Source organism: Oryctolagus cuniculus, chromosome 6, assembly GCF_964237555.1.
Source record: "Oryctolagus cuniculus chromosome 6, mOryCun1.1, whole genome shotgun sequence".
NCBI lineage: Eukaryota > Metazoa > Chordata > Mammalia > Lagomorpha > Leporidae > Oryctolagus > Oryctolagus cuniculus.
In genome coordinates this window covers 8,382,705-8,454,793 of record NC_091437.1, presented here as the reverse complement: position 1 = coordinate 8,454,793, position 72,089 = coordinate 8,382,705, and the positions used below count along the sequence as shown (strand labels likewise).

At 43.9% G+C, this 72,089-nt stretch overlaps 1 long non-coding RNA gene across 1 annotated transcript in view; it reads left to right on the top strand.

The window, feature by feature from the left end:
* LOC127490655 (uncharacterized) overlaps positions 1-83 on the top strand; it is a 7,596-nt gene extending 7,513 nt beyond the window's left edge. The window contains exon 3 of the long non-coding RNA XR_007918913.2: positions 1-83. This exon is cut by the window's left edge and continues 6,318 nt beyond it. This is a non-coding gene — a long non-coding RNA (uncharacterized lncRNA).
* The last annotated feature ends 72,006 nt before the right edge of the window (positions 84-72,089 follow it).

The window sequence follows — 72,089 nt, the reverse complement described above, 5'->3', positions numbered from 1 at the left end:
GACCAGACTGAGGCTCTGGGGAAGGGGAGTCGAGATGCTTTGGCTTCAGATTGTCTGTCTGTCTGTCTGCCTCTCTCTCTCTCTCTCTCTCCCTCTCCCCCTCCCCCTCCCTCCTCAGGATCATTATTTTCATTTTCCTCCCGGAAAGCTGCTGCTTCGCTCAGGCTGATCCTGATGTGCCGCTCTGGGGTGCAGGCATTTTGCACTGACGCCTCTTCCTTAGGGAAATGTTGAATTCCCTAACGGGGGGGCTGCGCACAAGTGCCGTATTGACATCACGAGTGTTTGCTTTCTTCCCTCGAGTAGCTTCTCTGAGAGCTCTGGGTGGTTCTAGAGAGAAGGCTTCCGGTGAAATGAATCTCTTCATCACTAGGCTGCTTTAGTGGTCAGCAACAGGTCTTTGGGGTGAGCGTTATTATTAGGGAAATTCCAAATGCTGGAATTCTTTTTCGTCAAGTGCTCCTGTTTTTGTGTTTGACAAGGTAATTATTATATTGAGCCCTAGGAAATTGCCATAAATGTAGTACTTGACTGGCAGTTTCCTGTGGCTCGATCTAACCCGCCTCTCCGGGCATCCGGAGTGTTCACAGGTCTTGAACGAAGTTGTTCCGAGTACTTCTTCCATAACGTGTCTGGCTGAGAAAACAGATCTGGAAATTTTCTTTTCAGAGTTCCTGGGGACTTAACGATTAAGCATTTCTTTGTAAATGATTTGTCTGCTCTGTTGTAGTTTTCTGTTTTGAAGCACTTCCTAATACGCTGCTTTCTCTCAGTGAATCCATGTGCAATTGCTTGGGAGGTTGCGATAAAGACAGAATGTTTCTCTTAGATGATTTTTGGGCAACATAACATAAGCCAAGCATACTTTGGATTCAGTGAAAAATAGCCCGTATGAGTTAAGTTCACTGTTTGTATCAGAACCTTTTACTTTGAATTAATAAAATCACTAAATGCAAATCATATAATCTATTGGAAGAAAAATGTGATTTCATAATAGAAATAACATGAAATAATTCCAAACAAGATTTCCATTGTGATGTTAATACCCTTTTTTGTACTGAGAATAGGTACTTAATACAGATTTCAGCCCCCTGGAGGAAAAAAAAAGAGTAATTGATTTAATTGATGCTAGTTTTTATTGAGGGCCAGTGAATGGGACAGATTTGAAGTCAATGGATTTTACTTATAATGTTGGTCATTTTTAAGTGCTCAGGTTTTAAAACAATCATCTTCAGTGATAAGGAGGCCTGGCCAGGCACCTATCGACTGCTTCAGCAGAACGGGGTGGAGTGTGCCCTAGGGTACAGGAGTGAGGCAGTAACAAGGAGCACCTGGCCACAGGTGCCAGCCCTGGAGACCTCCCCTAGGGCTGCACTCTGAGCACATCCAGCGGAAGCAGTTGCCGTCCAGTGTCCTTCCCTGGGCCCCAAGTGCCCGCAGCCCTGCTGTCTCCGTGGGGACCCTTGTCTGCCTCCCCACCCCGCCGTGGAGTCGGACACAGCGGAACTGGGTGTGTACCCAGGCTGGGGCAGCTCCTGTTAGCAGCGACAAAGGGAACTGGGACAGATTGCTGAGGCTGGCTTTCCCTCTGGCCACGTTCCAATGGCCAAGAGCTTCTTCCCTTCCGTTTGCCTTACCCTCAACCCTCTGTCACCTCCTCTTCTTCCCATCCCAATTCCACTTTTTAATTTCCTCAGAATTACTTGGCAACCTAGTTTGGCCCATGAAGTATAGTTTACAGTAAAATATTATAGATGGCAGCTTCTGCATTATTTCTTGAGCTTTGATTATAAGTGCTGTGGAAATATTAAGCATATAAAACACCATTATTGCAGTACTAGTAATTAAACGAACAGAAAACATTTAATTAAAAGTAAGCATTTAGTTTTTAAGGATAATTTTAATTATCATCATCTTTTATATTTCATTTTCGTTTGCTCTCATTTAACTTAATTTTTGGGTTTATTATAACTTCTAACTTGATTATGGGTATTTAATTTATTAAATCATTTAATTCACTTTTCCCCCTTTTAACTTGATTTAGAGAAAATGCCCATGTGGAAAATCTAATCAATAATATTTCACTAAAGAAATAAAGAAATTAAGAAGAGTCATTTCTTAAGTAGATTTTTGTCATATTAGTTGAATAAGACAACTAGGCTTTCTATCTGTGTTCCATGTTAACAGTAACTCTTCTCCGTCTGTGTTACCGGATGTAGTACCAGCCTCTTTGCATTTTTCTGTCTGCTGGACTGGAGGTTGCAGAGGTGTTAGGTGCTGGACTGCTGTCTGTTAGGAATTGAAAGGGTCTTGGCTTCCCAAAGTCATGGAGACTTAACCCCTGAGGCCCCATGTTAGTGTTTGGTGGGTTGAGGGTGAGAGTTGACGTGATGAAGGGAGCTGGGAGGTGGACCTCTTGGGAGACTTGTCTCTGCTTCCTTGCCATCACTTCTGTGCACCTGCTCCGCCATTGCCAGCCTCCTCCACTCTCCAGAGGGGCCACCTGGTCCTGAACTGTGTCCCTGCAAACCATCCGCCAGAACAAACCATTTCCTTCCCAAGAAGCTCTTCCCTGGTATTCGAGAAAAAATAACAAAACAACTGAGATAGCCACCACTCATCAGAAATGGGCGGGCACATCTCTTGCCCTTTTACAAGTGACCTCCTTTTCTATTCTGAGCTACTCTTTCTCGGGAGTGGCAGGAGATGGTTCTGTGGTTGGCATTGCCCTCACCTTCGCTTCTGAGTTGAGTTTGTTTCAGAAGGCTTCCAGGGGTGCCACAGGGCTGCTGCCGCCGGGGCGAGTTCACCTGACTCTGCCACCTGACCTTGCTGGCATGGGTGTCACTCCCATCTTTCTGTCTGGTGCCTGGGTGCTGCTGCAAGTGAGTTCACCAACAAGATGCCCAGTTCTTGTTTGGAAGGCCCTTGCCAGGCTCCCACTTGTCTGCTGCTTTTTTGTCCCCTTGGATCTGTGGGACCCACTCAGTGGATGAACTCTCACAGTGACCTTGCTGGTCCTGGAAGGTCATTTCTCATCTGGAGAATCAGCGTCTTTGTACTGATGAGAGGGACTACAGGGTCTTGACTCAGATACTGTGCTTTTTCAGATGTTCTGGGAAGAGTGGTAGGTCGCCATCAGTTTTTCAGAGACAGATCAGCATCTTGTTGCTGATGGATCCTTCTCTAATTCTCTCTTCTCCGCACCCAAGGGGAGCCTTGCGTAGATTGAAGGACATGGATGGGAGAGGGCAGTTCCTGTTTGGGAAGGGGTAGGCCACTGGGTCTGCACCTGGTGCTTCTGGTGGGAAGGGCAGGGCCGTGCATCCCCAGGTGGTTTCTCTGCAGATTCTGGAGCTGAAAGAGTGCCTTGTGGATTTACTTTTTAATCAATAGTGACCTCAATATGTCATCCCGCATTTTTGAAAGGAATATGAAGTACAGCAGCCATTCCTTAAATTTGAATGTATACTTTCTCCTCTTTCTGCAACCTCCAATTTTGCTATCAGTCATGGCTGCTAATATCCCTACTGTCTTCAGCCTCGCTGCCAACTCTGTCAGTTACTGAAATATTGTTTATGCAGAAGCCGTGCAGGAGCGATTTATTTTCTAGAGAGATGAGAAGCAGATTGCAGAAGTAGGCTATTGCCAACTTGTTGGAATGTATTGTAGTTCAGAAAACTTTGACTACAATTCAATAATTTTTCATTTTTCTGTGTTGATTGATAATTGGTGCTTCTCAAATCATAAAAATCATTCTATGTTTCAAATAATTGACAGTGTTTATTTGTGTTTATAGGATACCTATTAAATATTCTTTTTTCCTTTTAAACTTCTATTTAATACATATAAATTTCCAAAGTACAACTTTAGAATTATAGCAGCTTTTCCCCCCATAACCTCCCTCCCACCCGCAACCATCCCATCTCCCACTCCCTCTCCTATCCCATTCTTCATCAAGATTCATTGTCAATTATCTTTATATACAGAAGATCAATTTTTTTGACAGGCAGAGTGGACAGTGAGAAACAGAACAAGATCAATTTAGTATTTACTAAATAAAGATTTCAACAGGCTGCACCCACATAGCCACACAAGATATAGAGTACTGTTTGAGTAGTAGTTCACCATTAATTCTCATAGTACAATGCATTAAGGACAGAGGTCCCACAGGGGAAGCAGGTGCACAGTGACTCCTGTTGTTGATTTAACAATTGACACTCTTATTCTTGAATATGTCAGACATAAGAGGGGAAATTGTGATGTTTTGGGGTAGTGGTTTTGTCATGTAACACATGTGTGCTATGCATGGTTTAAGGGTGGAAGCATGTTCTTCATGTGTTTTCTCATCCTATTTTAAATGGCTTATGATTTGTCCCTAAACAGATTTTACATGTATTACTATTTGCAAACCTTGTTGGAATGCAGCTAAGGCAGAATGATTTGTGCTTTACACACTGACTTCACTCTTGGAAAAAGCTAGCAGTAACAAACACTTCTATTTAGCACATGTTGAGCTGTGTAGGGAAGAAAATGCTACTACCCGTTGGACTTTCTGGGAATTTCATTTTTCCCCTTTTTTTCATCTCATAATAAACTCTGGTGCTTCTCCTTTAATTTTTTTAAATTGAGTTTTGTGTCTCCGTTCTCTTCATGCAGTTTTAAACTCTTCAAGTAGGACTCAGAGGTTGTAAATTTCCTCCCTTTTGTAGCATTGACCATCCTAGGCAGCGGCAGCTTTACTCTGTACTTGTTGACTGCTCTTCTAACGTGTTTGACTTTTAACTCGGGCAGCACAACTGGGAAGTCATTGACCTTCTAGGGCTTTCTCTTTCGTATTCTCTATTACTCCTTTCCCTCTGTTACGGATTTTATAAATGGATGAATATCACAGATCACTCTATTTCTTTGAGAGGAATGAAAACTGCAAGGCCTTGTGTATTTCAGAACAGCAGTGATTATTTTGTTTCCAGGTATGGTGACCACAGTTCAGGGTGCCCCCATTAACTGATGGAATAATTCCATTGAGAAGTTAAGTTCCTTAGTTCTTGACTTAAAATGCAATAAACTTCTTTGAGAATAACTCTCCGTTTTTCACTCTGATTATGTGAAATGGAAAAATGGAGGCTCTCCTTTAGGACAGAATGGGGAAGACACAGATTTTAAAAATTAAAGTTGTTTAAAATAGTAAAAAAGTAACTATTGAAATAAAGGACATAACAGATGTTTCTGATAGTGTTTTTTAACCTTGGTTTTTGCCGGTTTTCTCAGGATTGTATAGTCATCACAATGAGGAAGTAGCTAACAGCTGGGCCTGTGTGGTTGTTACTTTGTACTGGTTGTTTGATGTACCATCTAATTTTGTGTTCACTGAGAGTTTATATACTCAGATTACAAGGGAATGCCTTGTAATCATTATTTGCCTTTTAAATTGATTTTTAATTTGATATCCAAAAAACTTTTCTGTGTCAGCAGACAATAGCTGTAGAAATGAAATGCAGAACATATACAGTCATTGGTATAATTTAATGTGCAGGTTTACTCAAATATTAAATGATTATTTATTATATGAAATCAATTACTTTTATGATTGTGTGTAAATTGAATTATGTGTTTTTATTATCTGCTGGGGCATTTCTAAAGTCAGTGACATGTAATGCCAGAAAGAGTTAAACAAAATTACTATTTCATATTCACACTGCAATGCCCAGTTCAGTCATCCCCAAAGACCACCGAGGAGCCGATACCGCTGTAAAGCACACGAGAGTTTTATTACAGGTCCGGCCTGGTCTCTCAATCAACACCAACGCAGCGGCTCTGAACTGAGAGCCCTGACCCTTCAGTTAACAGGGTTTTAATAGGGTTTTCAGAGACATTCGATACATCATGGTACCATTTAGCAAATCATCTCATCCCGCGGGAAATTCAAAGGACGTTTCCTAGAATTGACTAGTGCATCCAGTGGCGGGAACGGACCTACTAAAGGTGGTTGGATGGCTTTGGGGTTGATGCCTTTTGAATTGATTGGCCAAAGCATAGGGTCCGAGTTGCGGGGGTGTCCGTGTAGAACTGCAGGGTCTCGGGTAGTTATCAATCACCTTATCTGCCCTGCGAAGACACCAGGGACCCTAGGTATTTCTCTGTTATCTGCTAATCGGCTGTTGCTAGGATATTTTATTGCAAGGTGAGCTCATTTATTTACTTATGGCTTAGGGTTCAGGGCCTGGTCAGGCCCAAGTTACAAGATGGAGGCCTAATTTAAAATAGTTATATCTTGATTCAGGCTCAGGTCTCACAAAACATCTAATAGTACTTGATTTTTTTTTTTTTTTTTTTTGACAGAGTGGACAGAGAGAGAAAGGTCTTCCTTTGCTGTTGGTTCACCCTCCAATGGCCGCCATGGCCGGCGCCCTGCAGCCGGCGCACCGCGCTGATCCAATGGCAGGAGCCAGGTGCTTCTCCTGCTCTCCCATGGGGTGCAGGGCCCAAGCACTTGGGCCATCCTCCACTGCACTTCCTGGCCACAGCAGAGAGCTGGCCTGGAAGAGGGGCAACCGGGACAGAATCCGGCGCCCCGACCAGGACTAGAACCCGGTGTGCCGGCGCCGCAAGGTGGAGGATTAGCCTAGTGAGCCGCGGCACCGGCCACTTGATGCTTTCTAATCATATCAAGTGTCTGCAGTTTGGAATAGATGATGATGAGATTGCTGTAGAAAAGTGAACATGACCGTGGTGACCATGCTGTGCTTTTGCAGGTGAGACTGATTAGTTAGACTTCAGAGTGATTCTGTGCATACACACAAACCTGGTGCCTGGCTAGTACTATCTTAGGTACTTGAGTAGCTTAGAAAGTAGCAGTACCATATGCACAGTGAACACTGTGATCAAACATCTCAGTTCTCCTAAGCAGAAGAGAGAAGGAATTGAGGTAAATGCCATTAAAGGATGAGTATTTTTAGAGTTAATTGTATGTTAACAGTAGGTATTTTTATCATTAGAATTTATGTAACTATGTGTAACTATGGTAGTCTCCTGAACTAATTGCTCTGTCCACATCTGCCCTCTTTAATAGGTTCTTTTTTTTTTTTTTTTTTTGACAGGCAGAGTGGACAGTGAGAGAGAGAGACAGAAAGGTCTTCCTTTTGCTGTTGGTTCACCCTCCAATGGCCGCCGTGGCCAGCGCGCTGTGGCCAGCGCACAGTGCTGATCCGATGGCAGGAGCCAGGTGCTTCTCCTGGTCTCCCATGGAGTGCAGGGCCCAAGCACTTGGGCCATCCTCCACTGCACTCCCTGGCCACAGCAGAGAGCTGGCCTGGAAGAGGGGCAACCGGAATAGGTTCTTGACATAAATTTTGCACTCAGAAGAAAATTGATTGTACCACATTCTTACCTGGAATCCCTTATTGGTCCACGTTCTACAGGGTAGACGGCCCTCCTTGGTGTCTTGTTCAGGACCCCGTGTGTCTGGCCCTGAGCAACCTCCCTGGTTTAACCCTGCCGGGCTCCCTCTCTGGTGCAGACCCCTGAGCAGGTCGCAATTCCCCACGCTCAAGGCTGTTCCTTTCTCCCATCTCACACTCTGCTGCTGACTGACCTTGCTCTTGAGCTCTGCACCCAGCTTCAAGGCTCAGCGCCGCTGGGAAGACTTGGCAAATCCTAAAGCCACTAAAGCTCTGGGCTGGGCCCCTCTGCACCTTGGAAATGCTCTGTGAGTAGAGATAACATAGCACTCATTGACTTGCCTGCCTCCCTCCTGATGGAGGCACCAAATCTGTATGTTGGTTACCAACCAAAATGCTTGGATATTCCGATGGGCTTGGCCTCTTCCAGTGCATATATTGGCGATTTCCTAGTTGGCTTATTTACAAGACTCGAGTAAGTAGGGGCTGTCTTGTCCTTCTTTTCTGACATTGAAGTGGATTATCAACCTTTTCTGGTTGTACTTTCTGCCACAGCAAAAGGAAAATACAGAGACTATTTCTTACAGATATGAATTACTGTTTGTGTGGAAGGGAAAGACAACTGCTGTCTCCTTGTTTGCAGAAAAATACTCCCTTCATAAGAAATGGATGAGTGGATGGATTAATAAATGCATTAGGAATCCGCGAAACATTACAGTGACTGGAATATCTACATCCTACCAAAGGCGGATTCAGTTCTGACTCGAATATAAAAAAGGCTTCATTTGCAGTTTTTATGGTGTCTTTTTATTAGAATTTTTAATAGATATAAAACTGTATATAAATATGAAGTGACAGGTGATATTTTGATATGTATGCATTGTGTAATATACATTTCTTTATGGTGAAAGCATTTAGAATGCTATCTTTTTTAAGAGAATTATAATACATGAACATTATCTGTCATCACCCTGCTGTGAGAAGAACCCCAGAACTTGTTACTCCTGTCTATACCTTAGTAGCCATCGTTCAGCCTCTCCCCATCTCCCTTCTACTTCCTCAGTCTCTGATAATCCCCATTATACTCAAAACTTCTATGGGATCACCTTTTTTATTTTTTATGGCTGCATTTTGGTATCACGTAATACTTGCCTTTCTGTGCTTGGTTTGTTTCCCTTCACATAACGACTGCCAGTTGCATCTCTTGTCACCATATCTTTACTGTTCGATCATTAATTAAATTCATCGGTCACATAATTACTAGCTACCTAGTATGTGCCTAGGACTGTGCTAGGTACTGACAATGTGGCCTGGAAGGTAGTTAAAAGTGATGGAATTATAATGGCTCTGAAGTGTTTTGTGTGGTTTCTACAGAAAGCTTGTTTTGGAAATGTTTGTTAAAATTCATGTTTCGCTTCATTTATTCAATTTAAAAAAATTGAGGATAACCAACCCCTGATAAGCAGTGTGATGTATTCACCTTCATAGCATGATGGCAAAGACTGGGTGCTATTAATCAATGAATATAGTCTCTGAAAAAAAAAAAGAACTTGTATAAGAAAGAAGAAAATTTGAAGTCTCTTCTCACCTGATTATTCGTTAATAGCTTCATATTTCACATGGTACCAAAGATATTAAAGTGGTAACATTCAATAAATTGGAGGCAGCACTAGAAATAATTAATAATCTATTCATAGGAATCGCTAAACCTTGGGACAACACTGATGTTAAGATAGAAAACAAAGTGGATCGGATGAAAATGGTGACAAATGTATAACGTGCCTTTGTGTTTCCAAGTTTTATTTTCACATGTTTGAAATTCTTTAAAATGGCTATTTCCATTGAATTGCTGAAAATACACTCTAATGACATTTTATTTTCTTGGTTATACATTCAGGTCTTCATTTGTCAAGTTCCAGAGTCAGGGTATTTTTTTTTTTTCTCATTCTGTTCACTATCCAAGTTTTCCAAACACTGAATGGATTAGGATTTAGGAAGTGACCTTATCGTCGGGCCCTGTACAACCGGAGTTTATGGAGCCATGGGCTACAAAAGGCAAGAAAAGCCCTTGGATTCATCCTGGTCACCGTGTGTCCGGTCCTGACGGATGCCTGGAAATCTCGGACCCAGCCTGTTCTCATGTCACGGGGCACGATTTTGGGGCCTAGCTGGTTTTGATTGTCTACTTCGCATCAACTATTAACCTCTTCAATTAAAGGGCAGGAAGAATGGGGGCAGCAGGAGGACAGTCAGAGCGTGGGGTGGGAAGAGTTTGAGCTGGGGTTGCAGACATGATTCTGCACTCCAAGCACTTTCTCAGCGCCTGTTCAGCCAGCGCTCGAGACAGACGCTGTGCTGTCCTGGCAGTGAGTCCGATGGATGTCTTCCTGTGAATACTATGCTTTGTAAGAGGCCCTGGTGGCCGGTTAAAGGCATCCGGGAGCCTGAAGAGACCGTTTGATTTGAAGCCAGCAGAGGCATGGGAGTTGGTGGGAGTTGCCACTTCCTCTGTATAGTCTTGGAAGGCACTTGGTTCCCAGGATTCTGGAGTCGGAGCTGGTTCAAGGGGGTCGCTTGCGGAAGATTTCCGGAATGAATTCAAATGGTCTCTGTCAAAGGAATTGGGCCCTGTGGATCTGTTAACAGAAAACGGCACGGTTGCATGGTGATTTGGGTAGATTGATACATAAAGGGGGGCTAAAAGAATCATGAGCGCTTCTAAGCACAGACCATTAGACAGTCTGTTTTCTCTCCAGCGGTGTCAGCTGCCATCGGCTTTCTTATTATCTCCCACACTCAGGAGCCTCCAGAGAGGCTGTGTAGAATAGTCTGTATTGCAAGCAGTTTTTCTTTTCTGAAAGAGAAGGCCGTGTAGAGAAATGTGGGGAAGGGGGGGTGCAGACGGAGCTATTATCACACTTCCCCTTGCGAGCAGGGTGGTAGCGGGGGGTGTCCAGGAATCCTGGTGGTGCTGGAGGCTGGAAGACCTTAAGCTTTATGTAGGCACTGTTCCTTATTTGGTTACCCAAAGATAATTGAAAAGAGGCTTTCGTTTGCCCAACAAGAATCAGCAAGTTTATTATTGGGATTAAACACCTTGAACTGTTTAAAGTGCATGGACATGAAATGACAGTTCCAAAGAAACTAATGCAGGGTCACCCTCCCAGTGTGTGACATGGAGCCAGCTAGAGAGCTTGCATTTCAGTGGGCTCTAGGTGCTTAGTCTTGTTGTTTGGGTTATTGCTGTGTTTCTGAGCACCGGGAAGGGAGCATGAATAAGTGCTTCCACTGTAGGAGGCAGAAATTTTAAGATGGAAAACAGTGCACTGTGAATAGTTGGATAAATTTTGGAGCACATACAATATGCAGTGAGATACTTAATTTTTTTCTTATTAAACAATGGGTAGAAATGAATTGGTTAAAAAATGTTAAATATGGGGCCAGGGCTGTGGTGTAGAAGGTAATGCCGCCATTTGTGGCGCCAACCATACAGGCACTGATTCGAGACCCAGCTGCTCCACTTCTGATCCAGCTTCCTGCTGATGTGCCTGGGGTAGCAGCAGCAGCAGATGACCGAAGTAGTTGGGCCCCTGAACCCATGCAGGAGACCCAGAGGAAGCTCTTGTCTCCTGGATTCTGATCAGCCCCGTTCTGGTCGTTGTGGCCATCTGGGGAATGAACCAGTGGATTGAAGACCCCCTCCACACACACCTCTCTGTAACTCTGCCTTTTAAATAAATAAGTCTTCGAAAAAAATATTAGGTACAAACGCTTGTGAAAACACTGTTGTGAGAAAAGGGAGTCTATCTCTGCTTGGCTTACAGTGATTTCTAATATACAGGAGAGAAATTTAGCATACAGGGTAGTATAGCATATATACATGTTCACATGCATGTGCAAACATGCTCACATACCACATAGATATTTGACTTAAGATAGGGCTTATGCACCCCGCACACTACCAGGATCCCATCATGTCCTAGCTCCAAGTGTACCTGCTTGCGTCCTGTCCCCTTTGCCAAGTAACCACTGTCAGCCTTTTGCCTGGCTCGTTGGTTTGCTTTAGAGGATGATTTCTTGCTATATTTTTTTCTCTCAACAATGCATTGCTTGGTTTGGAGAAACTGAATAGCAAACACAAATGTGTTTCCTGCAGTGACAGTTCCTGATTCATTGTCTGCAGAATCTTGAGTTTGCAGGAGCCCTTTCTCAGGAGATCACTCCACTGGGTTCTGTTCGGGTCCCTGGAAAACGGGGCTCATTTGCCATCCAGGGTGTTCACCCAGACTGATGTTGAAGACCCATTAGAAATGGAGTCAGGGGGTAGACTGCCTTCTGTTGTCTTTTAAGGCCATCATGGCCTACTTTAAAGGTTATCCAAAGACAGAATTTGTGGAGTGAAACCTGCAAGTTTGGCTGCTTCAGAATCAAGGGCAATTGCAGGAAAGCCAAAACTTCATCAGTGCAACTCCAGATGACCAAGGCGTGAGTTTGGGAATCTGTGCTAAACGTGTTCAGGCATCTGTCCTCAAGCGAGCGGACCTACAAGCCAATGACCCTTGGATCTGCCTCGAGTGGCATTTTTCCAGCCTGGGCTGCTTGCTGTAACTACCTATGTGTGGCTGCCACCTAGGACCTGGGATAAATTCTAGGTGGAGAATTCCTTCCACCTTTTTGTCTCATCGACTGGTTTACTCTCCAAACACCTGAAGTGGGTGGATCTGGGCAAGGCAGAAGGGAACAGCTGGGAACTCAATCCAGCTCTTGCACGTGGGTGGTAGGGACCCAGCTATTCTGGCCATTAGTGCTGCTTCCCAGGGTCTGTGTTAGCAGGAAGCTAGGATCTGGCTGTGGAGCAGCTCTGATGTGGGATGTCAGTGCCGTATTCACTAGGTCATGTGATTGCCATGTTAAACAGTGAGGCGTGTGTGGGTAGGTACATGCACATGCACACAGAGTCCTGTTTGGTTAGCTTGTTGAATGATCATTTTTAAGGAGTTGATTTGAAAGGTAGACTTAGAGGGGAGATAGGGTGAGATAGAAGATAGATTCAGCTTCTGTCTGCTGGTTCACTATCCAGATGACCACAACAGCTGAGGCCGGGCCAGGTTGAAGCTAGCAGCCTGGAACTCCATCCAGGTCTTCCTTATGGGTGCTGGAACCCAAGGACTTGGGCAATCTGCTGCTCTTCTGGGCACATGAGTAGGGAGCTGGTTCAGAAGTAGCATGGCTGCGACAGGAACCAGCACCCATATCAGGTGCCAGTGCTGCAGGAAAGAGCTTAACCCACTGACCTACAACCCCCACCTCATTAGCTTACATTCTCTAGCTTTCTGAGTGTAGGAAGAATATGCATGTTTTGAAAGTATTTCAAGTCTGAAAATGCATTTATTTTACCTCCATGTTTGCTTGATAGTTGGGCTGGGTATAGATTTCTAATTAGGAAATCTGTTGCATACTGCTGAATCATTTCTTCTCTGTTAGATATCTAGGGTCACTGTTGAGAACCCTAGAGCCATTGGCACTGCTTATATTTTCTGTGTGAAGTAGATTGCTTTTTCATTCAACCTCAGTCTGCCAGAAGCATGTAGGAATTTGTCCTTGTCTCTGATGTTCTGAATAAACAAGCTCTGTCTCAGTATAAGGATTTCTTTTGATCTGCTTGCTGGGCACTCAGTGTATAATTTCACTGTGGCAATTAAGGGTCAATGATTTTGTCCTTTTCCCCCACATACTGTGCCTTTCTACTTTTTTTTGTACTTTATAGAAAAGTGTCCTCTTAACCTATGGATACTTCCGTTGGGCTTTTCATTTTTACCAGGATGGCTTTTAAATTTCGTGAATACGTATTTGTATTCTGGTTGCTGTTTTTTGCAATGCTGTTTGTGTTGCCATCATCTTTCTTTCCTTTGAGAATGCTAAGAAAAATATTTTTTCTCTTGTCAAAGTTTCCTACTTTGTTTCATATGTGAGTTCGTTTGGTCTCCACCAGCCAGGACACAGCTCCTCCTCAGATGTCAGGTCACCCTTGCCTGTATGCCTGTGAGGAACATGATCTCTTCCTCCTGCCATCATGAGTCGGGCTTGTGGATAGGATTTGCAGTAGGGTGACAAGTGGGCTTTTTATAGGGCAGGCTCTGCTGATAGTGACCCTGGGTTTTCCTTTTAAGCTGTTGAGGTTGTCAAGAAAAGAGCCTTCTGATGTCCTGCTTTGAGGATCAAAGTGAGGCTGCAGTTGTGCTGTCAGGAGAGGGGATGCAGCCAGGTGGTCAGAAATGATTGCTCGGCCCCCACGCTTGAAAGCGTGCGCAGCATCCTGCCGGCCTCGGTCTGCATCCACAAACTTCCACTCGGGTGGAGGAAGAGAGGTTGCCCAGCAACACGCAAGATGGCAGCCAGTTACCAAACAACTACTGTTTTCCTGCATTCCTTTAGATTGTGGTCCTCTTTTCTCAATTCCTCCCCTCTCCCAGAGCTGGGGACGATGAAGAGCAGATACCACATCCGAGCTTGTAGGGGTTCCCTGCTGTCAGCAAGCTTGTTTGACACTGTTCTGTTAGCTTGGAATTCGGCTTCCTTTCCATGCAAGCACAACTCTGCAGCATCTGACTTTGTTTCTGTCCTTTCCTTAGCAAGTCATTATGGGATCATCTCTCTGAAAATAATCCTTTTGCTTTAGTTTCAGTGGGGTTTTGAGAGAAAGAAATTTCTTTGTTAAAAATAATTTATGTATGAGAAAGGCAGAGTGACGGAGAAGGAAGGAGAAGGACAGAGAAATCTTCCATCGGCTCATTCACAGTCCAAATACCCTTAATATCTGGGATTGGGGCAGGCTTCACCCAGGTGCAGAAAATCCTTATGGGTCTCCCAAGCGGGTGGCAGGAATGGATCATCTGCTGCCTCCCGGAGTGTGCGTTAACAGGAAGGTGGATCAGAGACTTGGAACCAGGCACTCCAGTAGGAGATGCCAGTGTCTCAGGTAGCAGGTTCATCTACCATGAAACAATCCTCAACTCAAGCAAATTTCAGTGAATGGATTTGACACTCTTGAACGTGAATGACATTTTCAAAGTTGTCTTATGGGGCTGGCACTGTGGTATAGTGGGCTAAACCTCCACCTGTGTCCCTGGCATCCCATGTGGGTGCTGGTTTGTATCCTGGCTGCTCCCTTTCTGATCTAGCTCTCTGCTATGGCATAGAAGATGACTCAAGTGCTTGGGCCCTGTACTCACATGGGAGACCTGGAAGAAAAGCTCCTGGCTTCGGATCCTACCAGCTCCAGCTGTTGCGGCCGTCTGGGAAGTGAACCAGCAGATGGAAGACCTTTATCTCTATCACTCTATCTGTAATTCTACCTCTCAAATAAATAAAATCTTTTTAAAGAGTGTTTTATATCTTTGTATATATGTGTTTGACAATACAAGGATGCTTCAAAAACGTCATGAATATGGAGTTAAAAGATTCTTTTTGTGCAAAAAATAGCAGAAATCCAGGCAGAGAGGAGGGGAATGATGCTCAAGTTTGTGAAAATGCATATTACAAAAAACCATGCATGTGTTTAAAATTTTTATACCAAAATAAAGTGAAAATTCCTTTTTCTGTTACCTTAAGATATTAAAGCCATGTTCATTTGGATGAAAACATCAAAATAAGTTAGAATAAAAAGAAATCAAGTATCTTTTCTATACCTGTGCAAATGTTTGAGAAAAGTAGAAATTTCTGCACATTCCAAGAAGAGAAGTTTGATTTGTCTATCATAGGATTGGTAGTAGGATTGTCAGTGACCTGGTTGGTGAATATGGTTCTGGCTGACGCAAGACCCAGGCTTATAACATGTGTATAAGCAGGTGCATATAGATTTGTATACATCTAAGGTCATTTAAGGGAATTGTGAACATTTGTTGTGGATATAGAATGGGCTTACAGAAAAAACTTCTAGGAAGCTAAACCAAATCTAGGAGTGGAGGCTCCACGTGCGGACTTCGCACCTGCAGGCCTCCAGGCTGCACAAATGATAGATCTGGGTTAGGATTGCTTTGCAGCCACACTGGGTAATCTGCCCCAGGGCCAGAGTGTTTCCTGTTCCCTGGAGATAATCCCATGTCCCATGGATTCCATGCCTTCTCCTCTGCTTGTCTGTCTGGAATCAAATATCAAACTCACCTGCGTTTCCACTGATTTCATTAGCATTAGCCCCAAAATGATCTTCCATGGTATTCATGTCAGGAGGCAATCTGCGATGGTTTAAAATGCACTAACTGGGCGTGCTGTGAGGACTAATGTCAAAGGCCTAGGCTTATCTTTCTGTCCTGATAGGTTAAGACGTGTCCCTCCATGGAACACGGATGCGGAGTACTGCTCTGTCATCATTGGTCAGGGGTCACGGAGGTTGCAACCCGCTCGTCAGCAAGTTTTTCACTGAAATGGGGCTGTGACTTCCCCCGGAGGGCTTTGCTCTTGAGGCTGGGAGTATTCCTGTTCATTTAGGTTTTCTGCAGATTATGGCCTTTTGAGTCTGGCTTGGGGCTGTCATGAAAGAGTTACTCTGAGTTACCAGCACATGTATTCTTGGGAAGGAGTGTGCTCATTTCTGTTGCGTGTATGTTTAGGAGTAGAAGTTATCGGTGGAAAGATAGGATTTTTGTTTCTATTTGAGTTTTCTGAAGTAGTTGTACCACTTGACACTCCCATGGAGATGATATTTAGATGGTGAGAAAATGCTTGGAAAATGAGGAAATATTTTTCTTCATCTCCCTCTCATGTATGATTTATAACAATAATTAAATGTTTTGGGTACGGAGGAGAGAACTCATGTGCCGGTTCACTCCCCAAATGCCTGCAGTGGCTGGGGCTGGAGCAGCCTGAAATTGGGAGCCAGGAACTCAGTCTAGGTCTGCAGTGTGGGTGGCTGGGACCCAGTGCCCTGAGCCATCACCACTGCCTTGCAGGGTGTGTATCAGCAGGAAGCTGGAATAGGAGGCCAGAACCTGGGTTCTAAACCCGGGAACTGCTGTGGGAGATGGGGCTGTCTTCATGGCTAAGCCAAATGCCCAAGTCATTATTTTATATGGCACCTAACTTTAGGTTTCACCCAATGAGGAACATGAGCTTGGCTGTTGAATAAGCAATTCCTATGACACTTTAACTTTTCTCAGCTTAGTTTTACTACTAATAATTTCTGTGTCCAGTTTCTTTGTTGCATTTGTTTTAGAAAACACAGTTACTAGAAGCAGCATGGCATCCGCTTGGCTGCCCTGGCTGAAGTTTTCTGAGATCAAAATTGGCCAAATCCTTGTCTGTGAACTGTATGGAGTCTTCTGGCTATTGCATTAGCTATTCTGTAAATTCCTGTGAGAGAAAGAGAGAGAATGGAAGAAAGTTCCAAGGAGGCATGAGATTTTATTTTTCAAAAAGAAGCATGATAAAGAGAAATTTTTACCTATAGCTAATTCACCCTTGGAAGCCCAAGGAAATTGGGATAAATATGCAACCATTTGGAAGATTAGACTTGAAATGCATGCCAACTAAATTTAAAGAAGGAAAAGGTAATTTCTTAATTGGAATTTAAAAAGTGAAAAAGACCCAAATTGAGAGCTGTTTTTGCCACTAGGGTCCAGAAGAAGGGTAGATGGGATAGGCTACTCAGAGAAACAAGGAAAAAAACAGTCACTTGAAAACTCCTTTATCCCCCTTAGAGATGGGTGTTCCTCTGACATGTTCCAGGAGTGTCTACCTATGAAATGTGCCTCAGTGTAGTTGGTTCAGTCTGATCAGTGTGTGCAGGGGAGGCAGGTAAGGTGGGTTCACTTGCACTCACTTGGTCATTGCAGACCTGCTGAGATGTGCTGGTCTGGGCACTGGGCTTGGCCTGGAGGCTGTCTCTTCCTTCACAGAGTTTGGTTGGTGCATTTGTCTTCTAATCTCTTAAAACATTTTTATTGTGGGAATTTCAAATATCCACAGAAGTAGAATAGTGTGGATCTGACGTGCTCATCACCCAGCTTCAACAATGATCGTAATTGGCCAGTCTGATTTTATCTGCACACACGCTCATTCCACCACCTTCCACGCAGGAGATGGTTAAACAAAACCTAGACATGATAATTATTTCATTTTGAAATGTGTCACTGTAGCTGTAAAAGATAAGTCTTTCGTTAAACATGTAATTGGAATATCATTATCATACCTGGAACAAATTTCCTGGATTGCTGTTTAATAATTTTCTGTTGTGTGGAACACAAGATCTGAATTCCCTTGACTGAAGTTTCCATTGTGTTTAATCACAAATGAGCACGATACATTTTCTTGGGCAAACATAACTCAAATTCATGACAAGGTTTTTGTTCCTCTATCTTATTATTCTATCATTTACTCTTATTTCTATCAACATTTTTCCATCAAATGACTTTGATGGAACAGATATCTGGACAGGTTCTTCTCTGTTTATGCATAAGGTGTGTGTGTGTGTGTGTGTGTCTGTAGGTATGTGTGTTTAAGATTGATTTTGAAAGCATTACAGAGAGATCTTTTATTTGGTTCACTCCCCAGATGACCGCAAAGGCCATTGCTGGGCCAGGCCAAAGCCAGGAGCCTCACCCAGGTCATTCCCATGGGTGGTAAGGGCCCAAGCACTGTGGCCATCTTCCCCTCCTTATTCCAGGACATTAGCAGGACACCAGATGGGAAATGGAGCAGCCAGGACATGAACCAACACCTATAGGGGATGCCAGCATCTCAGGATGTGGCTTTACCTACTATGCCACAGTGCTGGCCCCTGCATAACTGTCGTAATAGGAGTATGACATCATCTTGCTACAAATCATTGGGAAAGATTGCAAAACTGGCATTTTTAAATTCCTCCCTGCATAATATCAGTCGTTGCCTAATAACTGTTCCTGTGCTTGAAATAAACATCTTGGAGTCTAGATTTATCGCGTCCAGGGATATGCCAGTGACGTAATCAGAGGTCGTTTGGTGTTAGTCACCACAGTGCAATGCCATTTAGTGCTTTGCAAGATGAGGAGTAGCTACAGATGCACTTCTGTCTTTCCTGACAGCTGAGAAGCGGTAGTGAGGGGAGAACCAGTGACGCCCAGTCCAGCTGTGCTCTTGCTGGTACAGGCATATTCATGGTCTCTGGGAGGAGAATCATCCAGTGACACCCTTATGCCACGTGACGCCTCTGGGATGGTATTTACACCTGCTCCTAAATACTTGCTCGTGAGTGTATGACACGCCCCTTCCCCCAACGTTCCGTTAGCCACGCCAGCCACCCAGCCACACTCACGCTCACGGAGGCAGGGAAATGACAGAGCTCAAGTCCTGTTCTAGGCCTCACTGGTGTCAATCTCAAAAGTAAAATTCTGCATTCTTTGTTTAGTGCTTAAACCCAAGTTTTTTGTTGTTGTTGTTGTTCACTTTGGCGAGGAGACCTAACAAGCATGCTGGTTTTTGCCTTTTTTCCTCCTCTCTTCCAGAAGGTGTTTTTCCCACCAAACAGTAGGTATCGCTGCAGATCCTTTGATGCGAACTCAATGCTTGTCACGCTTTCATGCCACCGGGGTCTTGTATAGGTGCGGATTCTGGTTCAGTCCTTGCGAGGTGGGGCCCAGATTCTGCGTTTGTGAAGCGCTCCCAGATAATGCTGACGCTGCTGTCCCTGAGAGCACACTTTGAACCGCAAGGCTGTGGTGACTCACTGTCGAGAATGTGAGAGGCATCGCGATTTCTGTTGGAGTCAAGCAGAAATTTATGTCACTGCTTGCTTTCTCCCCTCTACATCTGAATTAGGGGCAGTGTCTCAGGGTGATTGTTGTCAAACACGGAGGAAGACTGTCAATGCAACTCAAAGCCTGTTTCTCCAAGATAATTGCTTTTGTGTGCATTCGTATTGTAACAGGGCTGCTAGGAAGAAAGAAACCTAATTGAACACTCACTAAAAGCCAGCATCTAATTATGCTGGGGCCTGCACAGCAGGGACCCTGAAGGGGAGAGGAGATACTGAAAACATCTTTATACTCTTTGGCTCTTAAGAGCCCTTCCTGAGATCAAATGCAATTTGTGCTAAGGAGGCAGCAACTGACAAGCTGTACCCAGCAAGCGTCTCAGAGACAGGCAGGGAGAGCATTCGTCGCCAGGCTTCGATTTTGTCTAATAATTAATAGAGCACTTATTTTTCCCCCTCGTCCTTTACTAATTACGACTCTTGCATGTGTTGAGTATTGCACTTAGCACTCAGGATTCCAGATGCGTTGCCATTAGGCTTCAAGACACAGATTGGCTTCAGAGGGGCTCTATGGGAGACCGTGTAGACGTGTACTTGGGCAAAAGGAGGCTGCACTGGGTAAGAACCCTTACAGGCTCTTCTGATTTTTATCCGGAGGCTGTTCTATTCCTTTGCTCATTTGTAATGCCAGCCCATGATGGTGGAATGGGTGTATTGCTATAAATTAACAGCCGTGTCTCATACTTCTTATTCTGTAGGTGTAATTCAAAGAACTGTCACAAGGAATAGCAAAGCTATATATTCTTCTTTATAGCAACTGTCGTAAAAAAATCCCAATTACTTTAAATTACCACAAAATGACTTGGAAATCAACCGCAGGCCTGCTGCCCTTGATTTTCTTGCAATTAGTTCAAAGGGCAGGAGATAGAGCAGTAAGTTTGGGGGTCCATTATGGAACAGTTACATTTTTCATGATCAAGGAACTTGCAGTTTACAGTGTCTTTCCTTTGAACTAATTCATCGAAGGTGACAATAATTCTAGATCCATTTCCTTATTATGCTGACACTCCATTTCTGTGACTTGAACATATTTCACTTCCCTTTTATCATTAAAATATTTAAAACTCTAATTTAAAATCTTAGCTATTGCTAGGAGACTGAACCTCATGGTATTAGCCCAAGGGGTCTGCAGTGCTGGGCAAAGTGATGACTCCTTAGGCACTGATGAAGATGGATGCACAGTGGGCGGTGACAGGAGCAGGAGGGCCCCCTGGTGTCCTCAAGTTCTCGGTGAAGCCAGACTGTAGCAAGAGGCGGAGGCTGGAGGCTGGGAGGCCATGTGTTCTGATGTCATCAAGGCTAAACTCCAATGCCACCATCAGCAGGCTGGCATAGGGGGGCACAGACATGAGAGCATGCAATGACATCAGTGCATCAAGGGAGAGGAGTGTCTGGGATGTGACAGGGAGAGACTCTGTCACCTTTACTGCCTGCCTGGATGGGAACAGATGGCTCTTAGGGATCAGGGAAACTTGGGGAATTGAACCACTGTCAACGCAGGATTGTTACTCGTGGAAATGGTCCACTAAAGGGAGTTGTTCACAGACCAGGGGAAGATGAGGAAGCAGTAGCCTTTCATTGTCGACTTTTCTAAGGTCTAGGGATCCAAGAGGCAGAGAAAGAGGTTTAGGGTCCTGGGAAGTTTAATTGACAACATCGTTTTGTGCTTAAGTCATAAACCCAGAATCTGTCAGTCTGGGATTTGCTGTATGGGTGCTTCTGAGGGCTATGGCGTGAAGGCTGAGGCTGGTTCCCGAGACCTGTGGGAGCCATGGCTTGCGAGCTCTTGGAGTGGCTTCTGAGGGGAGAAGGAAGATGAGGCAGCTAAAGTAACGAGTACTGGCTGGCGCCGCGGCTCACTAGGCTAATCCTCCGCCTTGCGGCGCTGGCACACCGGGTTCTAGTCCTGGTCGGGGCGCCGGATTGTGTCCCAGTTGCCCCTCTTCCGGGCCAGCTCTCTGCTGTGGCCCGGGAGTGCAGTGGAGGATGGCCCAGGTGCTTGGGCCCTGCACCCCATGGGAGACCAGGAGAAGCACCTGGCTCCTACCATCGGATCAGCGCGGTGCGCCGGCCACGGCAGCCATTGGAGGGTGAACCAACGGCAAAGGAAGACCTTTCTCTCTGTCTCTCTCTCTCACTGTCCACTCTGCCTGTCAAAAAAAAAAAAAAATAAAAAGTAATGAGTACTGTGGGGGCATCTACAGTGGTGGGAATATTGGCAGCTGTACCCCCACAAAGGCAAAGCTCTCAAACTACTCAGAAAGGTCTCTCATTTGGCTATAATTAAAGACTCTTCAAGTTCTAGTGCAGATGTGCGACCTCTACCTGTGGATTGGTTTTCCACGGTCAGCGCATTCATCTATACCTCCAGTCTTGAGAATAAAGAGGCGGGAAGCAGTGGCTTCTGTGTCTCCTCTTCTGAGAGTCCTGGTGCTGGTGCCCTTTCCACTGTCGGCATAATGAGCAGTCACATGTTCAGCAATTAATTGAGCGATTGCAAGTATATTTTTGAACACATGTTTTAATCAGTGGCAGGACAGGTGGTGTGATGCAAAGGTCACTGGATTAAATAAATTTATACAAAGACCCTGTATTCCCTAATTGCAGAATCACTTGGTTTTTCATTTATATATGGACTACATGGCACAGTTTAAAGAATTACTCTCATTTGTAGTGGGGTAAATATTTATGCTCCCTGCAATCCCTTCATGTAGAAGTCCTAGCTCCATTGTGACCATGGGGTGAGGGTCTGTGTAGAAGTCGTGAGAGTGGAATGAGGTCGTCAGGGGAGGAACCTGATCAGATAGAGTGAGGGCCTTACAGCACAGGAGAACAGGGGACTTGCTTTCTCTCCATATGTGTGTGCAAAGAAGAGGTTCTATGATCATGTGAAGATTTGGTAGCTTCCTACAAGCCATAGGAAAATGCCTCAAAATGCAACCTGCCTTGCCGACATCTTGATCTTGGACTTCCTTGCCTGCAGAACTGTAGGCAGTAGATTTTTGATTCAGCTGCCCAGTGTGGCAACCCAACTCCTGCTCTCTACTCAGATGAAAGCGTCAGCAAATGGAAATAGTCTATAAGCTTACGGAGGGGTGTATGTGTGTGTGTGTGTATGAGAGAGAGACTCTTAAAAATTTTTAGAAAGTTTCAAAGTTTTTTCCTTAGTATGAAATGTCTAATCTGCCCCTCATTTTCCAAGGACAGCGTATTTGGCTGCTTCCAAGGTCCCTTCTTGGTCATTCGTCCACCTCCATGTCTCGATAGACTGTATGTCCTAGACGGCTGTGCTGGTGATGTTTCTAGCACTGACATGACCGAGTTGGCTTTCTTGGGAAACTCTCACATGTTATTATCTGTTCTCTGGTGCATAGTCGGCCTCTCCCCATGAGCTAAAGTCTCTGGCCTTTCTCTTGGCCGTCTGGCCCCCTGCCCTTTTCCCATGAAGCCAGCAAGCTTTTTCTTTTCTATTTGCCTATTTTCTTTGTCTGTATTTCCTGTTATCCCTCACCCAGTTACCTAAGTGAGCCTGACCGTTGGCCCCATCCATCCACTGAAAGAGCTCCTTATAGAGATCTTGCTGCGGGTTGCTGCCTGGCCTTTGACATCAGGGATTAATGTGCTCTCTGCGATAAAAACCTTTGCCACTGGCCCCCACCCTTCCCTGCTTGTGCTTCTCGGCACTGTTTCTCTGGGCGTGGAACTTCTCCAAGCCTGGTTTAGGATCTGCTCGTCTCCCACTACAGTCTCTGCCTAGGCAATGACTTTCACGCTTAGGGCTTCAGTTCCCTCCTGTGAGTAACTGACTCACAACTTGATCTTTAGGTGAGACCTCTCTTCTCAGTGCCGTGTTATCTGTTCTCTGCACTTTCTCGACCACTCTATCAGATAGCTTAAAGACATCTCAAGATCAGTACAATTAAAATTAAGCTCGTGACTCCTTTCTGCACAGCTGACCCTCTTCCTGAGTGTTCCGTCTCTGCATGGCATCACTGCGTCTGAGATGGACCATCGAGGGTCTCAGGAGTTATTCTTGACACCTCATTTCCCTCATCCTTGTACTTACTCATTCAACATCTTGTCCCCACATACATAACTGCTGTTATGCACCACACACCATTCTTAGTGCCAGAGACGCTTGATAAAGTAAGTCCATATCCAATCCGTCACCCAGTCTTGTCAATTTCACCTTCTGTGCGTAACCTGCTCTCTTCTTGACATCCATTGTACCCCAAGCTGTCATCATCTCTCACGTACTCTACTGCAATAACCTTGTGCTTTATCTGCACAGTTTCTGGCTGGCAATGCTCCCTCAGCCCACTCCTTCTTCTGCTCTCGGTTAGCCTCCCTCCCCTCCATGCTCTGAAAATTAAAAAGGAAGTCGTTAGTGTGATTTATTGGCCACGACTAGTCTTGTGCCTGCTCCCCCAGCCTCATCTATCATGAGGCTTCCACATGTGCCTTCTTCTCTAACTACTTTCCATCCCTATGCCACTAGTTGTTTGTAGGACACAGGGGGAGCACTATTCAATCCGTGTTATTTTTAACTCGGTACAACTTTGTATTGTCCAGAGTTACTCTATCTGCTCTCCAACCAAGATCCAATCCCATGGAGCACTGCCAGATCTTTACTTTCTCCCCGCTTAATCTGAATCGCTAACTGCAGTGCCTGGCACATATGGGACCAGAGTAATTAATACTGGCTGTGAATACACACTAACAGTTGGTAACCTAATGTCAACAGAAATGAATTGGCCAGAACTTTTGCTAACTTGCTTACCATGATGGAGTTCTTTAGACCGCACAAAACCTGTGCCAACAATGTCTTAATGCTACCTGGACTGTTTGTCCTTGTCCTGAAGTGACCTTTTAACCATTTTCCTGTAGACACTGTCACCTCTGCTGATTTACGATGCCGCAGGTAATATCAGACTGTACCTGAAACCAATGGTAATCATTGGGAAATATGTAAATTAACATCAATTACTTGCATTTATCAAAATTTTCATTTAAACTCAGTTGAGCTGTACACAGTTGCATAAATTACTTTAAAAAACGGTATTCAGAGGAGGAAATCTTGCAATTATGCTGAGTGGAAAAATGAGTGACAGCGAGGAAGATGGAACTATTTCTGTTACTTGAGGTAATTCAGATAAGTGCCCCGACAGTTCTGGTCTTGCGACTCTGCCAAAGTGGATGCTGAAAGTTGGCATCTCTGAGCCCATCTTCCTTTTCCTTTTCCTACAGCACCAGTAAGGAGTAAAGAATAGGTCAGGCAAGAGTGTGGAACTTTGGTCAGCTACCATTCAAAGTGCATCCAAAGATGAATCAAAGTTTAAAGCCACCCAGCTACTGCTGCTGCCCGTGGTTGACATGTGTTGGGCACAAGACCTTGGGAAGACCATGTTACTTGATATGGTGGGATCAGGACTCTGTGTCTCTAGGGAGGTCAGGTGATTAAATGAAGTAATACCTGTAAAATACTCTGTGAAGTGCTAAACCATGTGTTTAACTTCTGCAGTGGATATTTTTATTGTTAATAACTGCAATCCAGATTCCATTGTATGTTTTTAAGATTTATTTATTTAATTTGAAGGCAGCCTGAGAGAGAGAGAGAGAGAGAGAGAGAGAGAGAGAGAAGGTCCATCTGCTTGTTGACTCCCCATGTAGATAAAATAGCCAGAGCTGAGCCAGGCTGAAGCCAGGAGCCAGAAGCTTCATCTAGAGTCGGCTGCTTGGATATAAAGGCCCAAGCACTTGGACCATCTTTCCTAGGCCATTAGCTGGGAGCTAGATCAGAATTGCACAGCCAGAACTTGAACTGGTGCTCATTTGGGATGCCAGCATTACAAGCGGTGGCTTAATCCACTGTTCTACAGTGCTGGCCCCTGTGTGGTGTTCTTATGTCCAAGACTTCCCGAAGCAGCCAACGGTTTTTAGCAGAAAAAGTGTGCTAGGCACTACACCATGCACCTTAGACATTTAGCCCCTGTAACAGCTCCACTATGAAGGGAATATTATTATCCTCTCCTAAAGGTTAAGAAATGGAGGCAAAGGAAAGTGAGCTTGTCAGAGATTGAAGCCACATGATATGGAAGCAGTGTGTTACAATTTGGAACATAATGACCTCATTCTAGCAAAGTTCTGCCTCTCCACTCCAACCACGGCTCTGTAATTCACCTCCCTCAGTAGGTGTGCGCTCCACATCAAGGCTCAGAGGCTGGGAGGACACTTCTCCCACTGCCTGTCCCGCTGGCTTCATTCTGGCTCTCAGGGTCAGGGCTGTGATGCAGGCACCTCCAGAGACGATTTACTGTTTCGCTTTAATTTCCTTTCAAGATGCCATGGCAGAGTGCTCGGGGATTTTGTTATTCTCTGCATCGATGATTTGTCCTTTGAAATAGAAAAATAACATTTGTCATCCTGACGTTGGGAGATCTAGACTGTGCCATTTGTCCCTTCTTAGCCTTGTTTGCGGTAGTAAATCAGGTGAGGTATGGGATTGTCTGCTTGGAGAAGGGACGGTGTCGACATTCAGTCTTTCAGCGTTGGCCCTGTGGGTGCAAGTTGGGACCTTCCATTCCAGAAGGTTTTTATTTAGGGTTTCCCTCCCTAAATAAAATCGCTTTCTCTCCCTGCGATTAGTATGAGGTTCCATTTGGAATTTTTCCTTGTATAGATTAGTAGTGAACTTGAGGCTTTAGCTGTTCTGGCATGATGTTTGTCAAGAATATTTAATTTATTACTGCCCATTATTTCCACAAGGTTACTTTAGGGGTACAAGTCCTAAAGCTAACGATTTGATCTGACTTGGGAGTTGATGAGGTTAGGTTAGCTTTTGACTGATTTTTTTTTAATGTGTACAGCATAGAGGTTCCCCCCCAATATGTATTTGTATGTTTATTTCACATTTAATAAGTGATTTGAACAATTCCTCAAATTAAATTCGAAAAGATTTTGAATCTGAAAACAAAATCCTATAGGTGTGAATATGAGAGTAATAAGTTCTTTTATTCATTGTTAGTTTTGAACTGTTGCAAGAGGCACATTATTAGTTACATAGGAAAACATTTTGGAAGTGGAGAAGGTTTAACTTTGACTTTCTAGTTCTCTTTTGTGCCCTGGATACTTGTACATTATGCTGTGTTTGACACAACTGGGCTGGTGGGTATCATGGAAGACAGTCTCTTTGTGCCTTATCAGAGGGAAACCAGGAGGACTCAGTTATGTGTTGCTGTCTCGGATTTTCTGAAACCCAAAATTAGAGTTGCCAGATAAATTCGGAGCAGTCAGTTGACTTTCAGTTTCTGAGAGCGAATGGTTTTTAATGTAAGTATATAGCAAATCTTACACAGCGTGGTTACATTAACACAGCGGTGAGGCCCTGTGACATGGCACCCTGCATTCTTACTTGGACATTGGGCAGTCCTACCCTAGAGGGGGTCAGTGCCACCAGTGCTCGCTTTTGGACGTTGGTTTTCCTCTCAGGACTTCTAGTGTTAGCTGAGAAAGCCATCGTTTCTGAAAGCCAACTCAGCCTAGAAATGGGATTTAAAAGCCATTGTGAGATACGTGAAGGAGGGCCACACACAGATGGCCCAGTAACCCCTTGCTGTCTACTTAAGGCCCATGAGGAAAACCAGCAAAAAGTACCCCCCTGCAGCCCTGCTGCTGCCAGCCCTTGAGGGAGTGAACCAGTGAGTGGAAGAGCTCTCTCTGTCTCACCGTCTCTCTCTGTAACTCCACCTTCCCAATCAATACATCTTGAAAATATTTTTATACAGATGAAAAAGAAAACAACCCTGAAAGCAAATGATACAAAATAACAAAAAGCAGAAAACCGAAGTGTTCCAATTTGGGGGGGGGATATTAGACTTCAAAGAAATTATTTGAGAAAATTCTATTGCAAAATGTTGTTGATAGGGCTGGTGATGGTATTTGCTGTGGTGGCGCTGACCTTGGTCATAGCAATCCCTCGCTGATCTTGAATCACCACGCCAGGCCCTTGCTAAGTTACCTACACCAGGGTATTATGAACATTGTCAGACTCAGGTCTGCTCTCCATCCCAGCTCACGGAATGTGGACGTGTCTTCCTGAGGAGGAATAAATAAATGAGGTGAAGCCTGTTCATGCTTCCTGTCTATTTCTTGTTGGCATAGCACACTTTCTTAAAATTGGGATTTGTTGCCCAATTTCCTAGTCGTGTTGAGGAAATAAACTGAAATTAACTTGGATGTTGAAAAAGTAGAATTTCTTGTCATGATGCTTGTTTCACTGAGGTCTTTTGGTATTTGATAAAGTGTCTTTGTGTGGCTGACACTGTGATGCAGACAAGCCCCGCCCCCTACCGCCCCAAGTCCCTCTACTCTGCAGGATACTGGGGAAAGAGGTCCAGGCGGGCTCTGACCTCCTGCCTCGTGCACTTGACGGTCTTCAAGAACGCCATTGATCTGGATATTCAAGTCTGTATAACTTTTGTGGAAAAGAGAAAGGTTGCTGGAAGAAGAAACGTCTTAGAAAACCGGGCCCTTTTTAGCCCTAGAAATAAGAAACACTTATTGGGGAAAAAAAGAAAAAAAAGATCTTGACCTGTGGCAAATGAATTCAGATCGCTGACAGCTGAGTGGAGGCTGCTACTCCTGCAGGAAAAGATCTGAACTCTAGGCGAGGACTCTGACCTCTGCTGGTCCCCCTAGGCCGGCTGTCAGGCACTCGGATGACGTCCTGCAGCCCGTGACAGCGTCTGCCGTGGAAGTGACAGTCCGTCCACAGGGCCTGCACGTGCTTGCTTGATGTGCAGCATGGGGAGGGGGTCCCCTGGTTGTTCAAGGCTCTCCTGTGCGACGGCTGAACAGTGAGGGTGCGGCGGGTTTCCTCGGGGGCCTGGCACGCGCTTTTGTTCCTGTCAGCGGGGTTAATGGTAAAAGGGCATTGCTCGCTTTCAGTTTTTCTTAAAATCTTCCTGACAAGGGCACCTTGAGCTGGACACCTGAGTGAGTAGCATTTCCCTCTCACTTTCTCACATTTCAAAGTTCTCCGGGGTCTTCCTAGTCGAACTGGGGTGAGGAAAGTAGGAAGGTACATTCGAGAAAGATCAGTGTGCAGTATGTGTGAAAGATCAGTGTGTGCAGTTTTCCACCTGTTTGATTGTTGGACAGAAATGCTCTGCTGTTCAAATGTTTATGTTGCTCCAAAAAAAAAAATATATATATATATTTGAAAGGCAAAGCAACTGAGACAGCGCAAGAGGGCACAATCTTCCATTTACTGGCTTACTCCCCTAATGGCTGCCACAGCCAGATCTGGGCTAGGCCAAAACCTAGGAGTCACGTGGGTGGCAGGGACCCAAGTGCTTAAGCCATCGTCTGCTGCCTTCCCCAGGCAGCAGGAGATGGGTTGGAAGCTGAGCACCTGGGACTTGAATTGGCGCTCCTATGTGCAATGCCGGTGGCCCAAGTGGCAGCCTAACCGACTGCATCAGGACACCAGCCCCGTTCTTTTCTTCTTGAGGAAAACGAGTGAGCACCTTGTCCAGGAACCGCCTTCCTTTTGAGCATAGTTGAGTGATGGTTTTGTGTAAAACCCAGTGCTGATTATAAGGTGCGTGTTCCCAGGGCCAGGGCACTGTTCTTAGGAAGCCACTGGGCAGAGCAGCCTCGGGCACACTCACAGCTGGGCGCTGCTGTCATCAGGGGCCTGAGGCTCTCGGGGCGCTGTCTGGCATCTCCTACTTAATCCTGAAGAAGTCAGTTAACACTGACTGTGGATCTCCTCGACATTAACAAACACAAGGAGTCCAGGGACCACTCTGGCCTCTCTGCCAGCTCTGCTGTTGAGTACTGTTAAGTGACCCTGGTGCCCAAGAGCTTCTTGTGACCATGAGCCAACTGGCCTACTCCATCCAGGCCCCTCTGTGCTCTTACTCGTCATATTTCAGACCTCTGTCTGCCTTGTTCTTGCGGGCCTGTGCTGTGTCTGTGCAACATTATCTTCCAGAGGTCTCCTCGTGGGTGCTGTGGGTGCTGTTTTCCATCTGAGCCCCAGGGTGTGACACAGGGTTCACAGTGCAGCTGTTTTTGGTGGTTGGTTGGTTCTTAATGGTTATGCTTCAGTGTGAGTTCATGCTGCTCTCCCATGTTTGGACACGGACTGTTTGGCCAGCAGCAAATGGCTTTTTACTCTCCTTGTCACTACTTGGAACAAACGTAACAACAACGAAAGGTGCGACAGCTTTCCTGGGAGAGGGAGGAGGGGCGGAGAGGAGGAGAGGATGTGTGCGTGGGTGTGTCTGTGCTCAGAGCCCCGGGAGCAATCGCGTGTGCGAGGTGTTCTCCTGGAGCAGCACTTCGGAACGTGTTTTGGCATAAATGGAGCCAGAACTTTGGAAATTTGCAGAGACTCCATAAACGCTCGCGCCCTGTGTGACCACCTTGTTAAATAAATGCGGCGTGCGGAGCAGTTCCGTCTCTGACTCCACTGTGCACTCGGGACGCGGAAGGCATCTTGGCGCTGTGCAGGATCTGGTGTTTGGTGGTTGGAGAGTTGCTGCATCCGCCAGGGACCACAGTCGATCGCCACACATGGTGCAATACGTGGGCCGATGCCGCACTGAAGTCTTTGCCGCACAGATTGTGAAAAATTATGGGAGAGCAGGAAGTAATTTATCTGGTGAACGAGTCAAGTTCCCGTTTGCAGTTTGTACATGTTGAAGCTGAACGTGCACCCTGCGTCTCGGTCCTGTCCCCGCTCTGCCTCCGCCCCATCCGTCTCTTTTATTTGACAGACGTGCGACTCTTGACGCCTTAGGTTCACAGGAGCGTTATTAACAGCAACCTTTAGAGTCCACTGGGGATTAATTTAATTTTTGTACTCTGTGTTTCTACAATAGTTTCAAGATGCTGGAATGTAGATAGAGTTCTTGTAACAAAAATAAAAAACGTTTAGACAGGTTGATTCATTTAGCTACACAGCAGGATCTGAGCATTTTTTTTCCCTAAAGTTAAATTCCAAAGAGGAAAACCTGATATGCACCCTCACCCCTATACACACACACTCTCACTCAACATACAGTACACAAACACAGGCAACCAACAGTTTCCAGACCAGACTGGAGGTACTGTCTTACAAATTAATACATTGTCTTTTATTAAAATATTAAAAAAATTCTAAGCATTTTTGCTTTGATCCATTTTCCCTTTACACTGGGAGAAACGAGAACTACTAAATAGTGCAAAATGTTTATAGAAATTGGAATTAACAGATAATTTTTTTTTGGTAAAAGATGTATTTATCTGAAGGCAGAGTGACAGGGAGAGGGAGAGATGGAGAGAGAGAGATCAGTCTTCATCTTTGGGTGCAGTCCCTGAACACCGGCAGCAGCCAGTGTTGGAATTGCATTTGGGTCTCCCAAGCACTGGCAACGTCATCTGCTGTCTTCTAGGCACATTAGGAAGAACCAGGAGGGGAAGTGGAAAGCCAGGGCTCCACTCCAGACATCCCATGTGAGATGTGTGCGTCCCAAGAGACGGTTTAACCTGCGGCCCTGCAATGCCTGAGCCCTGTGGTAAGTTTATCGTGGTACAAAAACATTTCGAATTTTTGAAGCACTCTTGTAGGTGTTTTCATGGTCACGTTCTTCGAGAATGATTTTTCAACAGCTGAATCTTGCAGATTCTAGTAGAGATAAAGAGGTTGTTTTCTTGATGTGTTGGGGGTGACTGGTGGTTTTTTTGATTTGACCTGCTTGATTGTAGCTGTCACAGGAAATTTTGTCCTATTTTTCGAAGCTGAATGGGAGATGCATTTCCATGCTGAACAGGTAGCAGAGCTGAGAATTACATGTGTTGCGGATGTGCTAATAACACGGCAGACTTTGCTTTTGGCTTTTCCAAGAAATCCCTCTGAAGAAAGCCAGCAGGAAGTGTGTCTTGCTGTTTTCAGAGTGCACAGGCAGTGAATGATAGCCAGAATGAAATGAAAATGTTTAATTTCTACGCTTTCATCTCAGAGCTTGAAATGCAGATGAAAGTTGCGTTTTTATTTATGACTTGAAGCATAGCAGGGCCTGATAATAAATCATCAAGAACGATGGGCAGCCCAACGGCAAACTTCATGCTGGAAATGTCATCGTTTGTCACGTGTTTGTTGAAAAGAGGAAAAAAATCCTGCGTGTCTGCGATACGCCGGGCTCAAAACCGAGCGGAAAGTGCCATGTATTGGTCACTCACTCGAAGACCTTAGGCGAAGTCCAGGCTCTGCTATTTTTGAAATCAAGGGGCAGCGAAGTTGAGTGCCTTGAGCGCTTTCCTGGGACACATGCATACTGACCAGTTTCAAAGGTTTTCCCTAGTACCCGGGGCCTCCTTGGACATTGTGAGAACTCCAGCTTTCACAGAAAGACGAAGGTCAAAGAGAGCGGCTCAGGATATTGAATTAGTGCGTTTGGCGGGGTGAGGTTAAAGGGCAAGCGGCCTCAGGATTTCTCACGGTCATCTAATCGTGTTAGCGCCCTGTAAGGTGAACTGCATCTAGAGCAGCCCAGCAAATACTGCTTCCAAGCAAATAATGAAGTAAGGGCCTTGGATACTCAGCCTTGAGTGCTTAAATGGAATGCTATCTTTTCTTCCTCCAGTGTCCAAATAAGGCGCTGCACCTTTGCCCGCCATTTACAAATGCACAGAAACCCAGCAGGGTAGACCCCAACCCCAGTTTCTGTTTGGTCTTGACATCCCACAAGATTTGCCAGTTCTGTATCTGCCACCTTCCTTTCCCAAAATGTCACCTGATATTTGTCAGGTGTGTCCCATGTCTTAGGATGGCTGCGTTATACGAGGTTATTTTCTGATAAGTACACAATACTCAGTGGAAATGATACTCTGGACTGGGGAGCCTTTTCAGATGTCATCACACACATAATTGGCTTCTCTATAGAAAAGGATGACAAATGTTACACCATCAAGGACAGATGGGCATGAAAAAGATAAGTGAAAAGCCACAGTTTATTTATCCTTTATCGATAAGCTAGGGGGTTAGATTTCCTAAAGTTCTTTTGGGTCACATTTTCCATAGAATTAAAAAATACTGAACAACATAGTGTGACTAATAGAAGTACGTTGCAAATGTTGTAAATGTTAATTTCAGTGGCCATGGTATAGAGCCCATTGAGAGGCTATGGAGCATTAAAAAAAAGACAGCAGAAACATGGGAACCAGAGGGCCTGGCTTCTAAGATTTTCCTTTAATTTGCTGCACGATCTTGAAGAAGCCACCCAACCGCTCTGAGTATCGTCTCCTTTGAATACAAGAGATAGTTGTCAAAGGATCCTAATGAGATGATACAATTACAAGTCTGTATGAACAAGGAAGCTTCTTCAGATGTTAGATATTGTTAATAGGCAGTATCCAATCTTCTTTTAGAAGTATTGCTTGCAAATTAATTAAGAACTGATTAACTGTGATATGTGTAGTGGAAAAAAGAGTAAGCGGGGAGTGGCAACGCAGACTTCTAAAAGATTGGGCCAATTATGTGAATAGCTTGGACTTATTGATTTAATGCTAATTATTTTTAGCTTGAGTGAATTTGTGAGATATAATATTATATTAATATATCTTAGCTAGTTGGATTGGTTTAATTTCCCATGTAATTCTCAAGTCAGTATTAAATAGCATCCACGTGAAAGCTATTGGCTAGGGACTACCGCAGTTACTTTACGCTGACGAGGTACCATTGTAGACAATGGCATCAGAGCAGAATAATAAATACAGTCTTGGGTTTTATTTTCCTGTTACAGCGGGAGATCTTCCAGGGGATATTAGTAAAAACCAACAATCTTAATGAAGTTCGTTTTATTCTGATGATTTATACACATAGCTTTCATTCTCAGTACCTTAACGGAGAGAGAACAGTGGACGGTCCCCACACCGAAGTGAAGTGGAACGCGGTACAAAACCCCTTGGTTGGAAACAGAAGAGCTTCTCCTGATTGGTTCCCAGAGGCTCACTGACCAGTATTCACGGGAATTAACCACTGAATCTGCTGGAATGTGTGAGTTGTTAATAAAACCTCAGAAATCCCTGGGCTTCTGGGCAGCAGATGCAGCGCTGGAGAAATCAAAAAACACAAGGAAACCATTTCTGGACTGGCTGTAGAAGGAGTTCTTAGGGCAGCCTGCGGAAGGCTGTAATTCATCACGAGACACCAAACAGAGGCACCGTGGGAGTTGCTCTGGTGACCTCCAAGGCACATGTTTCGCTTCCTGCAGAGGATCTCCTGGCTCTGTGCAGCGGCACGTTGGTTGGGTTTCTGGAGAGGAAGGTGAAAAACATTCCTTCAGCCCTCAAAGGAGCACAGAGTGCCAGCAATGCAAGGGTCTTTGGCATCACCTGGTTGAGCCTCTTGCTTTTGGTGGGTGAGGTAAATAGACCAAAGTGGTTTGTCAGGGTTCCAGAAGTATTTCCTAAGGGAACAGGTTGAGGGTAATTCACATATGCCGACTATTTGTTATTTGCCAGGAGATTATGCATTTTATACTCTACAACTCACTCATGTATTATTATATCTGTTTCATAGGTGAGAAAAAATGAGTCAATAAGGTGAAGACACTTTTATAAATTTGGAAATTTTACTTGCTAGTAAGTTGCAGTATTTGTACTTGGAATGGTGTCACCTTTCCCACTGTCAGTTTCTTTGCTCAGGACTATAACTAATCATAACAAATAACTTCACCTTGCTTGTAGAACAGTAGATTCTTTTATATTATGATTTGCTACTTGTAAGAGTGTTGAATGTGTTTATAAATATGGAAGAAATAGTCCAAGAATTGAGGTAGAGGAAAAAATAAGATTTTTTTTGAAGATTAAAGGAAATAAGTGTTAGGATGATGCAACGGGTTGAGTGCATGAATGTGGCAAACCAGAGTGAGAGAAAGGGACATAAATTCACTGATTCTGCATCTAAGAGACAGTCTGCAGGTCTAGCACATGAGGCTGTGCCTTTTTGAGAGGATGGAAAAACCAGACTTCATGAAATGCCAATGATGTAAGAAGTAGATAAGATGGATAAAAATTAGCATTGAAGATAAATACTCTTAACAATTAATGGTGGCAATGTCTTTGAATTGAGGAATCCAGAAAAAGGTTCATTCACATGCCCACCCATGCAGGAGCTGATTTGTTTCCTCTGGCATAGATCTAAGCCATCAGACACAGGCTTGGACATACTGAACCTACTAATCAGCTAATTCCAGCTGAGACTGAAGGAACAAATAAAAATGAGCTTCCAGACCATGACCGAGGGAAACTTTGGTAAAAGGCGAGAAGATGGAGCTGAAGATCAGATGTGTTGCCTCCTAAATTTTTGCTCTTGTAGAAGCTCGGGGAGAAATCTAATAGACTTCATTTAGCCAAGATTTTCCAATGAATTTTGACCATGGAAGCTTTTTTCAAGGACATGATTTTTTTTTTCTTCATAAATGCTCACAGAAAAGAAATGAACAGGAATTTTGTATTACAAAAAATGTTGCTAATATTTCAAGCATTTTTGCCTTGAAATGAACTGATGATAATTTGTTATAAAATGTCTTAATGAGATCAAGTTGGAGGCATTAAGAAGGATGAGACATCAGTTTGAGAAGATCCCCTAACAGAGTGTTAGGAATTCTGGTGAAATTGAAGCAAGAACAAACATCAAAATTATGGTGAAGCTTGCGTGTGAGAATGGTGAGATTGTTGATGTTGATTGATGAGGACAGGGCACCAAAGAAATTAGTAGTTTACAAACGGATGACTTGTTTTAAATGAGAAAAGATGATGTTAATGAAGCTTACAGGGCAGGTCATTCACATAGTTTGCAAGGAAAAAATAATCTTGTTCATGCCTTAATGGAAGCAAACAAATTAACATCAGAAACAATAGTCACTACCATAGACCTCTCATTTGGCATAGCTTACAGAATTCTGACTGAAAACTAACATGGAGCAAAGTGTTTTCTTGATGGATACCAAAACTGTTGAGCCCAGGTCAACTGTACACAAAAGAAGTTTTCAACGGAAAGTTAAAATAAATGAGAGCAAGATCTTGAAGCATTTCTTGTAAGAATTCTAACAGGAAAGGAAACCTTGATTTACCAATGGCAACTTGAAGACAAAACACCATCAGAGCAATGGCTACCAAGAGGCGGAAGTCATCCGACCAAGACAAAAACGACTGTTCAAGAGGCAAGACCCTGCAGATGGTCTTTTGGGGTGCTGAAGGCATTTTCCTTGTTGAATTTACAGAGGGCCAAGGAACAATATCATCTGCTCACGATGGGAGTGTTTCAAGGGAGCCCACCAAAGCTTTACCAGAAAAACATGTGGTATCTTAGCAGACATTTTGATGGGAAATCATAAGGCATCCACTTCCAGTACTTGTTTGGTGACTTCTGACTTTTTCTTTCATAATCGTGAAAAATAAATCTGTAAAGGAAAATCATTTTTCTTCAGGTAGTGGTAAAAAAAAAAATTGGACCTATAAGTTTAAATTCTCAAGACCTTCCATTCTTTAGGAATGAACTACATGGCTGTGCTATCACTTGGAGAAATACCTTGACTTTGATGGAATTTATGTTGAGAAATAAAATGATCTTTAAATTCAGTTTTTCCATGAGCTTCTGGAAGCCCTCTTGTGCTTCAGTGTAGGGGACGGCTGTTTTTGAGGAGCAGTTCTTGAATACCTGGTTGCATCAGTTGGCCCATCCAGTGCTTTGATATTTACAATGAAAAAAGGAAAGATATCTTTTGTTGATGTGTATTTCCTAACATTAAAATAAAGGATTAATTATTGAATCTTCTGAAATTATATTTTCCTTTACTATTTTGTGTTCTTCAAGTAGTAAATTGGTCAATTCATGTTGACTCGAATTGATTTTCAAGGAATCGTTTTTTTTGACTAAAGGATTTGTACATTATTTGGTTATTTCTTCAGCTTCCCAAATTAGCATTTTTAATTTGTTTTACACTTTAACACTATTTTTTGAAAAACAGATTAAATGCTTTATAAAATTATAATATGGTGATAAGAATGATAAAGTAAATGCATCTCAAAACCACAGAAAGATAGGAAAGAAATCCTTATCGTCTCAGAAGGATAATTAATATAGAGCAATAACTTCATACAGCTAGCCAGTGAAGGAAAAACTCCAAGTAATGTAATGGAATATTCAGATAAATTTTACATTTTCTAGGCTAGACAACTTAGTTGTTCATAAAGCTTTGTCAAACATAGGCAAATCATTGCATTTATTTCTTTAGAATTATTTATATGCAAGAGAAGTAGCAAGAGATAGGAGGAGAGAAAGATAGGGAGGGAGATATCCATCTGTGGGTTCATTCCCCAAATGCCTGCAATGGTTGGAGCTCACCCAGGCTGATGCCAGGAGCCAGACACTCAGTCTACTCCTCTTAGTTGCCAGGAATCCACTCACTTGAGCCAGGATCACTACCTCTGAGGGTATACATTAGCAAGAAGCTGGAGTTAGCAACTGGGACCAGGTATTAAACTCCGGTACTCCAATATGGGATGCAGGCATCTTCTTAGCATCTTATCTGCAGGCCAAAGGCGAGTCCCAGCTGTATTTCTTAGGGTGCTATTTTGAGTAGTATGTGAATCAGTCAATTGAATCCATTTTTTCCCAGAAAAGAAAAACAAGAATAAATTATGCTTCCCATAAGGAATTACCACATCTTATTTTTAAATAAAAAATAGAAAAATTACTATGGAATATTTTAAGATTACAGTCCTTAAGAATGTGCAAGCACTGATTTTTCCAAGAAGTTTATAAACTCATATAATTCATGTTAAAAATATAAAGTTATATGGAAGTTGATTTTTTTTTTTTTTTGGACAGGCAGAGTGGACAGTGAGAGAGAGAGAGAGAGAGAGAGAAAGGTCTTCCTTTGCCATTGGTTCACCCTCCAATGGCCGCGGCGGCCGGCGCGCTGCGGCCGGCACACCGCGCTGATCCGATGGCAGGAGCCAGGTACTTCTCCTGGTCTCCCATGGGGTGCAGGGCCCAAGCACCTGGGCCATCCTCCACTGCACTCCCTGGCCACAGCAGAGAGCTGGCTTGGCCTAGTAGCAAGGATACATGATTTAGGAATGCAGTTATCATGTGATAACTAAATACTTCGCAGCTTAGCGTAGGCAGAACTAGTGAGGTACTGAGCCTGAATGCCTTGATGGTGAGCGTGCAGGTAAAATCCGAGAGAAACTTGCTTGATGACAGTGTATTTTGTCATCATTGAATCTGGTGCCGCATAAGCGAGTATTGAAAAGCGTTGCTAGTGCTTGTCAATGAGCTACAACTGTATCGTGGAGTATGGTAAAGGATACAAGGTGCACTGAGATTGCTACGGCCATGGACAGGGTGCAGAGCCCCACTGCACAGGAAGAAACAGCAGTGGCTGGGTAAATCAGAGATGGCCCTGCACACCAGGAGCAAACCACTGTATGCACAGTCAACATTTGGGAAGAATTTCCCTCTAATGAAATAGCAATAATTATGAGTACAGTGAAATCATTGTCAGTGTTTGTACTTTGGTATATTTTGAGAAGGGGACAACACTTACATGACTGAGTTTTAACCGAGGTACTCTGGATTTCAGCGGGAAGCAAATACTCTTTGCTGGTGTGAAGTTGATCAAGTGCTTCTTGTTGCTAATTATGCCGATCATTTCAGTTGCTTTCAAACGATGAATCTGACTGATAAGTGCAAATCTTGGAGGGCGTCGACTTGCAACTTACAAAGGTATTTGGCTGATTAAAATATACTAGGATTTAAGATGAATTTGATCTTACTTGTTACCTGATGATTTTGTTCATTATAAAAATCAGTAATATTCGTAGTTACATTTTGCATTGAGGTCTAAGTGCTGCCGTAGAAATACTTGCCAGGGACAAAGTGGAAACATGGATTGTGATGGAAGAAAAGCTTTCATGGCGAGTGTACATGGAAATACAAAGAAAAGTTCCTGGTGACTTCATGATTGCTCATCACTAAGTCTAATGCCACAGGAGACAGTTTTGAAATGGTTTGGTTGCCAATGTATGTTACGCAGGAGCACTGAAAATGGGCTTTGATGTGAATTTTCCTCATACATTTTGAATGGGTGTTTCACTTTTTAGATGAAACTGTCTAAATGTGCTGCCTCTGGATGTTTTTCAACAAAACGAAAAAATAAATCAACATAGTTGTGTGCCCAAACCGTAGCTGTGGCTGGAATTACGCATATATCTTAGATTTCCAGCATTGACTAGAGATTGATAAAAATAATAAATTTTGTATATGCTTTGTTTTTATAATTTAATCATAACAAGTAATGTTTACTTGAAATAAGTGATATGGATTTGGTTTAAATAAGCAGAAAGTGCTTGGTAGATAACATCTTTGAGAAATATTTAGGTAGGGGAATGCTTCAGAAAATAGTAGATGAGAACCTTAAGTCTTGAGAGAGAAATCCATGGCTTCTAACACCAAAGTTGAGGTAGAAGAGGTTGTTTTGTATTCAGAGTTCTGTTGGTGAGGGCAGATGTGATGGAGGAAACAAGGTATAGAGAAAGCACCAGTAGGGGTTGCTCAGTAAGAAGTGGGGAAGTGGGGAAGCGGCTCACTAGGTTAATCCTCTGCCTGCAGCGCCGGCATCCCATATGGGCACCAGGTTCCAGTCCCGGCTACTCCTCTTCCAGTCCGGCTCTCTGCTGTGGCCTGGGAAGGCAGTGGAGGATGGCCCAATTGCTTGGGCCCTGCACCTGCATGGGAGACCAGGAGAAGCACCTGGCTCTGGCTTCGGATCGGTGTAGCTCTGGCCGTGGCAGCCATTTGGGGAGTGAACCAATAGAAGGAAGACCTTTCTCTCTGTCTCTCTCTCTGTCTCTCCCTAACTCTAGCTGTCAAATAAATTAAAAAAAAAAAAAGAATTGAGGAGGGGTGCACTTGGATGCTAGTTCTTGATTGATTTTTTTTTCAATTGATGATTATTAATCATCATTAATGATGATCATTTTTGAAGACAGGTTAAGTGGTCAATAGAACTAAGTGTCTGAGGTCAGGGTAGAGCCAGTGTCTGACTGTACCCTTGGTGACTGCAGTTGACTGAATAAAGCCATGGAGATGAAGAATATATTGGGAAAAAGTATCAATTGGGTTTTGCATGTGTAAAATCAGGGCCTGGTGGAGCTGGGATTTGAACTTTGCAATTGGATGTAAAGTTCCAGTGCTTAATGGAGCTGTCTGAGCTGGACATAGTAACTCTGGCATCACATAGTTACAAGAATGGCATCATATATATGTAACTGTGACCTCACATAGACCCAGGAATCAAGTTTACCCAGGGGAAAAAGGGGAGGGTGTGCAGAGAGGGCAGCCTGGAGAAGATGGTTGAGAATTTCAGCATCTAGAGGTCAGAGGAGACCAAGAAAAACACTGAGTAAGGTAAGCAGGAAACAAGCAGGATGTGATGTCACAGATTGGAAGGAAGGAAGTGCCCGAGGAGGAGGTCAGAGCCCTGGAAGTCTCCCGAGAAGTCAAGGTCAGCAAGGAGAGAAACGCTGCATAGACCTCAGCGTGCTGAGTTGTTACTCAAGTCCTCTAGTCCGTGTAGCCCTGGCAACAAAGCACTGGATATGGGTCCTAAAAGTGACGCATGGGCAACTTAGTTTCTGGATTCTAGCAGATGCGGTCCAAGGACGGTAGACATAGGTATATTTAAAAGCATTTGAATTGTCACATGGGGGGGGGGGGGCGTGTCTCTTGTGAAGAGTGAAGACGAGCAGTCTGGAGCTTCTTGGGGTACCCAACATTGATATTCTGGTCTACAGGCACAAAATCCAAGTAGGCCTTGTTTATCCTTTGTTTCTCCTCCTTGAGTTGGTTGCCTGCTGGATGGAATGTCACTTTCCTCTCCTAGCGCAATGCATGTGTGTGTGTTTGGGCTGAGTGCAGGAGAATGTGAGACCGTCTGAGTGGTGAATGTGGGAAAAATGCATGCAAGTTCTGTGTATAATTCTGTGTAATGATGAATAAACTAATTTTGAGTCACTGTTGTAGATGGAGAATATGTTATCAAGCTCTAATTTCGTAGAGCTACTTGCTTTCCTAAGAAAGCAGTTGGTAAAGGAGTATTTTTGCATTACATTGGAAAGAGCTGAGCCAAAGAAATACGACACTTTTGACCACTTTATTAGGTATGCAAGTGAAGGTTCATTGAATAGGGTGGCATCAGGGCTGTTGAGCAACACAGAAAGAATAGGACGGATAGAGGGAGCTGTGAGTGAGGGAGGACTTGTTACGGGAGGCGATTTGCAGGATTTGGGGGGTGGAAGGGATTCAAGACCAGGTACCAGCAGATTCCGTGTCTGCTGAAGGCACGTTCTTCACAGATGGCGCCTCTAGTGGGATCCACATGTGGGGAAGAGCAAGTGGCATTAACCCGGCCCCTCTGGTCTCTACTAAAGCGTGAATCCCTTTCCTGAGGGTTGAGCCTGGAAACGAATCACCTCCTAGAGGCCCTGCTTCCGTGCCATTGCACCGGGGGCTGTTTCAACATGGATTTGCAGGGGAGGCAAGCACCCAAATCACAGCAATTGCACTGCATTTTGTGAAGTGAAATTAGCATTGCGAAAGAAAGATAACTAAGGGGAAGCAACATTCCCATCCCCTGTAAACAGCGAACTCCCTTTTTTTTTTTTTTTTTTTTTTTTAATAAAAAGAACCTTGATTTCCCCCTTCCCTAAGGTGCTATTTTCTAAAGAATAAAAGTGCACAAAATAAAAGCGGTGCCATGTGGGTACTGGGGTACAAGGATGCTCTATCTTGTCTGGATTTATAGGGACTGGCCTGGTCTCTGTGGTGACACCATTTATGGACCTGCCAGGGCTGTCTTGTTGTTGTAACCAAGGTTTGTGCAATATATTTTTGGCATGGTGGTCATGATATGGCTTTAAATGATCTGTGCATTTTTCTCAAAACAAACCAAACACCAAACATCAAATGTACTGAGAAAGCTTGTTGCAAACCAAATTCTCATTAAACTTAGATGGAAACGGTGGTTGTTTGGAAGATGTTTATTTCCTGTTTACCAAATGCATGGAGCTACCATGTGCTGTCAGGAAAGAGCAGGGAACCAAGTACGGTTCTAATCTGGGAAAGCTTAGACGCGTGTGTTTGTGCTAGAGGGAAGACAGACATTAAACAAACTTTTCTGTGCTATGGTGAATGATGAAAACTGATAGAAAGTGAAGGAGCAGGCATTTGGCCTGGCAGTTAAGACACTGTGCACAGTACACGTCAACGTGTGTGGGTGTGAATGCTGGCTCTGACCCTGACTCCAGCTTTTTGCTCATGCAGACCCTGGGGGACAGTGGTGATGGCTCCCACATGGGAGACCTGGATTTCATTCCTGGCTCCCCAATTTAGCCCTGGACCTACCATGGCAACTATGGGCATTTGGGGCGTGAATCATCAGGTCAGAGTCTTTCTTCATCCCTTTGTGTCTCTCTCTCTCTCTCTGCTTCTCAAACAAATAAAGCTTTTTTAAGAACAGCGAATATGTTGGAAGTTGAGATCAATGAGAAGAATACAAAATGTAGGAATCATGGGCAACTGAGCAGTAGTGACTATAGTGGAACAAATCTGGGAAGAAGGATGCTAACGTGAACTTGGAAGTGAGGACATCTGGGACTCTGGGCGTTGGTGTTGGCCACCTTGACCCTGCGGGGGTGGCTGACGCCAGTGGAGCTTGGACGAAGACCTGCAATGGCTGCATCCAGGTCCTGTGTCCACACTTGAGCTTTGCAGAAAGACCGTCTCCTCCCCTGTGCTGTTTCTAGTGAAAGGGTAACACCCACCAATCCTGGGCTTTTCTCCAGGTAGATCTGCAAGATAAAATGCAGGCCAGCAGTTGCATGTGAATTTTAGATTAATAACAGATGAATTCTTAAATGTATTTGTTCATATTTAACGGGGTGTCATTTTTTTAAAAAAATTATTTGAAGGAAAGTGTTAGGGAGAGACAGAGACAGAAGCTCTTCCGTCCACTGGTTCACTCCCCAAATGGCCCCCACGACTAGGGCTGGGCCCCGCTGAAGCCAGGAGAAAGGCGCTTCATCCAGGTCTCCCACGTGGGTGACAGGGGCCCCGGCACTTGGGCCATCTTCCACCGCTTGAAGCGGCGCAGCTGGAATTGCAACTGGCACCCATATGGGGTGCTGGTATTGTGGGCTTGGCTTAAATTGCTGGACCACAACAACAGCCTCTGGGTGTCTCAGTTTTTCAAAATGCAGCAACCCTCACCCAAACAGGGAAGGTGTTTGGATACTGAGCAACCTGAAATGACAAATCACCATGTGAATTGGTTAAACGTGAAGATTTACCCAAGACTAGCTTACAAGCAAGTACTATATCTGATGTACCCACTATTCTAACACTTGTGTATGTGTAGACTTGTGGGAGAACACCTGCAAAAGCCATTTTTTCTTCTGACTAGGGATTGGGTAGATAGTTTCCCAAAGCTGCTGAGTCGGGGTGAATTTTAAGCTGGATCTTGGAATGAGAAATTTGCCAAATAAGGAGAATACAAACAGGAGGATTTACCAGCAGCAGGACAAGGCACAGGGACTGGCAGTGACTGTGGTCAGTTGGCTGTGATTTGCCCACGGAGTCAGGTGTGTGCGAAGTGATTGACACGGATCTGGGAAGGAGTCTGGGGCTTGGCTGTGACGGTTTTCCTGTAGTAGAAGAGACAGGGTCCTTCTGGGGGCTTTTCAACCAGAGCTTGGTTTTGAAAGCTCACTGTGGCTGCAGAGCTGCTGTTCGGGACTTGGCCGTGTTTTCTTACGTTGTTAAGGCATCTTCAGTCCCCAGGAAGAAAACAACTTTAAGTCCCTTGGTTATTCAACGTGTGCTTCTTGGGTGCACATACAGCAAGAAGTGGGACTCCGGGATTGTGTGATAGTTCTGTTTTTGATCTTTTGAAGAAGATCCATGTTGTTGTGCATGATGACTGTACCAACTCATTATCCTACCCACAGTGTACGAGAGTTCCCCGTCTCCACTCTAACCAGTGCTTGCTGTCTCTTATTTATTTATTTATTTATTTATTTTTTAACTTTTATTTAATACATATAAATTTCCAAAGTATAACTTTTGAATTATAGCGGCTTCCCCCCCCATAACCTCCCTCCCACCCTCAACCATCCCATCTCCCACTCCCTCTCCCACTCCCTCTCCCTCTCCCATCCCATTCTTCATCGAGATTCATTTTCAATTATCTTTATACAGAAGATCATAGTTGTCATCTTTACAGTCGTAAGTCACTGAGGTTTTGACTTGGGCGTCCTTCCTGGTTTGTGGTGTTGAGACGTGTGGGGTGTTTGTATAGCTTCTTTGGAAAAATGTCTGTTCATGTTGTTGGCCCATTGAGCGAGTGAGTTTTTCTTGTTGAATTTATGAATTCTTTATGGATTTTGGATATCAACCTTTCATCAAGCATATATGGCCTGCAAATGTTTTCCCCCAAATCACAGGTTGTCTCTTGATTTTGTTGGTTGATTGCAGTTCCACTCCTTTATTTTTGCTTTTGTTGACTGTGTTTTGGTGTCATTTGCAGAATTATTGCCAAGGCCAATGTCAAGGAACATTTTACTATGTCTTCACCCTGAGTTTTATAGTGCCAAGTCTTGAATTTAAGTCTTCATTGTGTTTTGGGTTAATTTTTCCATTGGTGTAGGATAATGGTCCACTCTGAATCTTCTCAAAATTCTGAACAGGAGTTGGGTTTCTTTAATGCACTTTTGCAGATGATCATATGCTTTTCTCTTTTAATCTGTTTTCCCATGAATTTTTTCCTAGCACTAAATTATTCCTGCGTACTTGAACTTTGGGATTTGGCTTGTGAATGTTTCATTTATGACTTCTGTGTCTATTGCCACAAGTAAAGAGAGGCTTCCATGGTCCTTTATCTTGTGATATTTTCTCTGGTTTTGGTATCAGGGTTATGCTGGCTTCATAAAATGAGATTGGAGCATTTTCTTTTTATTGTGTGAAATTGCAGTGATTGGTGTTCTTGGAGTATTTAGTACAATTTCTTATAGAATGACCTGGTAATTACAATGTCGGAGGGTTGTTCTAAAGTAAAGTTGCAGGTGGTTATTGGACTCTGTAAGCTTCATGATTTCTTACTGAGTCAGCAATTCAAGTAGCAAGTTACGTTTTTAAGGGTTTCCCTTTCATCTCTGTTCCACATCTGTGACATGTAATCCCTGACAGTACTTTTATTATCCTTCTAATATGTACTTGGGTGTTGTTAATAACAATGAAAACATAATATGGTATTATTTCTTAGACTTCGCTTCATAAATATTACAGACATTTCTCTATTTTCTTTTCCAAAAAACCACTTCTAACTTGTTAATCTTTTCTATGTGTTCTCTATTTTGCTTTTTCTTTCCTGATTTTATTGCTTATTTTTGTTCTTGATTATTTGGATTTAATCTGTTTTTCTTTATAAGATATGTTATTCTGAGAATTTCAGCTTCCTGTATTTTCATTCTTTAGTTGCTTTGGTGTTGATCTTGGCTAAGGATTTGAAGTTTAGTAGCTTTACATTAAATTCTGAAAAATTACATTAATAATTACATGATATATTTGAGTCTTTATTCTTTTTATCACAAATATATATAATTATCAATACTAAACTAATGTTGGGCTTTATCTCATAAGCTTTTATCAAAGTGTGTATTCATTATTGGCCTGTTTAAAGAAAATTTAAAATTTGAATTCTGATATCTTCAATTCACAAGTTATTTGACAGTGTGTTCTCAATTTTCCAGTCATATGCAATTTATTTTCCTTTTTTCTTTATCTTGACATTGGAGTTAAAGAGTATAATCTGCACAGTATTTATTAGAAGTGGCTTAAGGCTGTCAAGTACTTGATACAGTTCTCTAAACGTTTCCAGTGTGTTCGAGGGATATCAAATGTCTGCCGATGCAGTTGGAGCAAACTTGCTTGCTGTAGTTCTCATCTTTTCTCTATCCAAGATCCTTTTTGTTGGTATATTTCATCTGTCAATCATGGAAAGAGATGATTTGAAACCCATCACTGTGATAGTGGATAGGACCCTGAAATCCTTTGTTTTCACATTTGAAGATAATATCTTACACGTACAAATGTATGCTAAATTATTTTGCCCTGTTGGTAGCAATGTAATGCCTCTCTCCAATCTAAATAATGCTATTTCTCTTAAAGTCTACTTTCTGTGATAGTAATTGAACTATGCCAGTTTTATATTGGTTAGTATTTCCCTGAGAGGTTTTTGTTTTTAAACCATTTGCCCCAATGTTTGTACACTACTATGTTTTTCAAGTGTTACTTATAAGAAGCATGTATCTGTCAGTCCCTATCTTTCAATTTTCCAATTCAGTGCATTTCTTTTAATTATTGATACACTTGGGCCTATTTTTACCTCTCTTAATAATTTATGTCGTTTTTCCTCTGTTTTTGCTTCTCTACTCCTTTTGTAATTGGTGTTTATATCCAAACCTTTATCCTGATAAGAGGAGAACTTGGTGCTTTGTCTGCGCCCCACTTAAAGCCTTCTACAACCACACACATCCGTACTGCTTCCCAACAGCTGCCCATTCCCTGGGAATCTCAGTTTTCTAAACTCTTCATTCTTTACTTCCTTCAGGGTCGATCTTGGCCAAAGGATCCAACAGTTTGACTAGTTTACAGATTATCAGAGCTGAAGCCCTATTTATAGGGCAAGTACTCGGCAGCCCTTTTATACTGCAGTCTGTACACGTTTTTATAGCTGGTTCCCTGACATTACCTCTGCCATAGTCAAATAGATTTCGAACTAATAACCATTACATTTGGCTTTGCCTGAGATACTTTGGATGAAGAACACAAATGATCCACTTTTTTTCCCATGCTTTGGGGTGGTGGTTTTAATTTTCATGCATTTTTTTTCTCTTAAAGTTGAAAGTTTTTCCATTGGTTATGTTTGCTAACAATTTTGTAAGTGACCTTCATTTCAGATTTAGAAGCGACAGCTCAATTTGGAAGAAGTTGATTCTTCTCTTCTCTTACAGGGCTTGGAGAAATAGTTCCAGCCACTGAGCGCTAAGGGTTCAGATGTGTAAACATGTCTCTGGCCAGACTTGTCCCAGGATGCTATCCCATTCGTGGTTGCTGGCATGGGCTTTATCAACCGTGGCATTTAGGTTTGGCATCCATTGCGTTGGTGAATTTTCTCTCTTTCATTATCTGCTTCTTGATCCTGTGGATCCTGAAGTCTGGTCTTTCCTACCCTCTGAGACACTTTTCTCGCGAGTGAACTCCCTTTGACAGCTTCTCCAGGACTGTTGTCTCCTGTGCACATTTATTGAGGCATTAGTACTATCGCAGAGCGTACAGGTGTTTGGATTGCATATTCCTAATATTCTGTCAGCAGGAATGTTTATTCAGAGAATCATGTGTGCTAGACTTTGTCTAGATAATGGGGTCTATACTAATAAATAAGCCCAGTTACTATGCCTGTGGCATGAAAGTAGGGGAGAGATTTATATCCCCCCAAACTGAGCCAATTTGTTAATTCACTGTGAAAACTGATGACCCAGAAATGAGAAGTGTGCAGCTTGTGAGATCCTCATCTTATCCGCCCCTGTGGCCCCAGCACAAGTAGGTTACTGGGGTGCCTAAATTCAGGAAAATTCAGAAAAATTTAAGATCATGAGTATGGATAACAATAGAGATTGTTCTGTAATTTGCTGTTTTTTTTTTTTTTTTTAAATACACAAGGGAGTCATTGTCAATATATGCTCTGATAAACTCTATCAAATAGAGAAAGGTTTTTTTAAGATAGCAAATAAACTCAGTCTTACTAGCTTTAAGGCCATTATACTTCATTAAATAAATTTGTTGAGATCTTTTTTGCCATAAGTCAGTTCTAAACAGTAAGATTCGATGTAGAGGGGCTGGTGTTGTGGCGCAGCTGGTTAAAGCCCCGGCCTGCAGTGTCGGCGGCATCCCATATGGGTGCTGGTTGGAGTCCCAGCTGCTCCACTTCTGATCCAGCTCCCTGCTAATGCACCTGGGAAAGCAGCAGAGGGAAGCCCAAGCCCTTGGGCCCCTGCACCCATGTGGGAGACCTGGAAGAAGCTCCTGGTTTCAGAGTGGCTCATCTCCCACCATTGTGACCATTTGGGAAGTGTACCAGTGGATGAAAAACCTCTCTCTGTCTCTACCTCTCTCTGTAACTCTGTCTTTCAAATAAATAAAATAAATCTTTAAAAAATTAAATCTTGAGGGGGTATTTGCATTCCTTGGAGGGACACCTGATTATAAATCTCAAATATAGATTTTGAATTTTTTTCAGAAGTATTAATAATTTTAACAAAATATTTTTCAAATGGTGCTATCACTCAGATTTATTCTGAATTACTTTGGTATTTGTGACTTAGATTCAACATTGAGTTTTTGGTAGGCTGACAGAGTACCCAGTGTAGCGAGTTCTGAGTGTGCCCATCTTGTGTGTCAACACTTGCTGTTGGGGATACTTTCACAAAGCACTGCAGTTCACAGTTTGCCCCTCTCCATGTGTTCATTTCAGAAGCTAGATATATAGGGTGTGTGGTATGGCCAGGCTCTTGCTTGTAGTCCAACATGCTGTGTGAGTAGCTTGGCTGGTGTTAAGACTTGAAAATATATACTAACTGAAGAAAATTCAGTTTACTAAAGCTTTGAGAAATATAGTGCAAATTAGACTTAGGAACATTTTGTGATATTTAAATACTATTTGTGTTTCCAGTCTTAATTTCCATGTTCATTGCCTCAACACTGTCATATTTGTGTTTCCTAAGTAATATCATTAAAAAAAAATCAGTTGTGCCAGATCATGATGACATAAAATAGGGCTCTGCTGGTGACGTGGTGCCTCTGTCGCACTGTCTGCTTTTGGTCAGGTTAAGAATACATCCTGCATAGAGCCAATGGTACTTAATTTTATTTGGTGAAGTCCAGAGCTGCCTGCTAAGGGAGCAGTCGGAGGGAGCAGGGGCTTTGGTGGTTCACCCAGAGGCTCCACAGAATTTGTGAAGATCCTGATTTGCTACCTGCAGTGAGACCCTAAGAACCCATGAAAACAAACAGGGTTGAATCAGAACCTGTCAAGACTTGATGGCTAGGCTCAGAGCCCTCAGAAGGAACCTGTAGATAAAAGTTCAAGTTTTCCTCCAAGATGGACTGATTGTGTGTATCTGACTTTACGAGTGGTTTGAAGGAAAATTGGTTTTTCTCTGCATGAGTGAAATGGAAAATACAAGTCATGGAATTTCATACAGTGGAAAATTTCATGAGCAGGGTGAAATTGAGATTGGTGGCTGTCATATGCACAGTTTCTAGAGGTTATGGGGAAGAGAAACAAAGCACATGTTGGAGTTGAACTCTGAAGAGCCAGTGCTAACGAAACAGGGGTGGCTGCAGAGTACCACGAAGCTTCCTGGACTCCTGCGTCTTGTGCTGGGAGTGAATTCAGCCTTGGCTTTCTGAACCTCAACTCCTGGTACTTCCTGTGGCATAAATTAGAGTTCGGTTTAAGTACACTGTATTGGTCAAAATGTTTGAGCAGAACAGTGACAGAGAGCCGGAAATGCAGAGGCAGGTTTCTACTGAGCCCATCACACCTTTCACCACTGTTGTCCAATTCACACGGTGTTAGGGAGGGGAGAATTCTGAGCTATCAGTTCAAGCTGATGAGAAGTAGGACTTGCAGTAATGAACATTTTCTCTCTTTCCCCTTGTTAAAGAGAGAGAGCTCCTGTCCGCTGGTTCATTCCCCAAAATGGCTGCAGCAGCTGGGCCTTGGCCAGGCTGAAGCCAGGAACCTGGAACTCTGTGGGTCTCCCATATGGGTAGGAAGAGCCACGCCCTTGGGCCATCCTCTGCTGCTTTGCCATGTGTGTTAGCAGGGAGCTGGAGGAGACGTGGAATAGCCAGGACTAGAATCGGCACCCATGTGGGATGATGGTGTTGCAGGAGGCTCCTTAAGCCGCTGGGCCACAGCACTGGTCCTCCCTTCATTTATTGTATGAGAAAACTCCTATATCAATACTGCAGTGACTGTTTGGAGAAAGATACTGCGAGAATGTTTGTGCGTGCCTGTGTGAGACAGTAGCTGAATGAAAAAAAGAGAAGGAGAGAGCTTCAGTGTTGAGCTTTTGATATGTATCTGCCTCTTTTCCAGAACCATGCTCCATTCAAATGCTAGAGAGATGAACGTGGTCAGGTTTGCATTGACGCTGATTTCTGTGTGAGAAGAATCGGCAACATTCTTGGATCCAAGTGGGCCCCGATGCATGCTTAACTTCAGCATGTTTACCTCTATTTCCTGTGCTACATTAAGTGTCCAGAAATGCCTGGCATCTAATGTGTGGCTGCTGTCCATAGGCTCACCTTTTACCCAGCTTATGTCCTGTGTATCTGGGAGAAAGCCCTCAACTTGACCATGCACTTGCACAGCTCTCTTGGCATCTTCCAGTGCAGGCTTCAGGCTCAGCTGTCGTAGGGGGAATTTTGCCAAACCATTCAAACTCCATTGACTGTGGGGGAGTAGAGGACACACTGTCCCTGAGAAACATCTGGTGGCAAAGATGAGCACTACGTGTTCTGGAAGGTTCCAATTCCAGGAGGTACAGAGGTTGGAAGAGGCTGATGAGGATGGTAGGCAGAGACTCTGAACAGTGAGTGAGTGCTTTGGAAGAAGATGGAGCTGTACAAGAGGTCTTGTTCTTGAAATGGGCATAGAGTGATGAATGGATTAAAGAAGCGGGATCTGCAAAATGACCAATCCAGTGGGTATTAGAGAAGAAAGGAGGAGGAGGTGCAGGGAACTGGCTCTTGCAAAGCTTCCTGGGAGGGGACGGCAGGGTTTGGGGTTGCAGAGGATGTGAACATAGTGGGGGCGGTTCTCTCTTGAATAGCGTGGTTCTTTTATTCTCACATGTAACAGAGTTTGTGGACTCGCACGGAAGCCCCCTGAGCAGAACTGGTAGGTGCCATTCAGATGCAGTATTTTAACTTCTGTCATTATATGCTGCTGTTTGTTTCTAAACACTTAGCATAATTCTGTGTTGTTCTTACTGCATTTAAGATAAATTCTTCCAAAAAGCCAGGCTAAGATGTTAGTTGTATTTTTTTGTGTGAGTCTTCAATAACCACATATAATCTTAGTGTTTCTGTAATTTTAACCTCACTTCTGATATATCTTGTGAAACAAGATGTAATGATAAATTTCTTTTAAAAAATAATCAAATTCCTCATGTGAAACAAATCAGTTTGTTTCCTGAAAACAATCAACTTGCATATACTGTGCAGGGATTGTAAGAGTCTGGACAGAGTTTCTCTTTATTGATCATCCTCAGCACCCTGGGACACTGCTCAAACCTTCAAATATGAGCCCCCAACCACTCTGGCGGGCTACTGTCTAAACTTAGCATCGATTGAGGTGTGGGGTGGGTGACGAGGGAGCCAGACCTGAGGCACTCCAATAGTTCGGGGAAAATGTATGCTATAAAAAGTTGATAAGGATTTCAACATTTTTATCACCAACATGGACCTGTCTTTGACTTCAGTTCTCCACCAACTTTTAAATATTTATTTATTTGAGTGGCAGAGAGAAAGAGAGACCTCTTATCCACTGGTTCACTTCCCTAGCGCCTACAATGGCCACTGGTTGGGCGTGAAGCTGGGAGCTAGGAACATAATCCAGGGCTCTCATGGGGGTGGCAGGAACCCAGTCACTTGGGCCACCCCCAGAGTCTACATCAACAAGCAACTCCAGTCAGGGGTGGAGCTGGCTGCTGAACCCCGGACATTGCCATATGGACCCTAGGTTTTTAACTGCTAGGTCACACGCCTTCCCTCGTCTTCCATGAGCTTTTTGAAATTCCCTCCTACATCCAACCAATGAGCTGGATGGACTGTCTCATGCCCCTCTCCCCCACATATCCCAGTGCACGCATATCTGGTCCTCAGAGACATACCGTGTTTGCAGCAGAACAGCTGGTTTGACCTTTGGGTTGTGGTTTCTTATTTCATCTGTTATCTGCCTTTCTAGGTATCCTTCTATACTTCTCAGGGTGGGGGGTATAGACTTAATTGCTATGTGACCTGATGTCTTTTCTAGGGACTTGGCACGTGTGGTGGGGGTTTTGCTCCCATAGAAGAAATCATCGTTGATGAAATAGCTTTAGATTTCTGATCATGTCCAAGTGCTCCATATGTACATTGGCTCTTGACTTACTTTTTTTACCATATGCTTTGGCCTCCTACTCGAGTGTGACCAGAAGAATCGTCCACATTAGTTGCCCTCCTCCAAGGGAGAGGAGGTTCCACCACGAAATAGAACTGAGACGGGGACCAGATGGCCACTCATCCTGAGTCCCTTGCATTCTGCCCATGTCTCCATTTCGTGGTTTCCCCAAGTCCCCAGGAGGTGGAACTGACGGGTCATCAGGTAAACAGCTGCAGCAACACAAACGCGGTTTCCACTCCGGGTCAGTGGAAATGTGTGCTCTAGATGGGCGGGCAGCCTGGAGCCCAGTTGTGTCCATGCTTTGGTTCTGAGTGATGTAACAGTCTTCAAGCCAAAAGAGCCCTTTGCATTTCAAACCTCGACTATACCATGGAGGCATTATTTATCCCATTTCATACAATACTTGTTTATTTTTTGCTGCTTATCTTCAGGTGCAGTTTGCCCAGGTCTGAATGATCTGTGGCCTGTGCAAACCCTCACTGTGTCCAGTGGTAATTTGCATTTTAGATTTATCTGTGACACGGTACCTTGTTAAAGCATCTCAGAGGATATATAAAAACGTATTTTTATAATCTGGTTCATTAATACATTTCAAGCAGTGATAGAGAAGTAGAATTAGGGAAACACTGTTAGGAATAACTGTTTAGAGTATTGAGTTTTTTTTGAAAGAGATGATAGGATATGGACTAGATAATGAACTTTGCATTCTTGAATTTCTAAAATAAGAGTACTATAAAGTAAATAAAACTACTTCTCTGTCACTTAGGATTTGTGTTTTGTGGGATCATGATTTGGAAGTTTGACCTGTTTTATTTGTTTTTCATTGTTAGAAAATAGGCACCAGGATGAGGGTATATTTTTCCAATATGTGCTTCTCTATATATTTACTTCTATTTATTATCTTTTGTTGTCACTTTGAAAACTTAAAGAAATTACACCAAAGAATTACTATGTGAAAGTTCATCTTCCACTGTTGCATTATTGGAAAAGAAAGGTGGTACTATTTTGACTCCAGCTAACATTCATTAGAGGTGTTCTTTTGGCAAGGCTGTGTTGTAACAGTTAACCGAAGCGTAAGAAGATGTATCTGTGCCTTAATGAGCTAATGTTTCACAAAGAATAGGTGAAGGATAAACACGGCAAATGAGTTAACAGCGAGGTTTCTGATAATACAAGACAAAGAACAGACTTACTGGGAAGTCCATACACTAACTTCACTAAGTTGAAGACAATTTTCTTCACTTGAGTTTCAAGAAACTTCACTGTATGTCAGAATTATTTACATCTTAGTATTTTGGGAAGTCTATACTTCCTGACTGAGCATATCAAGGTAAGCTTCATAATTAAAAAGGTGCATTAGGTTGGTATTAGGCTTTTTGATTCATTAGTCTTCAAAATTCCATTTTGTCTTGATGTCTCACCTTTAATTTTTGAATAGACAGTGATTTTTTCTTTTTCTGGTTCGACTCCCACAGCTACAGGGGCTGGGCCAGGCCACAGCCAGAAGTCCAGAACTGCACTCACTTCTCCCACATGGGCAGGAGGAGCCCAGCTACTTAAGCCGTCATCTGCTGCCTCCCAGGGAGTGTGGGAAGCGAGATTGGAAGGCAGATAGGATTGACCCCAGGCACTCCTATACTGGATTCGAGTGTCCGAAGCAGCAGCCTAACCTGCTAGACCACAACGCCTGCCTTGATAACTCATTTTGTAGTCCTTTAAAACCATCCAACCCTTACGAACAATCTGGCCTATCCTTGTAATAGTAACTCCTACCTGTTGCATGCTAACTGTATGCTACGGCTTGTTTCATGAGCTTTCTATACATAATCTCATTTCGTCTTTGTGCATGGTCACACAGAGAGTATGGGTGCAGGCGGGAAGGTAGCTGTTGAAGTCCACTTTCCTATTGATTTTGCAACATAATGGGTCACCCCAGGGATGAACACGGTGCATTTTGGTGACTGCATTGCTGAGTGTCCAGAGGATAGTCAGACCCGTTTGACAAAGTGGTGACTGCTGATGACTCAGAGTCCAGTGCAAGTTTCAAATGATCTCTGATCCATTTCTAACACGTCATTCATGTTCATTTCAGCACAAGAAATCTAATAAATCTTACTAAGTAGCCTTGGCAGGCCCTGAAAATCAAATTGGAGAACAGGCTTGGGAGATATCCAGTTCCAGGGTCTCGGGGCTATGGACAAATGATGGAAAGTGGGACTTTCCCCCCATTTTCAGTATCCTGTTTTCCTTTAAGTCTTGTCTCAGGAGACGTGGCCTCTTAGCCAGTAATTGATTGGTCCTTCTGTATTAACCAGTCTGTACTGAGCTTTAAAATGAGGAACTATCTTCCATATTAAGCAGTCTGTCTTGATGGTTAACAGTTGGCTTGAAGAGCTAATAACAAATTTTTGAATGATAAAGTGTGAATATGGTCAAAAGAGTCAAGCTGTCTATACAACTGACTTAGTCAATGTCACATAATTGTGAGTTTATAGTCACGTGATCACGCATGTGAATTCCAGGCTTCCATCACACTTGAACGCTCATCTTGGACCACCTTTTCCATTGTGTACTTAAAGATGAAAAATGACCAGATTTCTGAAGTATATTGCCACGTATGTGTGTTTTTTTTTTCCTTCAGATCTTCAGAGACTCAGCAGTGGAGCAAGCATGTTTGTAACAGCATGTGAGAGCAGGTCCTTGTTAAATGCAATCAAAACAGAGCATTTCTTCCAGGCCACGTTCTACCATTTGACTTGAACTGCTAAACATACAAAACAGCCTGTGAAGTATATTTATGCAGCTGTAATTGTGATTATTGTCATTTTTTCTCCAAATCCTGCTGAGCAATCAATCTTTTTGGAGCAGCTCCAGTCACCTCCCGCGTTTGGAGCAGTGTACTGCATAATCTGATTTCAAGCTATTGAGGTGGATACACTGACTCAGTTTAATCAAACACAAGTCTTCTGAATGCAATGAAGATATTTTCAGAGGTTACAATTCTCAAAGATGGAAACTAGAAAATGTCTTTGCTCTAAAGAGATGTCTTCTGGAAGGCTGGCCAGTGATGGCACAATTTCTGTGAGGTCTAACCATGTGTGACCGCAGTAAGGAGTGAAAACAATAGGCACAAGGCAATGCCATATGTAATGGAAAAAATGAACCAGGTTCAGATATGCTTTTCCTTCTGTGTTATCTAGATAATTTCTAGATTTGTTTTTTCAAATCTTAGTCATGATAGTCAGAGTCTGTGGTTTGAGTTTTCAAAAATCACATTTTGCGGACCCAAGGCAGTTGAAGTCAAATGGAACCTCTGAATTGCTTGTAGGAAATCCCAGCCACAGCCTCCACATTTCCAGCGTGGAATGGCTGATGAGGGTAGCGACTGAACAAGCCACGGAAGCAGAATATCACACAGACGTCCACACACACATTTCCTCTTCTCTCCTCCCATTACCGAGCAAGAAATGACTTGAATTCAAATGGTGCTATTTTTCAGCATCCCAGGATATTGAGGAGTGTCTTCCCATGGAAACTGAATATATCTATTTGTTTTAAGTTTAGGAAACTTTATTTTATAAGCTTTGAACTTCGGCTTCCCAGAGGAGCAGGTAATTGCTCTTGCTGTTACACAGTTGTATACGCAATGTGTATAGTGTGTATATGCAACGTCACATTGTTCCAGAGTATCTACAACCTAGAGCCAGACATTCATTTGATCCACTTTTATATTTCCTTATCTGGAAATTGAGGATGACAATAACAGCATTGAACTTACATGGTGATGAGAGAATTTGAAGAGTGAAATGTAATAAAGTGCTAAGTGGAATACAAGCTTTAAAGAAATACTAATGGTTTCCTATGCTGGATTCACCTGCTAGTTGAGAGAAGCACTTTCTGTTACTTTCAGGCCCTCAGGCAGCTATTTCATTGAACTCACACCAAAGAGTACATTAAAAGCGATTTCTGCACTGCACAGGGACATTATCTTACTGAGTGACCGATCCTGTTACTGAGGTTGCAGGCGATGCTAACACCGGGCCGTGAACTTGCCTGCTTGGGGCGAAGTGGCAGAGAAGCCAAGGTTAAATATTGAATTTCTGTTTGGACTGGTCACCCGTGAGGGCGTAATTAAAATTTAGCGGTCAGCCATCTATTATGTGCCAGCCATTGCCTAAGGTACTGTATTTTTGTCCATTATCTTGCGTGAGCCTCAGAGAAAGGTGAGGTGACCTCTTCCCAGTCAAAGAGATAATACAGTGGAGCCTATGTTCAGACCTAGATATAAATAATTTTCAAAAGCCCGGATTCTTGGTAGTGCAGCCCTTAAACTCCCTGACCTCAGGCTGAATTTCAAACCCTGTAGACTGTCTTGACAAGTGAAAGTTACTTAGTGCAAGGTGACTGGGCATGTATCAGCACCCATGTTTACCTGTCTAGGTTGCAAATGATTTAAAGAGCCAGTTGCAAATCCTAGGTGAGAACGTGCTCTTGATTCATTGTTTCTGTTTCTGTCAGAGAAGGATCCTGTGTTATGTTTGCTATTAACAGAATAGATTAAATGCATCAAGAGAAATCTAGACGTGGTTAGAAATAACGGTTTTATCACTGAAACAATCTAATTAAACTACAACAGTCTTTGTTAAGGTTTTAGAAGATATTTTATTCAAGGTAGGGGAAATTTCTTAAAAACATTCTGGATTCTTTGGTGAAAATGATTGTCCTGGGCTGGCGCTGTGGCTCACTTGGCTAATCCTCCCTCTGCGGTGCCGGCACCCTGGGTTCTAGTCCCCGTTGGGGTGCTGGGTTCTAGTCCCGGTTGCTCCTCTTCTAGTCCAGATCTCTTCTGTGGCCCGGGAGGACAGTGGAGGATGGCCCAAGTGTTTGGGTCCCTGAACACACATGGGAGACTGGGAGGAAGCAACTGGCTCCTGGCTTCGGATCGGTGCAGTGCTGGCTGTAGTGGGCATTTAGGGAGTGAACCAATGGAAAGAAGACCTTTCTCTCTGTCTCTCTGTCGCTGTCTATAACTCTACCTGTAAAATAAAAAAAAAAAAAAAGATTATCCTTTAAATTAGGTGTGAAAGATTTTCCTTTAGTACAAATGAGCAAGAAATAGATATATACTTCCAAAAGTTGATGGGAAAAATGAATTAAAGAAGTTTATTTTGGTGCAAAGATGTTTTGAAATCTATCAATTTTTTCATAACATGTATTTTTGCTTAAACTATTTGGAGACTCATATTATAAATGTAACTTATATTTGTTCCTCATTTTAAAGATCAAATGTATTCTTCAGTGAGCTTCCAAGTTTTATAGATCAAAATTGTCCTCTGTTTTCGGGCTGTGCGTCTCTGTTACTAGGGATTACAAGTGATATAGAAAGAATTTCAGTCCATTAAAGGAATAATCATCATGTAATTGGAAGATTGTGCCCAGAGACTGAGGTTGCTTTTAATACTGGCATCCATCCTGTTCTGTTACTAGTTTCATTCTGAAATCTTGTCCAGTACTGCATGTGAGAATTGCAGATGCAACCTCTCTTGGCTTGGTAGATACCAAGGGAGGGATATGAAATACATGTACATTCTGGGGCTGATACTGCCCTCTGGCCATCTGGTCTACTAGCTGATCTCTTATTCTGCCTTACTTCTTACCAGGCACACTCCGTGAATTTTATGAGAGCCCTGCCTAGTCAGGGGGATTTGTAGAGGGGCAGTATGTGAGCAGTTTTCAAAAGCCAAGCGATACAGCAGGAGGGTGCCTGTTACAAGGAGAAGTTTAAAATCTTGAAAGAACTAAGAAATGAAAATATATTTAAATGAGATTTTCCAATTCTGTCTTTGATATTAAACTGATAAGGTGAATTGCTTTCCAAAGTTAAGATAGAGATCTAAAGGTTATAATAATAACACTGCAAAAATAGCCCAGGCAGGGGAAAAGATGGAGAGTTCATTTAAATATGCAAATGATTTGTAGAGATGTGATGGCTATATTAATATTAATTATGCCATTAGCATTCTCTGCTTTCCAAATGGAAAATCGCCAGCCTACATCGGACCGGTGGAGATACTAAAATGTAAATAGAAGTTGACAACCTTGCTTCTACTCATGCAGGCTGTCTAAGAATTCTAACCAATCTGTTACAGCAAAAGGGAAGTCTAGGTTTTCTAGAAATTCATGGAAGTGACAAATTTGGTTTTGGGTGTTGCTTTCCATGGACATCCTGTGCTTGGCCTTGAGTGTGGTTTGAAGGGCTGAAGCTGCCTTTCTCAGGACTGCTTCATCGTGCACACATCTGTGTAAACCCCTTGGGAGGGGACCAGGGAAGGGAGGGGACCAGAGAAGGGAGGGTGCTCCGGCCAGTCCTCTGCAGGAGCTCTGGACAGCAGGGATAGGGCCAAAGGGGTGGACAGATGGCTTCTGACCAACTGGGATGGAAGCAGAGGCTGGCTGCAAGATTTTATTTGGAGGTGAAATGAGAGTGGCTGTGAAGAATTTTGTGTTTGGAAACCCTATCCCATCATAAATAGGTTGCTTTTTAACTCAGCACCTTAGTATTTTCTTCTTGAGATTGACATTTAATGAGGAAGAAAACAATATTTTGAAGGTTGTATTTATTTTTAATGGTATGACCGTCCTAGTGTTTGGAAGATAATGTTTTTATGAGCTGTTTAAAATGTTTGGTGTCAATTTGGGTCCTAAACAGATACATTTCATTAAATTCTCAAGACTTTGGTTTTCACCCCATTAAGTTCCATTATCGAAACTGCCAGGCAATATCTTAAAGGCTTAAAAGTTCTGTCTCTAACAATGGCACAGGTCTCTTCTTCCTTTTTAAATGTAAAATGCTGTCTTAACTGAATCATAGAACGTGTTGAGCTGCCAATTTGAATCCCCACATCTGGGACTCGTCCCAAGATTACACACTGCCCGACTGTAGGTGGTACGTTCTCATTGTGAGCATCCACAGCAATCAGATGAGGCACCCGGAGCGAGTCCCAGGATCAAATACGGGGAAACGGGGGGTGGGGATGCCTCGCGCGCTCACCATATGCAGATAATTAAGTCTGCAAACTCTCATTTCTTTTCTTTTTATAACTATGTGTGGCCTAAAGTATACATGAAAAGCAAAAAAGCCAATCTGAAAGATTTGAAAGATGGGCTGAGGGTGTGGTGCCATATGGCAGTACAAACAAAATTACCCAAATACTTCAAAAACAAGCAGGACACGTGCCTCCCTCTGTTCGGCAACCATATGCGAACGCTACACGTGAAGCAGCCTCCCAATCAATTCAGACGGACCCTTTGTCTTCGGCTCTCCAGTGTGTTTGCTTGAAACCAGAGCCGGGGACCTTGAAAAGGAGCCACAAAGAGGCCCCTCCGGAGCCGGATCTCAGTTTTGCAGAAGTTGTGTGGCTGTTTTTTTTTTTGAGATGAGAGATCCTTCTGAGGAAGGAAGAGGATGCATGAGAAAAAAAATCATTCTCATTGACAGGAGGCAAGCCTGCCTCTGGGCCATTCTGGGAATTTGTTCCTGCTTGACGGCTTGAACTGTGTCGGAGGACAGTGGTCACACAGACATTTGATAAAACCGCAAGAATAAACTGATTTACTCAGCGAAGAAGTAATGAACTGTAGTAGTCAATCGTAGTGAAATGTAGTTAGAGCTGTAGGCGGATCTTAGATCCTCAACCTTTTGAACTCAACCTTTCATTGTCTTCCTGAATAGCCTATTATTGCAATTTTGTTCTGACTTCCATCACAACTCCCTGTTTGACCTTTTACTTTGAAGTGACCTACTTGGCTTATTTAAAACATATATATTACCTTAGGGCCAGGAAGCTTTGTGCCATCTGCGGGTTTATGTACACAATATTTGAACTAAATGCATGAAGTTTGAGAATTTAATATAAACCATAAGGAAGAAAATCCCAAGCAATGTTTGTTGTAGGAAATTAGAGCAAAAAGATTCCTAGAGTCTATAACCTGGTAAAGCTGAGAGGGTGGGAAAGCATCCTTGTGTCACTTCGAGAAGCCAGTGTGCTCACTGTCAGATCACTGATTTGTCGTTAAGGCAACTGTTGAATGAGTGTCAGGTGAAAGATTTAAAAGGCCAAGTCAGTGGAATGACTCAGGAATTCAATAAACATTTTTCAATACGGATACTCCTTGAGAAACCAGTTTGGTAAACATTTTTAGTGGCCTCACACAATTTGGGCAGAACAAAAACTCGAGTCATGTTTCTGTTAGCCACACGATTGGCAAGTTAGTTAACAATTTTGGAAGTTTTGCTCTAGTGGTGTAATAGAGTTCTATAAAGTTAACAGGTTCTATAGAGTTAGCAGGTTCTGCAGAGTGTTTAACTTGGCACCACTGATTAGCCTCTCGTTCTCCAGACATTTACTGTATACAATAGCTTCATGCTGCTTAGCAAAATAGTAATTGAGTTGCTCTAGCACATTCTTTGAAAGGTCGGACTCTTGGCGCTCCCCACTCAGACTTGCAGTAGCTTGAGCTTGAAAATACATCTAGCACACAACACAGTGTACACACTGGGGTCCAAAAATCTATCCACATGTCCAAATATTATTGACTGCTTCACGATGACTTTATTTAAAAATTCATAGCACAGGGGCTTTGAAATAACTGCTGCTATGGAGTATAAATCACTAAATGCTTGTTTCCTCTCCCCACTGGCTGGCCTGCCAGTGGTCCTCCAGCAGGACTTGCCACCATTGCAAAGCCTGGGAAACCCTTCTGGCTTCCGTGGTGGAACCTGACCCGACCCTTGCTGGGAACACAGACTGAAGCCATCGGCGAGGCTAGAGCAGCAAGCATGACTCCGGGTCACTAACAGGCGGCCCCAGGCCCCAGGAGCAGCCCCCTCTCTTCCCTTACCTGTTTATTTTTAAATTCCCAGGCGAAAATCCAAATTTGCAGCCGCCGAAGTAGTTTATGAGCCGAGTAATCCATAGGTCATTTCCACTGATAGGAAAGTTCAGGAAGATTCGCTTTTCGAAGTGGCTGGCTCTCATTTATGTGTCGGCACAAATCAGCGTAGATCGGACAAGTGAAGCACAGCTCCGGAGACAAGGCGTGCACGGGCCTTCTATGCACTGATTGGAACAGGCCATTTGGTAGAGAAGTGCTTTGGGTTGGAATAATGTCCTCTGGCCTGGAGACGAGCACTCACGTGGTGTCAGCCACGCTGGAAGAAGGCATTAAAGCATCTTCTGGTAAACAAACAGGGCCACCGATTCTAATAACAAAGCAAGTGGCTCTTTATGATCTACCATGTTCCATGGATAGGTTCTTCCCTTAAGAGTGTAACTTCAAGACGTATTTCATAAATTCTTTCTAGAAAGAGCAATATGAACAACACAGCTTCTTTATATTGTCTAATGGGGAAGGGCTTGTAGCAACGAAGTAACATGCTAAATGGTATTTCCAGGTCTCAGATGTAAGGGACAGCCTCTTGGGGTCTGATAAGAGTGGTGGCTTCCAGTGATAAGGTGTGGGGGTTGTCTACATGGATAAAGCTGTGACATAGATCTTCTACAAGTTTACTGAATGTCAGAATTATCTGTTGCTCTTAGCATTTCTTTCTGAAAACAGATTTTATTGCCAAGGTTCCAGAGAGCTGCCAAGTGTGTTTCCCACACTAGCCCTCCATGGAGAATGATAAAAGACCCAAATCACTACAGGAGGTCTCCCCTTTTCAAAAGTCATTTTTATTTTTGCTAACCTTTTCTAGGCTCCTACCAACTTGGTTAGAATTAAGGAAAATGCATTTTGGCATTTTTTTTTTTGTTATACTAGAGATGCCTAAGTTGAAAATAATCAAGGAAAAAGAGGATTTAAAAATCAAGGCTTCAGAAATGACACATGACAAAAAGGCTTAGAAGCTCAGACTCTAATTTGTCCGCCTGCCTGCCAGTGGCTCTTCACAGCTTACGGCTCTAATGCTGGGTTTTGCACTTACAGGTCTTTGTGGCTGTGGTCATGAAGCAGTTTGCTGCACACCAGGGTGGCCTCACCTTAGGGCTGCACTTGCGTGTTTATACAGATGGGGACTACAACTCACAGGCCTCTGTACACCACGGATCTTAGGGTTACTGTGACTTTGCTCTGAATTCCTAAAATAAGTGGACTTTCTGCTTTGCTTTCTTCATCCTCAGAGGAGCGGAAAGCAAGCATGCCCAAGGAGAGGGTGCTGGTTTTGCCATTTCAGTTAGGAGAGGTGCACAATGACACCCCTATCGAGATGGCTGAGTGAGGGGTTTGAGTTGGGGGTGAGTGATATTACTCCCTCAGTTGTTTGGAAGCGGCGGCTGTCCTGGATGAAACTGCTTTCATTCTGATCCTTTTGTCTCTTGTCGGGGATGCGAGTACACATGCGTGTGTTCAACTCCTGATCTTCCCCCAGGAGTCTCATCCCCTCCAGGCTGCACGGTGACGGTCACTGCGGTCTCCATGGAGCCTGCTGCCCCAGTCAGAAACACGGAAATGCTCTTGGTACCCCCCTCAGCCCCCACCCACGACACCATCTATTTCTTGTAGCCTTACTGCACCCTCAGGCCAACCCATCATCACCTTCACCAGGGCGATTTCAGTAGCCTTGTAACTGGCCTCTTAGGTTGCTCTTAGTTTCTTCCATTCCATTTGTTACGAGGCAACCAGGGCATTTTTGAAACCATAAACAAGCTTAAAATTTCCCGTTGATTTCCTGTATTACTGGGGATAAACGTGAAGTAGAACATACTTAGCGTGGCTTTGCAGGCTCGGTGCAGTGTGGTCCCAGCCTGCTTGGCGGAGCTTACCTTGATCCATTCTCCCTTTGATTAATTAATCTTCCAGATACAGTGGCCTTAATTTAATTCCCTAAGGGGGACAGAGCTCTTCCCCACCTGGAGGGACATTTACACCTGCCCCCTCCGGTTGAAATTCTTCCCCTGTTTTTTGCCCACTCATCCGTCAAATCTCAGATTAAATGTTACTTCCTCCTTGAAAGGGTCCCTGAAGGACCAATTTAAACGAGATAACCCTGTTGCCTTCTTTCATCCTGTGCGTGTGGTTCAGCAGGCCTGGGGTGCTTGGATCCTGTACATTCCCACAAGAAAGGCCTATTTTCAGGACTCCCTCCAAGGAAGATAATTTCGGAGCCCTTGGGATATTCTGCGTGATGGGAGACTTTTGTATGCCTGACACCCTTTTGATTGGACAGTGTATACCAACAATGATTTATGGTGAATGCCCGGTTTTTGCAAAGGGGGCTGAAGTGTGTGTAGTTAGGATGGTTACATGGGGGAGTTGAATGTGTATCTGGCTCCCATGTAAAACCTTGGACACCAAGGCCTGCCTTGTGGCTGCACCCCTAATGACTCCACCAGCACCGTGGTACGGCTGGCTGCTTGCCTGGTTCCTCGTGGACTTGGATCCTGGAGCCTTTCCCTCTGCGGTTACAATCACTTTGTTCCTCTGTAATAAGCCCCCAAGTGTAGCTGCTGTTCTGTGTCCTGTGATTCCTTCCTGTGAGTTACACAGACTGAGAGTGATCTTAGGGATGTGGAACACATACAGTTTCCTGTTAGTTTCTTTACAACCATTCCTTCCATTTTCCATTATAGATAATTGCTTATTTACGCAGGTTCTTTTTTGCTAGACATCCATACATTCTAGTGGAAATTAGCCAATGCGTTATTTTGTTTCCCACTGTATACCCAGTTCCTGACACAACACACTAGGCGTCAGTGAATGTTTGGGAAACTAAAAATGAAATGTACCATGAAAAGACATGGAAGAAACTTAAGTGTGCATTACTAAATAAAAGAAGCCACTGTGCACAGGCTAACTACCGTATGATTCTAGCCAGGCAATGCTCTGGGGTAGGCAAAGCTGTGCAGTTGGTATAAAGATGGTTATAAAGTTGGTATAAAGATCAGAGGTTCCCAAGTTTTGGAGGAAGAGGTAAAGAGGCAGAGTGCAGTTTTTGTAGGGTGGTAAAACCACTCCAGACAATGCTGAAATGGTGGCTGCAGGCGATCACACGTTTGTCCAGCCCGTAGAGTGCACGCTACTGGGTGTGAACCCAGGTGGCAAGTACGGCTGCTCTGTTATTATGTGTCAGTGTGGGCTCACCTGCTGTGACAGACGTACCACCCCTGCAGGAGATGCTGATAATGAGAGACTGTGTGCGTGGCAAGTGAAGGAGTGTAGTATACAGGGAATCTGTTCTTTTGCTCAATTTTGCTGTGAACTTGTTTTAAAAAATAAAGTCTGTTAAAAATTAAATATACATTTTTAAGTGAAACATAGATACCTGTGAGAAACCTTCCAATTTGGTTTCAGTCTCTATGCTCTGACTTAGCTTTACTGTCTGAGTTGAGAAATCCGAAGTTAGAAAATTGCAGCTGGAAACACAGATGTGTGACAATTTTGCATTTCATCCGGTTCTCGGAGTTAATATTTTATCATCAGAATTCCACAGAGCTTCGACAATGATCTTTGAGTTTGACAGAGATGGTTTCGGAGTGACTGGTGGGGTGTGAGGGAGACACAGAAACAGTGCCAGCAGAATACTTTGGGGTTGGCTGAAGGAAATAAAGTGAGGCATTAAGTGACTAGCTGTCACTGGAGGGGGAATGCTAATGCTGTGAAGAGCATAATTAATTAAAGGACTTTGTAACTTGTTCTTGACCCACATTTTAAATTGCAGAGAGTTAGTAAACCAGGACTAGAAATCTCCAAAGATCTGAAGTGGGAAAGACAATAGCTTGACTTACAAGTAGGAAGAGCAGTGGAGATGCAAAATTAATTTAGGAATTTAAAGCGAGGCTGCTGTAGTGGCTGATAAGAGGTGACCCACTATTTTCTACACGTCCTTGTATTTCTGTCCCTGTGTTCTGAGCAACTTGAACTTATTCTTCCCTGCTCCTGTGACGCCGTCTGCGGTTGAAGGAAGCGGAGCAGGGAGAGGAGATGGAGGGAAGATTCTGGGGGCTGCCAGAAAGCAGTGGTGACGTGAGACTGGTAACTCGAAGTGGGCTCTCGTTTCCAGAGAGTTAGGAGTTGACTTGCCACGAGGTAGGATGCTGTGCTGATATCCCCAGCTTCTTGGTTCCGGATTGGACCCACTTGGTTCTGCAGGTTGAGATGCTTGTTGTATGCAAAAGTGGAAGGGTTGGAAGTGGTCTCGCTTGCTTGCGTTTGCTTGCCTGGCGTAGCTCTTGCTCAGCCTGGTTATCAGACACTCACTGGCTCTGTAGGCTCTGCCCTTGAGAACTGAATTCTGGAGTAGCATGTCAGCCAGGCAGCCAGTGTTCCCATTTACCAAGCATTGAAAGACAGCCTTAAATCCTGCTGTCTCGATTGTCAGAAACGCCAAAATTCTTTATCTCTTTGAGGCAGCCATTTTTTTTGGTGTGGATGAGGTACTAAGTACTGATGGAGCTAGAGCCCTGTGATTGGGGAGTGTCCATCTCTCTTGGCCTGGAGGAGGCATGAGTGGTGAGTGCCTGAGGCTGGCATATAAGAAGGGAGATTTTTTTTTTTTTTTTAAAGATTTATTTGAAAGAGTTACACAGAGAGAGAAGGAGAGGCAGAGAGACAGAGAGAGGTCTTGAGGTCTTTGATCCGCTGGTTCACTCCCCTGAATGGCTGGAGCTGTGCTGATCGGAAGCCAGGAGCCAGGAGCTTCTTCCTGGTCTCCTGTGCTGGTGCAGGGGCCCAAGGACTTGGCCATCTTCCACTGCTTTCCCAGGCCACAGCAGAGAGCTGGATTGGAGGTGAAGCAGCTGGGGCTTGAACCGACACCCATATGGGATGCTGGCACTGCAGGCAGCGGCTTTACCTGTTACGCCACAGCACCGGCCCCAAGAGGGGAAGTTTTGAGAGTGTCTTTGTGAGGCCTCCTCCGCCTGTGGTGCTTTCGTTCTATGAGTACCTGATCTACCACTGAAGCACGTGCTGCCCTGCACACCCTGCCCTGAAAAGCTGATCCAAATCCTGAACTCAGGGGGTTGCCATGTGGATTTTGGCTGCAGGACTTCTTTTTCTACAAACCCATTGTCTTCCAATAAACACAGAGTGTGCCACACTGTCTTAGGGGCTGATCAGGGAGTCTTGGGGGGCATTTAAAAAATTATGTTGCTATGGCAACAGGTATTGTCTATGTGTATATATATGATTAGCTTTGCTCAACTGAAACCTGAGATACTGGAGGCTGAAAGCCATTTGAGACAGGCAGGGGTCCATGGAGCATTTAGAGCGCTTTGAGAGATCTTGGCTCTGTACACCAACGGCCCTTGTTAACAGTTCCTAATTTAATCTATGATTGAGCCATTTAAGACTGTAGATGATGTTCCTACTAGCTATGAGTCTTCTGAAATTGATTCTTACCATTTTATCCAAGGTGTAGCTGGTTCCTTACAATAATACCTCGTGCAGGTAGTAGCATTAAAGCCACAAACTCTTCCTACAGTAAAGGCAGCGACTAAGTCACTTTCAGCCTCTTTCTTCTCCAGGCTAAGTAATCCAATTACAGCAACTGTGTGCCGTAATTAAACTGAAGACTGCTTGAGACGAGTTTAATCACATTACTGAAATATCCCCCAATCAAACCAGGTGCCTGGCAAGCAGATCTGAGGTTCTTGCGAAAGTTGAAGAGGTTTCAGATGATGTGCTAAGCTCTGTTGCAAACTGTAATCTGGCGCAGACCTGCAGGAAGCAAGCTGAATCACACAGCCACAGCTCTGCCCCCATGGGGCGTAGCCAAGTGGATCACCCCCGGCGGGGATGACTCGTACTCAGTGATTGAAAAACACATCCGCAGGGGCCACCATTTTGGTGTCGTGGGTCAGACAGCCGCCTGTGACACCACTTCTGATCCAGCTCCCCACTCAAGCACCTGGGAAAGCAGTGGAAGATGGTTCAAGCACTTGGGTCCCTGCCACTCAAGTGGGAGACACAGATGGAGTTCCAGGCTCCTGGATTTGGCCTGGCCCAGGCCCAACCATTACGACCATCAGGGGAGAAAATCATTGGATGGAAGCATTTTCTCTCTAATTCTGCCTTTCAAGTAAAAAAATAAAATGCACCTTAAAAAATGAAAAAAATTCCTGGACATAAGGCCCTCAATGTTATTTCAGTAATGTACCAGAAAATCCACTTCCAAATCAAACAGCTTTGAATCTGATTGCTGCCCAGTGCGGCCAGAACCACCTCCGGATTTGCAGGCTACGTGATCTCATTTGTGCTTGGCTGAATTTCCTCGCTCTCTCCTCCCTGTTGCATGGCGGGTGGAGGAGGTCTGATAGCCCTATTACCTTTATACCCTGCTGTGATCAAGGTGGGTATTTGCCATTGGCATCTCGTTGGCCATGGTTTTTCTTCTGTGCTTTTAAAAACTGCCACTCTTAAAAAATAGCATGTAGAATTTAGCGTCTTCTTTAGCTCATTTAGACAAAAAAAATTTTTTTTTGAAAGGCAGAGTTAGACCGTGAGAGAGAGAGACAGAGAGAAAGGTCTTCCTTCCATTGGTTCACCCCCCAAATGGCTGCTATGGCTGGCATGCTGCGCCAATCCAAAGCCAGGAGCCAGGTGCTTCCTCCTTGTCTCCCATGGGGTGCAGGGCCCAAGCACTTGGGCCATCCTCCCCTGCACTCCCGGGCCACAGCAGAGAGCTGGACTGGAAGAGGAGCAACCAGGACTAGAACCCAGGGTTCCGGCGCCACAGGCGGAGGATTAGCCTAGTGAGCCGCGGCGCTGACCCAAAATAAGTTTCAGATAACTTCACACATGTCAGCCCCTTTCCCCATCTTTCCTCATTGCTCTCCTGAGTGCCATCTGAACATTAAAGGAGGGAAGGAGCTTACTGTGTTGTCCCAGGCTTCCCTCCCTTCCGACTTGAACATGAAGTGGACCTGGAATTAGGTTTGGAAGCCGTGTGAACTTTCTGTTTCAGATCTTTCTGGACTACTGTGTTAACAACATGATGTCCTCAGGGTTAAGGTGAGGATGAAGAGAGTGATGCCCAGGGGGCAACATTGAAGGAGGCCCTGACTCTCTGTCCTTTCAGTGTCATCTCTGTGTGTGCCTCCTAGTCTGGGCTCTCCTGATGTTTTACAAATGAGGAAGGCAGGGGAGGTCCAGTCCTATTAGCATGGGCCAGTGGGAGGACAGGAATTCAGTGCGGCTGGTGTCCTTAGAGGAGGGAGAGAACCCTCGCCCGCACCCCACCCCGCCAGGGATGAGCACACACAACCAGCAGGTGGCCATCTGCAAGCCAAAGTGAGAGACCCTGGGAGAAACCTGCCAACACCCTGGTCTCAGCCTTCAGAACCAGGAGACAGTAAATTGCTGTTGCCAAGCCTCCTGGCATGTGGCAATGGGTGATGGCAGTCCTTGGAAATCACTGTGGTTGACCACATGGCTGTGCTATTCCAGGAAAAACCCCAGGATACGAAAAACTTGCCTCCTTTCCCATGTGTTGTCATTCTGGTCCTCACTGTTTGATTCTAAATCTATTCTTGGATTCAGAAATCCTTTTTGGGGTTATAATTAGGATTTGGGGCCATGCCAAGAAAGGCCCTGGAGGTTCTAGGAATAGAACTGGACACTTCAATGAGTCAGCTTATTGCTCTTCAAATTCAAGGCCGCACCCACCCCCAACTGTTATTATCTACAGTGAAAACATTGATCTGATGTCATTCTTGAATGATGAATTATGCCTTTCTTAAAAGGAAAAGCTGGCCAATTTTCATAATGTTAATTTAATGATTGGAACCATTTGTTTGTCTTCTCAGTTCTTTGACTTAATTTAAGGTTAAACCATGTCTCTTTCATACCCTGTCCAATGCACATGTTACGTGATCACCAAAAACAGTAATTTAGAAGGTTTAAGAGCAGACCAAAAATACATTGTTTTAGGGGACAAAGACGGCCTGTATCAATCAGTCGAGAGTTTCGGGTGTTGAGTGTCAGGAATGTAGGAAGAAGCTGTTGTGACTGTGTCACTTGGACATCAAAGGCTCAAGTATTTATAAGAGTTCATACAGTTGGATTAATTTATAGCATTGCTGTACTAGATAATCCCTAGTTCTGTTGTGAATAGATTCCCTTCTAAAAGATGACGATGAATAATGGGGCAGTCGTTGTGGCTGCTCCCTACAAAGCCAAGAACTCATACAGGCGCCAGTTCAAGTCATGGGTGCTCCACCTCCAGTCTAGCTCCCTGCTAGTGCACCTGGAAAAGCAGCAGAAGATGGCTGAAGTCCTTGGGTCCCTGCATCCCTGTGGGAGACCCAGATGAGGCTCCTGACCCAAGCCTAGCCATTGCTGCCATTTGGGGAGTGAAACAGCAGATGGAAGATCTCTCTGTCTTTCTCCAACTCTGACTTCAGAATAATAATTAAAAAATAGATGAACAGTAGAGTCTCAGTATTAGTGTCGGTCATTGGCCACGTTATCTGAACCTCCACTTTGTCATAGCTACATTGAGAAATTTAAAGTGAGACTCTGCCTGATCTAACAACAATCCCAACACTACCTCCAGGAAATCTGTATTCAACATTGAAAGGTTACACCCGGAAGCAAGATTTTTAGACCTAAACCCTGCAGGCCAGGAAGAAAGTGGGAGGAGGGATGGGAAAAGCTGATGGGTGGAATACACAGATGGTCAGAAGGTCCCCAGGTCTTAGCCTCACAGGTAGTGGCTGTTGTGGGAGAAGGTGGGACCATGACTGCCAGAGATTCTATTTTTCTGTGAGAAGCTAGACAGCAAAATTTAAGAAGAAATCTCCTAATTTAAAAAAGGTGCCAAGTGGTAAAATATCTTTGAAACTTTGCAGGACCAATACACATATCTGGTATCATTTGTAATAATAGGCACACAGTTCCCAAAGTAGGAGCTGTACAAACATTCACTGGACCTGGTTTGTGGTGTCAGTTTTATTTATTTATTTTTTAAATAAGATTCATTTGATTTCTTTGAAAGGCAGAGTAACAGAGAGGCAGAGACAGAATGAGAGCTTTTTCCTACTGGCACATTCCCAAGATGGCTACAATGGCTGGACCTGGGCCAGATCAAAGGCAGGGGCTAGGAACTCCATGTAGGTCCCCTACGTGAGTGATAGGACCTCAAGCACTGGGGCCATCTTCTGCTTTCTTTAGACACATTATCAGAGAGCTGGATCAGAACTAGGCAGCCAGGACTCCTGGTGCTCCAGTGTGGTGCCACCATTGCAAGCCACAGCTTAACCTGCTGTGCCGCGACACCTGCCCCTGTGTTGATGGCTTTTGTGGGAAAGTCTGAACTGTGCTCTCTCTGAACCCAGCAGTTTTTCAGGGCTCCTCAGGGCTCCTTCTGTATTTTGTTTTTGTTTTTAGGACTGGCCTAAGCCTTCATTTGAATGCACTGTTGTTGTGATGCATATATACTGTATTTAACTCAGTACTGTGCATGTAGCAGGCACCATTTAAGGGTGAGCTACTATTATTACTAAAGAATCTAAAAGGCATTAACTGTGGGATTCATGAGCTAATGTTATAATTATTCCATCGTGTTGTTCCCAAGAAAGGTCATCCTTCAATTTCATGAAATGCAAAAGCATTCTAATGCATCTTTAAAGTTTTTATGATATGCAGAAATAGCTGTATGTTATGTAAAGCTTTAATGTGCAAAAATCCAGAGGACCTTTGCTAGTTTGCAACCTTACAGTTGCTATTTGTACTTTTAGATTAAAAAAAAAAATCAGGATTTTGGTTCTTATCTAGGTTACTCACAGCTGGCTGACTTGGGGGATTTTACCTTTGGATCTGGGAGCACAAATACATCCATCAATATTCTATTTCCCAAAGCTATGCTAATTCTCATGAATAATCACAACAATCGTGGCAATTTTTAGATGATAACTGAATCATCACTGCAACTGCTGTCGAGAAAGTCTGTGCTGGAAGCCACTTACCTTGATGAGTCTGCCGTCACCTGAGCAGTGAGAAGTCTGCCACTGTCTTGCTTTGCTGGCCTTGACATCTCTTCCCGGAGTGCCTCTCCTCGCCTCCTGTTGGTTTGCCAAAACCTTCTCCAACCTTCAGTCATGGTTTCAAGTCCTGCCTCTTCGGAAAAACCTTTTTTTTTTTTTTTTTGGACAGGCAGAGTGGACAGTGAGAGAGACAGAGAGAAAGGTCTTCCTTTGCCGTTGGTTCACCCTCCAATGGCCGCTGCGGCTGGCGTGCTGCACTGATCCGAAGCCAGGAGCCAGGTGCTTCTCCTGGTCTCCCATGGGGTGCAGGGCCCAAGCACTTGGGCCATCCTCCACTGCACTCCCTGGCCACAGCAGAGAGCTGGCCTGGAAGAGGGGCAACCGGGACAGGATCAGCGCCCCGACCGGGACTAGAACCCGGTGTGCCGGTGCCGCCAGGCAGAGGATTAGCCTAGTGAGCCGCAGCACCGGCCAGAAAAACCTTTCTTGTCCCTTCACCGTCACATCCCTGGGGGCTGGTCCTGCTATTTCTTCCTTTGATAGCTCTGAGAAGTGTATTCTTAGCAGTTCTTATTATTCGCATTTTACACAGCTTCTGCGGTTCCCTTCTATCCCTTTATGATGGCATGTTGGTAATCCATATTTTGTGCAGCCATGCTCTACGGATAACTAAACCATGGCCATCCCATGTCTTGGGTTAGAGGGTTGGCTCTGGGGGCCTATTCACTCCCAGGCATAAGGCCCTTCTATGGCCACTGGTGGCAGTGTCATCTCCTAGATTTTGCTTCAGTAACATTGGAGCTGAACACTGAAATGGTGTTGGATAAAGTATCTCTAAATCAAAATTGTCTCACCCATTAATGTAAGCTTCTCTTCTCTTCCTGTAGATGCTGTCTCTTCTTGGCTCTATTTCTTACCCTACTCTCAGCGCTGTCTTGAGTTCTGGGTTAGTGTAGAACGTTTCATCCATTGCTTTGAGATGAATTTGGGCTGCAAAATTCCTTTAACATCGCCAGCTTCTTGTGGAAGACTTTGTTAGACTTGACACTGACTTTGAAGATTTAGGGATTTGAGAGGGCACATTTGGAGCAAGCTAAGCACAAAGTGATCTTTCTGTCTGGGTTCTGCAGAGGGCTCATGGGCCATGTGTGGGGACATTCGTCTCTACAGTCACTGTGCATGTCATGGTGACTTGGGTCTTCCCTTTCCTGCCACACCAGTTCTGATACTCCTGCTTCTCTGATCTTGAACCTATTTATACCTGCGTTGTCCTTTTTAAATGATTAACACCAATGCTTTCATCCTCAACAGTGTCCAGCTACTCACAGTATCCCTCTATTAGAAAATGTCAGTTAATATGCCTTTGGAGAGCTGGACTGAGAGGAGATAGGGAACTAAATTGGAAAGAAGAGGAAATTTGCTGGAGCCGAGACTTGTTACTGCTAAGTTCAGTAACAATTTAGGAGGTCCTGCAAGCAGAGTGTGTCACTATCTTCGCAAGGCATCCCTGAGGGCTGTAGCCATGACCATGAGGTGGCTGGGTGGGCGGGAGCTGTAGAGGTCCGAGCTATTA